At 34.6% G+C, this 72,089-nt stretch overlaps 1 protein-coding gene and 1 long non-coding RNA gene across 2 annotated transcripts; both read right to left on the bottom strand.

Moving 5' to 3' along the window:
• Positions 1 to 9,773: 9,773 nt before the first annotated feature.
• Positions 9,774 to 10,897, bottom strand: LOC127149624 (uncharacterized). The gene is made up of 2 exons (XR_007821313.1): positions 10,623 to 10,897; positions 9,774 to 10,012 (listed from the first exon to the last, which is right to left on the bottom strand). It is a non-coding gene; the product is annotated as an uncharacterized LOC127149624 (long non-coding RNA).
• Positions 10,898 to 29,072: 18,175 nt separating this feature from the next.
• Positions 29,073 to 34,560, bottom strand: LOC103485893 (auxin efflux carrier component 5). Its single transcript, XM_051085440.1, has 6 exons — positions 34,108 to 34,560; positions 33,685 to 33,998; positions 32,503 to 32,588; positions 30,818 to 30,975; positions 29,617 to 29,693; positions 29,073 to 29,256 (listed from the first exon to the last, which is right to left on the bottom strand). The coding sequence occupies exons 1-6, from the start codon at positions 34,510 to 34,512 to the stop codon at positions 29,181 to 29,183; spliced, it is 1,116 nt and encodes a 371-aa protein (XP_050941397.1). The 5' UTR covers positions 34,513 to 34,560; the 3' UTR covers positions 29,073 to 29,180.
• Between the last annotated feature and the right edge of the window lie 37,529 nt (positions 34,561 to 72,089).

Raw genomic sequence — 72,089 nt, forward strand, 5'->3', positions numbered from 1 at the left:
AACAGCTTAACGAACACACTTGGTTTCGAATATTTTCTAATTTAAATGCTTTTTGGAAATAATACTTTTTAATAAGAACTTTAATTTATTATATATCTTATTCTTGGGAAATTACCAAAAATAGGTTAAAAAAAGAGGGTTAAATGACTTTTGGAATAGTTTTTGAAAATAAAGAGTTTTAGGAAAATTTAGGTGTCAAGACAAAATTTACCTTCATTAAATTTCTCTTTCTCTTTCCCTTTCCCTTCTCTTTCACGTAAAAGCTTTCGCTTTCCCTTCTCTTCTGCATAGAGTTTTCCTTTCCCTTCTCTTTCACGTAGAACACTTGAAGTAAAAAAAAAAATGATTCTGCTCTGATACTTTGCTATGCTCTAGTGTCGTTCGAAGATACTCCGGCCATTCGTCGATTGTCGTTCGTCGCTTGCAGTCCGTCGGTCCTCTAGTGCATTTCGTCGCTCCTCCTTTTCGAACCATTCAATCAACTTTGAGCGTTTTCTCTTATTTCGGTGAGTTTCATCTCTAACCCATTTTCAAATAAATTTGGTTTAGGTATTTGTTGCGAGTTTCATCCGTAAATGTGTTTGGTTTAGGCTATTTTGGAATGGACTTATTTGCTGTAAATTGGTTTAGTCAAAGTTTGGTTAGGTTCTTAGAAAGTTCAATGGGTAGTGAAAAATGCACAATTCAGTTGGGTCAAATAGAGGAGGAGTAAGCAATAGGAATAGAAGGAATAGAGGGTTTTTTTATCTACATTGCTTTCTATCTATCCTGTATTGTCTTAAATTGTGAGCAATTTTTCATGCTGTTATGGATGCTTTTCAAACCACTCTAGCTTCTTCTTTGATCACTTTCTTCCACCTGCACTTTATGCATTAGTTTGAATTGTTTTTATGCATGTTTAGTAAGTCTCTTACGCCCTTATGGTTTTTCTCGCACGTATCTCGCACGCATCTCGCACCTTACAAACTTTCACTATTTATTTCAAAATCAAATTGGTACACCTCCTAATCCATTTAGAGCTATTCTTTACATGTTTAGTAAGTCTCTTAGGCCCTCATGCTTTATCTCGCACGTATCTTGTACACATCTCGCACCTTCCAAACTTTGCATCTCGCAGTTATGTTTGTTATTTCTTTGCATCTCGCAAACATCTCGCAGGCATCTCGTAGGTTCTTAAGTTCAAATGCTTAATCTCAAATGAATTATATATTTATCCCTATGTGAGTTAGGGTGCTTTTGGCTACTGTTTTTTAATCTGGCAAATAAGTCATACACTTTTTTATGTGATATGTCAACTTCTAAGTTCAAATCAATTTTTGTAGGAACTAAAAAACTTAAGGTAGTTTAAGGATGTCACATGTTTGGATTTTAGTGCGTTACGGTGGTGTATGGAATGAGGGACGAAGAAAATATGAAGGAGGCGTGTTAAAAGGCATTGTTGTCAATAAAGAAATAACACACAAAGATTCACAGGATGAATTATATGACCTTGCAGAAGTTGACCCTATAAAGTTTGACATAAAGATAAGATGTATATATGAGATAAAAGGGGAAAATGAAGCTCCTCTATTTGAGATAAGCAATGACCGTGATTTGAAGTTTTATATTCTTAGTGAAAATCCATTGGAGGTTCCCCTATATGTATCATTTGAGCCTAGAAGCAATCAAAGCAAGAAAGTGTTAAACAAAGATTACAATTCAGTATCTGGGAGCAACCAAGTTCATAATTTAAACCCTCATCCTCCAATTGTAATGGATACATTAGATGAGAATGAACTTGATATTGGTGAAGTTCAGGTTGGCTTGTGTGATAACATGATAAGGACCACTTCGGATATATGGCAATCATATGATTCATATGATTCAAAAGATGATACTTTTACATGGGAGTTAGTTGAGATGAACAATGAATCGTTTGACATCCCACAACAAAGAGATGCTCCTACAAAAGATTGCAAAGGAAAAGCTAAAGTTCACTACAACTCCTCTAGTCAAAAGTTGAAGATAAAAAGAAGTGGTTGGTCCGAAGAAAGCTCTACAAGTGAGGAGTTGGATGTAAGACAAATATTTTTTTGCAAGAGAGATTTGTCAATGAGATTAAGTGCGTTGGAAATGAAATTTTTTTTTTCAGTTTGTAGTAAAAAAGTCTACAAAAGAGGTTCTTTTTGTTAGATGCATCGACAATAAGTGTGGTTGGAGATTTCGAGCGGTGAGATTGAAGGATTCTAATATATTCAAGATTAAAAAGTATGTCAAAGTTCATTCGTGTTCTCTTGAGTTTTTGAATCGTAACCATAGGCAAGCAAAATCTTGGGTTGTTGGAGAATTAATAAAGTCCAAATTCAAGGAGCCGGTTGCCTATACAAACCACGTGATATCATAGAAGACATGAGGCAAGACTATGACATAAATATGAGTTATGAAAAAGCATGTCGTGCTAGAGAAAATGCATATGAACGTGTGCGAGGGTCTCCTGAAGAGTCATATAATCTTTTGCGTAGATATGGTGAAGCACTCAAACTTACAAATCCAGGTACAATATTTCACATGGAACTCAAAGATGATCGTCTCTTCAAATATCTTTTTATGGATATTGGTCCATGTGTCAGAGGATTCTTAAATTGCATTAGACCGGTCATAGTCATGGATGGAACATTTCTTAAGAACAAATATCGGGGTCAATTGATAGTTTCCGTTTGCTTAGATGGTAACAATCAGATTTATCCTCTAGCCTTTTGAGTAGTTGATAGAGAAACAAATGACTCAATACAGTGGTTCTTAGAAAAATTGAAAGGTGCAGTAGGGGAGGTGCCTAATCTAGGCTTCGTGACAGATCGGAAAACATGCTTCTCCAATGGTATTTCATCAGTTTTCCCCTCTGCATTCCACAGCCTTTGTGTCCAACGTTTGACTCAAAATTTGCATGATAAATATAAGAATAACACGGTTGCTACTTTGCTTTACAATGCATCGAGAATATATCGTGAATCAACGTTTCTAGTGTTGGAATTTATGTCCTAAAACTCGTATTTTGTTATTTGATTCAATAAAGTTTATTATTGAATGACATAATCTTAAAACCAATAAGTATCAAGGTCTCGAGGCTATTTTACTAAGTTTTTCAATATACTTGAACTTTATGTAGAGACATAAACATAGATTAAGTTCGAGTTAATAGCCCAAATAGTCTATAGTGTATGAATAAGGTTGGACGCCTTATTCTGGAAAAACATTATGGATGCGGCCCGCTCCGTAATTAGTACAAACGATGTAATCTTGAATCGTCATGTAGAGAAATGGAAATGGGGGCGTCCTATGTAAATGGTTTGCATAAGACTGAAACCACGAAATAGTCACTTTTAGTTATAACACCGTAAACTATAAACTGACTATTTCAATTATGATGACCTTCTGTTAATCCTGAGCTAACTATGAACTTCTGTTCATTCGGTAGTATCCTTCTGCATAGGTGAGGGCAACTCATCATCGCTGGCCCAATAAGCCTCCCATTTCAGGGATAAGACCGAGTGGATAGCTAGGGACATAGGGTGCAAGATGGAATTCACTCCTACCCACTTCTGCGGTAGTAGATAGGTTGTTCCCTTAAGAACTGAATCCAAGTCTTGAACATGGGGTCCCACCTTCTCATTGGCCCGAGAAGGATTTAGGTTTATAGGTTGGACCTTAAACCAATTGTTCAATAGTGGATCAGTGGATCTTAAGGAGCAAGATGTAATCTCAGAGGTAAAACGGTATTTTGACCTAACCAAGATTACGAACAACCTGTGAAGGATCAACTTACTCATCATGGTTATATCAGGTGGACAGAAATATATCTATAGTGAGGGGAGTGCAACTATGAGTCTTTAGTGGAATGATTCATTAGTTACTGAATGTTGATTAAGCTTGGTCTAAAAGAGTTTAGCCAGTTAATCTCGAACCGGTTGAGCCCATGATCTATAGGTCCATTACGTTCCCCTACTAGCTCATATGGATTCAACTAAGAACAGTATGTTGGAATAATTCGAATTGTTCGAATTAGGAAAAGAGAGAGAAACTGACAAGTATATAAGATATAAGTCGGTAGATTATAAACTTTAAGCTTTGTGTTTAAATATGATTTAAATAAATATGAATGTAGATTCATATTTAAAAGCTTGGAAAGTTTTGAAAAGGTCAAAGTTGTAAAAGTCAACATGTTGATTTTTTATTTTGAAAAACAAAACTTTGACCGTATTTATATTCAAATATGATATGAATTTTAGAAAAATGAATGTGGATTCATACTCGGGAGGTTAGAATTAGTCAAGACAGGTAAAATAGCAAAAAGTCAAAAAGTTGACTTTTGACTAAGAAAAGTTAAAGTTTGACTTTGACTTAAATTGGTTAAAAGACCAAATTGCCCTTTAACTAATTTCTTTAACTAAATGTTAGTGGAAAATGTGGCAGATTTTTATGAATTAGAAGCCACTAATTCCATTAAATAGTTAATGGATTAATTAGGTGTTGAGTTTATATGAAATAAATTGCATGCAAATTGCATGTATTTTTTCTATTTAAAATTTTCATTTCAGAATGAGAAGAGATGATGATTCTCATATAAAAAACTCTAAACGATTCATCTACCTCCTCCCTTCTCTCTAAACGATTTCCTTCACAAAAACGAGTCCCACAACTCGGTTCTTGGTCTTGAGATTAGTAGGCCAACTTAGTGGTTGTCCTTTGCTCGTGATCTTTAGGCAGAGAAGTTTTTTGGAACGAAGAAGAAGTTGTGAACTACAAAGGTAAGCTCATTGTTTTTATACTCTTCAGGTCTATCGTGTAGTAGTTGCATGTTAATTTCTAAATCGTTTAGATGCATATAGAGTAAAGCATGATCCTTAGTCTTCCGCTGCATGCTTCTCAGATGTTTTTATTCCCAGCATCTAAAAGCGTGGAGAAATATTCTGGCATTTCCTAATGGTTAAGGGAAATATTTAAATGACGTTGGAATAGCACGATGGTCTCGTGTTCACTGCCCAGGAAGACGATATAACATGATGACAACAAATATAGCAGAGTCTATGAATTCTATACTAAAAGAACCTAGAGATTTGCCTATTGCTTCATTCCTTGAACATGTTCAAGCTTTGCTATAACGTTGGTTTTGGGAGCGTCGAGAAGAAGACATTAAAGTGACGTCTACATTGACTTAATGGGCAGAGTTAGTTCTACAAAAGAAACAAGAACGAGCTTTGACAATGAAGGTCAACCCAATTGACTGTTACCAATTTCATGTCAAAGATTTAGATAAGGAGGAGGTCGTAAATCTTCAGACTCAAGAGTGCACTTACAAGGAGTTTCAAGCTGGACAACTACCATGCTCACATGCTATTGCTGCAGCACGGGATCGCAATATAAATTTTTATATTTATGTGCTAATTATTACACTAATGAATATTTGTTGGCAGCATATGTGGAGGCCGTCTACCTAGTTGGGAATCAGTCAGATTGGAAGACAAGCGAAAACTACGTACATATGACTGTTTTACCTCCGAAAGTAGTCAAAAGAGTTGTCGGCCGAAGAAAAAGAGGATTCCAAGTGTCGTAATTCTTTGTAATCTATACTATATATAAAAGGATGCAAGTGGATAAATTTTCTAACTCTATTTTACCCTTTCATTATAACTTCCTTTTTGTTTTGTTTTAGTGGCAATTTTGTCATTTACATAGTTTTAATATTTATGGTCATTTTCACATCAACAAGATAGAAGTTATATTTCCTTAGCTTTTCATCTTCTCATTATAACTTTTCTAAAAAATTTAAAATTTTATTTCCAATTAAATATGTCATTTAAATTTATCCAAATCCATTCACATTCCTCTCTATCCTTTTATCTTCTACCTCCCAACTATTCACATTCTCTTATCTCATATTAACTCTTTCTTATATCTTTCAACCTTCCAAATTCTTCATTTTTAAATCTTTGAGTATAAATATCTCTTTGTTTGTTTTTATTTTCACTCATGTTCACAAGTTACAACAAAATGTCAGGGGTGAAGAAGAGAAGCAAACTAAATTATGTTTTTCTATTCTCTTCTATTTTTATTTTATAGAAGTATGCTTGTGTATATTTCTTCATTTATAGGTTTCTTTTTAGTACAAAACAGAAGTTGGGGAAACTTAAACTACCAACTTTGTGCTTGACATGTAGATATGTCTATGCTCTTTATGTTTAAATTATGTAATATTGAGAATCTTTTTTAATGTAACCCTAGGAATCTTGCTCATATTTTTTTCTTCATTTAATTTTTTTAATTAAAGCTATTATAAATTTGAGATAGTATATTATGATATTTCTAAATTTATTATTCATTTTTCACGTGTTACGATGTAAATATAAAAATGATATAAATATGAAAATATTGAAATGACTGTTCTAATTTTATAAAATCAAGTTAAAACTATAATTTTGTGGTTTGTAATTTTCACGTATATCGCACGCGTTGTTTATTATTAGTATATATAAAAGGATGGAATGGAAGAAACTTTCGAGTCCCATTTTACCCTTTAATTATAACTCTCTTTTAGTCTTGCATTAGTGACAATTTTGTCATTCACATAGATATAATGTTTGTGGTTATTTTCATATTCAATAAGATAGAAGTTACATTTTGTTAACTTTTGATCTTTTTATTATAACTTTTCTCAAAATTTCAAAATTTTCTCTCTAATTAAATGTCATTTAAATTTATTTAAATTCATTCACATTCCTCTCTCTCCCTTAATCTTTAATCTCCAATTATTCACATTTTCTTATCTTTTGTATCTCTTGCAACCTTTTAATTTTTTCCTTTTCAAATTTTTGAGTATAAATACCCAATTTTTTTCATTCATGTTCACAAGCACAACAAAATGCTAAAGGTCAAGAAGAAATCAAATCATGTTTTTCTATTCTTTTCTACTTTTTTTTTGTTGTTTTTTTTTTTTTGTATATAGAAGTATGCTTGTGTATATTTCTTCATTTATAGGTTTCTTTTTAGTACACAACAAAAGTTGGGGAAACTCAAACCACTAAACTTTATGGTTGGCATATATATATATATATATATATATATATATATATATGTTCTTTATGTTAAAGTCATATAATAATGAGAATCTTTTTAATGTTACTACGGGAATCTTGCTATTTTTTCTTCATTTAATCTTTTTTTATCAAAGCTATTTTATTAATGAAATGGTTGAGTGGCTTATACTTTGATTTTGTTAAAACAATGTAAATATTGTTGAAATTTATAAATTATACATAAAGGTAATAAAATGTGTAAAGCAAAAAATATTAAAGTCTTGAAATTTCATAATTTCAAAAGAAATATGATTTTGTTGGATGTTATTATACCCTTTCATTATAACTTTTTTCAGTCTTGCTTTAGTGGCAATTTTCTCATTTACATAGATTTAATGTTTGTGGTCATTTTCACATTCAACACGATAAAAGTTACAGTTCGTTAACTTTCCATCTTCTTATTAAAAAAAAGTTTTGATTCCATAACCGATATTAGTTAATGTTCTATGTTACTATGCTCATATAATTGTAACTTTTTCATCTTCCACATCGCAATTGATATTACATAATGCTATCTTCTACTTTATTTGGATATATGTTATTATACAACCAACAACCTTTCTATCTTCCAATTTATTTGTATATAGATAGATTAGATGGTTAAGTTTCCAACGTAAGATGTTAAGAAATGAAATTTTAAATTGCGCAAACAAATCAAATTCAAATTTAAAAGAGACATAGGATAAGAAGATGATGAATTTGGAGAATATTAAAATGATTGTTCTAATTTTATAAAGCTAAATTAAAATTATAATTTTTTTGCATGTGATTTTCACGCACATCGCACACGTTGTTTACTAGTTTTGTTAAAATGAGTTTGGTGGGAGGCAAAATTCGTAGGTAATAAATTAATAAATAATGGAATATAGTAAATAAGGCAGAGTATTAAGATTTTTAATTAATCATAATTTTAGTTTTTATTTTGTGAGTCAAGTTTTTGGTTGTTGGGAAAAAGTCAAGATCTCATCGGGATGGCACCCAAAGGGACAGCGCAACGCCCCCACACTGCCTATCATAATTCACATTCTCTTTGTGAATTCCACGTTCACATCATAAAAACTAATCCATTCTTTTTAGATATCTGCAAATTACATTTATAGTCTACTTTTCGTTCAATTTTTATTTTAACAATACAACATGACACCTCGGCCTTCCTTTCCTTATATAAACATTTTCCAAATTTCGGATTTGAAGTGTTTTTCTTTTTCTTTTTGAAATTTTATAAATGAAATAGATACACCTCATAATGGATGGAAGGCCTAAAAGAATGGATGTGAAGAAGGAGGTTGAATTTTATTTGGAAATTTAAAAATAAGATTTAATTAGAATATAAGATAATAGTTGTAAAATTGATGTCCACTTTGCTTGGGAGACAAGTGAAAGGCCAACCTCAGTCTACTTTTTGACCTTCCAGATATTTCTTGACGGGTCAAACTCCAACTCTCTATTTTCATACTTTTTTAATTTTAGTAATAACAACTATTATAATAAATAAATAAATAAATAAATAAATAAATATAATACTTATTTAAACGAAGTTATTGTTTTTTTTCTTCTTTTTTTTTCTTTTTTTAAATATGCAGATGTGCTTGTTATTCTTAAAGAGGTCAAAGGTGGTAAGTGGTTGGGATTTCTTATGGAGCAAGTAATCAATATATAAAATTATGAAATTACCTATTTACCCACAAAAATATATGACCTTCATTCAATATTTTCATAATATATACTTTTAGTCCTTAGTTATATCCATATATAATGAGACAAATACTTTTAAACAAATCTGCCCTCTCATATTTTTGTTAATTATATCTACGTCCTTCCATAATTTATATGTAAAAAAACAACTATAATATTTTACTTTAACTTTTTATATTAAAAAACAAGAATTCTAGAAAGATATTTTTAGGTAACTCATATTTTTTATTAATTGTATCTATGTCTTTTTATAGTTTAAATGTAAAAAAAAAAAAAAAATTATTTTTATATACATTCATGTGAAGTAGTAATTTTTAACTAAAGTTTTCTAAAAAGACAAACCAACCAAAATATTTACATTATATAAAACAATTTTAAAAAAGAAAAAAGTTAAGCCCACAACGTGAAATAACAAAAATACCCCTGTAATTAATTAGTCACACACGAGTGAAAAAATGATTTTGTCCTCAGTCTAAATAATCTCTTAACAACGATCTAATAGCAAGTCCAAACAATCTCGTTGCAATTCTAAACGATCTTGTACCCTTATACTCTTGTACCATGTTAAACGATGTTATACCCTTCTACCTGGTCTAAATAATCACGTAGGAAGTCTAAACAATCTTGTACTCTTCTACCTAGTCTAAACGATCTAATAGCAAATCTAAACGATTTTGTACTCTTGTACTTAGTCTAAGATCTTGTACCAAGAAGAAGAAAAAAAGAAGATGAGAAATGAAGAAAAAGAAATAAATTCTGGAAGAAGGAAATGAAGAAATTGGTAAATATTTACATAAATAATAATAAACTACAAAATTCGAATAAGTAATAATATGAAGAAATTAATAATACAAAAAGGAAATGAATAAATCGTAAGGAAGATGTAACGACCCAACTCCTTATACTGAATCGAAGTCATTACCAAATATAGAACAAGTGGTTTAAGTCATAAAAAAATTTCAAAACGCATACGGTTTAAGAAATTTTATTTATAAAATTTAAACAAGGTAGTCATGCAAAAATGTAAAAGCGTTCTGAAATCCTACTCGGGCCCTATCTACATAAAAGATGGTAAGTGATGAAAAGTACTCAAATTCAAATGCGAAAATCTGAAATAAGAATAAGCGGAAGCGGTAGTCCCTATGGCCCTCCACGGTCTCACTTCGGGTCGCTCGCCAGCTTGCCCTTGCCCTTGCCCCGTCCTCTACCTGAAAACATAAAACGAAAAGAGTGAGTATAAAAATACTCAGTAAGGGACCCACTACTAGTCCCACTAGGTGCCTGTTAACTTCCTGTTAGAGTCCTGATAACTGGTACCCAATCTTTGGCACGTTCCCGAACACGTGCAATCATGCGCTCCCGTAGGAACGTAACTCTGGTCTTCGGTGCCCCGGGGGACACCTAGGACAGTCGGGATGCGAGGACCCCGTCGAGTCACTCGAGTCATATCTATATCCATGCTAGACTGGCGTCCCGTCAGACCACACAGTCCTCAATAGGTGGTGATCCCGAAGGACACCCATGCAGGTACGACTCTAACAGATCAAGCTAACAGGTACCCTAAATTGCAGTATACATACACATGGCATCAGCATATAACATATCATATAAATCATCTCTGCCCTCTCCGTCTCGACATTCGTCGTATAGCTATAACAGCTCTCGCCACACATAACAGGCTATAGTGTAACCATACCGTCATTTACATCATACTAACATTGATTTCAGGCATCGTTCCGTCCAATCCTCAACATGCAAAAATTGGAGTATACATCATCTCATATTTCTAAGCATGGAGCTAGTAGTAGAATCTCTTACCTGGAGATTTACTTGACGAGTCCTAACCGCGAGGCAGTACGCTTTCCAAGCGACGAGGTCCTAACTGTTTAATATGCCAAAATTCGTAATTAGGTCGCCAACGACTATCGGTTCAAGACTCATTTGAAATAACTTACCCTAGAGAGGTTGCAGTGCTCGAGCCCCCCTGCTGAAGAATTCCCGCGCTGCAGCACTTACTTGGTCCAAGACGTCCCTTAAGGAAAAATGATCTAATTTAATTCCAAATTAAATTAACTAGTGCCCAAAATATTGAATCTTACTGGATAATGCCCAAAATAATTGATTTAATTACCAAAAATTAGGTGGAAGGAGCCAAATTAGTCCTGGCGGCTCGGCTAGAAGAGGACAGGGATCGGCTCGGCTTGGCGCAGGCGCGGCTCGGCTCGGTACAGGAGGCTACGCGTGCGGCTCGGCTTGCAACAGGGAGGAGATGCAGCTCGGCTTCGCGGAAACGCGCGGCGCGGCTTCCCACGCGGACGCGGCTCACACGCGGAGAGGGCTGGATGCGGCGCGGCTTCGGTTTCGGCTTCGGGCGCGCGGGCGTGGAGCGGCTCCGGGTTCGTTCGTCGACTGGAGGCACGCGCGGCGGATCGGCTTCGAGTGGCGGCTGCGGGAGGCGGCTGTGCGCGGATCGAAGCGGCTCCCTTCGGCTCGATCGGAGCGGCGCGGCTGGCTGAACTTCTCAGATCGACGCGGCGCGGCGAGCTTCGGCTGCACAGATCGGCTTGCTCGATCTTTCCGACGCGGCTGGAAGCTCGGCGGCGGCTCGGTTTCGACTTGCAGGCGCGCGGCTGGTTGGCTTCGGCTGTCTCGGCGAGTTCCGGCTGCGCTGCGTCGGATCTACGCGGCGCGGCGTGGCTGGCTGCGGATACGGCGCTCGGCTGCGCGGATGAGGAGCGGCTCCGGATTCGGCTTGTAGACGCGGCGCGGCTGGGATGGTGGTTCGGCTCTACTACGGCCGGCTCCGAGGGTTATTTTGCAGCTGGCGTGCGGTGGCGTGCGGCGGCGAGCGGCGGCGTGCGGCGGCGGCGGAGAGTGGCGGCGGCTGTGGTGGGAGCAAGGTGGGGCTAGGGTTTTCTTGGGAAGGTGATGAGTTTCACGCCTCCCAATGCCCCCTTTTTAAAAGAATAAAAGAATAATAAAAAGATAAAATAAAACCCACACCAATTTACTTTCTTTTCTTCTTTTATTATTAATTTCTTTTCTACTTTAGTCCAATGGCAACTCTCCTCTCTCTCTTCATTAAAGCCACCATTGACCCTTTCCAAGGCATTAATTAATTTGTTGCTTCACAATTAATTAATTTATTTCACCCTTAAACCTCAACAATTAAATAACCAACCAAGGAAAATTTTAACCTTAATTAAGTGTAAGTCAAAATAAATCTCATTTCATAACCACTTTAGAAAATAAAATACTCTTGAGATGAACAATGGAACTCTAATCTACTGGGGCGTTACAACCTTCCCTCCTTAGGGAACTTTCGTCCTCGAAAGTTCTAATCCTCGAACAGCTCGGGGTACTGGGCTCTCATGTCCTCTTCTTTCTCCCACGTGGCCTCTTCCCCTTCATGGTTCTGCCAAAGGACTTTGACCAGTGGAATTTCTCGGCTGCGAAGCTTCTTAACCTCCCTCGCCAGGACCTCGACAGGCTGCTCCTCGTAGCTCAAGTTCTCGCTAATCTGTAGTGGCTCGAAGTCCACCACATGTGTTGGGTCTGCGACATATTTCCTCAGCATGGAGATATGGAATACGTCATGCACTGCCGCAAGGGACGGGGGTAGCGCCAGGCGATAAGCCACGGGGCCAATCCGCTCCAGAATCTCGAACGGCCCTACGAAGCGTGGACTCAGCTTCCCCTTCTTCGCGAACCTCAGAACACCCTTCATGGGTGCAACCTTCAGAAAGACCATATCTCCCACTTCAAACTCGAGGTCCTTACGTCGTACATCAGCGTAACTCTTCTGTCTGCTCTGGGCTGTCAGCATACGAGCTCGGATCTTCTGTATGGCTGCGTTGGTCGTCTGCACTAACTCGGGGCCTAGCATCCTCTGCTCTCCAACCTCGCCCCAGCAGACAGGGGATCTACAGCACTTGCCATACAGAGCCTCGAACGGTGCCATACCGATGGTAGCCTGGTAGCTGTTGTTATAGGCAAACTCCATCAGATGCAGATGGGAGTCCCAATTTCCTGAAAACTCTAGTACGCAGGCTCGCAGCATGTCTTCCAAAATCTGGTTCAATCTCTCTGTCTGACCATCAGTCTGAGGGTGGAATGCCGTGCTGAAGTCCAACCTCGTACCTAATGCAAGTTGAAGCCCTTTCCAGAACTTCGATGTGAAACGGGCGTCTCTGTCTGAAATGATGGATACGGGTACTCCATGAAGTCTCACAATCTCTGTCATATATAGCTGCCCCCACTTACTGGCAGTGTAAGTGGATTTCCCTGGCACGAAATGGGCCGACTTCGTGAGTCTGTCGACCACAACCCAGATCACCGTGTAGCCCCTTAGGGTCTTGGGCAGTCCCGTAATAAAATCCATCGACACACTCTCCCACTTCCACTCTGGCACACTCAAGGGTTGCAACAACCCTGCTGGATGCTGCCTAGGTGCCTTCACCTGCTGGCACACCAAGCATCTACTGACAAAGTCTGCCACATCCCTCTTCATGCCCCTCCACCAATAGACACTCCTTAAGTCCTGGTACATCTTCGTACTCCCAGGGTGCATGGTAAACGGGGAACTGTGGGCCTCAGTCAAAAGCTCCGTCTTAACTGCGCTGTCTTCCGGCACACACAGGCGTCCCTCAAACATAAGGCCACCGTCAGAGGATATGGAGAAGTCTTCACCTTCCTTTGTCTCTACCACGCGACGCTTCTCTGCCAAGTAAGGATCATTCAGCTGAGCAGCAATGATCTTTTGCCTCAAGGTTGGCTGAACTGTCAACTGAGCCAACTGTGCGGTAACCTCACCTACTGAGACTGCAATCTCGGCTCTCTCAAAATCTCTGAGTAAGGGGGTCTGCTTGGTGATTAGCGCTGCTGAATGTGCTACTTTCCTACTCAGCGCGTCAGCCACTACATTTGCTTTGCCTGGGTGGTATAGGATCTCGCAGTCGTAGTCTTTCACCAACTCGAGCCACCTCCTCTGCCTCATGTTCAACTCCTTCTGAGTGAAGAAGTACTTCAGGCTCTTATGGTCGGTGTAAATCTGAATCTTCTCACCGTACAGATAGTGCCTCCATATCTTCAGTGCAAAGACTACAGCTGCCAACTCCAAGTCATGGGTAGGGTAGTTCTGCTCATGGATCTTCAACTGGCGGGAGGCATAAGCAACTACCTTACCTTGCTGCATCAGGACACAGCCCAGTCCCTTCTTGGAGGCGTCACTATAGATTACAAAGTTTCCCGAACCATCGGGCACTGTCAGGACCGGTGCAGTCACTAGCTTCTGTTTGAGCTCCTGAAAGCTCCTCTCGCATGCTGGGCTCCAGACAAAAGGGGTTCTCTTTCTGGTCAACTGGGTCAACGGGCTGGCTATGCGTGAGAAGTCTTCCACGAACCTCCTGTAGTAACCTGCCAAGCCCAGAAAACTTCGAATTTCACTAACCGTGGACGGTCGAGTCCAGTTGGTCACCGCTTCAATCTTTGCGGGATCTACTGAAACTCCCTCACTGGAAACCACGTGGCCAAGAAACGTCACCTTCCTTAACCAGAATTCACACTTGGAGAATTTGGCATACAACTTGTTGGCTCGAAGGGTCTCCAAAACCTGGTGTAAGTGCTTCTCGTGCTCCGCCTCAGTTTTTGAGTAAATGAGGATGTCGTCAATGAAGACTATGACGAACGAGTCTAGAAAGTCCTTAAACACCCTGTTCATCAAATCCATGAATACTGCAGGAGCGTTAGTCAAGCCGAAAGACATCACAACGAATTCGTAATGTCCGTACCTCGATCGAAAGGCCGTCTTGGGAATGTCACCGTCCCTAATCCTCAACTGGTGATAGCCTGATCGCAGGTCGATCTTGGAAAAGACAGTGGCTCCCTGCAACTGATCGAACAGGTCGTCAATCCTGGGCAAGGGGTAGCGGTTTTTGACTGTCACCTTGTTCAGCTCTCGGTAGTCAATACAAAGGCGCATCGACCCATCCTTCTTCTTCACGAACAATACTGGGGCTCCCCAAGGCGACACACTGGGCCGGATGAAGCCTTTGTCCAGCAACTCCTGTAACTGGACCTTCAACTCCTTTAGCTCGGCTGGAGCCATTCTGTAAGGGGCCCTCGAGATAGGGGCAGTGCCCGGCTCTAACTCGATGGCGAAGTCTACTTCTCTGGGAGGCGGAAGTCCTGGAAGTTCGTCTGGGAAAACGTCGGGGTACTCCCTTACCACTGGTTTGGAAGATAGGGAAACTTCTGGCTCTCTCACATCCACTACGCTTGCCAAGATGCCCCAAGTTCCCTGGCTGAGTAGTTTACTAGCCTTCATGGCTGAGATGACCTTGGGTATCCATACCATGCCTGCCCCCCTGAATTTGAAGCTAGCCTCGGAGGGTGGGTTAAAGACAACTTCCTTGCCAAAACAGTCTATATTTGCATGGTTGGCTGACAGCCAATCCATGCCTAGTATCACATCAAAATCCTGCATGTCTAACACTAGCAAGGTCACGTCTAACATACGATTCGCTATCTCTACCCGACATGCCTTTATTTGTTCTTTGGACAACAGAACCTCCCCAGATGGAGTAGAAACCGACAAAACACTACCCAAAGGCTCTACCTCCAAACCCACATGCTGAACGAAAACGGAGGATATAAACGAGTGGGATGACCCAGAGTCGAATAGCACAAAAGCATAATGCCCCAAAATTGGGAGCGTACCTGTCACCACTGTGCCAGCTCGCTCGGCCTCCTGCCGGGTGGTGGCGAAAACTCTCCCCTGCTGGGACGCAGAAGGCTGGGGCAGTGTCGTCTCAAAGGGTTTCCGAGGACACACATCAGCAGTGTGCCCCGGCTGTCTACATCTGAAGCAGACTCCACTTCCAGCTAAGCAACGACCTCCGTGGACTCTCCCGCAGGTAGTACAAGCGGGTAGCTCTCTCAGAGTCCTCCCGGCTGCTGCAAGCTCCCGTCGGTGTCTCTGGAAGACACCTCCTGACCTCAGTGTTCGCTGCGGTGCTACGTCAGGCTGCATCTCAACCTTTCTCTTCTGTCCCAAGGCTGACCCTCTGCCGGCAGCCTTAGACGGATCGGCTCTCTCAGGCAGGCTCAAATCCAGTGCTATACGTAGTGCATCAGCATGCGTGGCTGGGCGGAGGGCTCTGACAATGCCCTGAAGGTCTAGCCTGAGTCCTCTAACGAATTTCTCCGTCCTGGCAGCCTCATCCCTTACCATATCGGGAGCAAAGCGGGACAGCATATCGAACTCGGCGTCGTACTGCTCCACCGTCATGTCGCCTTGCTCCAAGTTTAGGAACTCTTGCAGCTTGGCGTGCTTCACATTGGCGGAGAAGAACTTAGCATAGAAGTTCTCCTTGAACTGCTCCCAAGTTATTTTGCTGACATCGCCCCCCAGCATTCTCTCAGCGGTCTCCCACCAGGCGGTGCCCCTGTCCTCCAAGAAGAAGACTGCACACTGCACCTTCTGGTCTTCTGGGCACTTCATGTACCGGAAAATAGTCTCTATGGACGTCAACCACATTTGGGCCTTTGTGGGGTTGTCCATGGATCCGTCAAAGGTCTTGGGATTATACTTCCTGAAATCCCGTAAGTGTTTCGCCTCGGCCGACAGTTGAACTGGTACTGGTTGAGCTTCCTCAGGGGCTGGAGGAGCGACGGCCTGAGCCTGAACAGGGGCGGCCTGGGCCTGAGCAGGGGCGGCCTGGTTCTACTGGGCGGCAAGGAAAGGCGCCAAAGCAGCTTGCAGCATGTCCTGATAACGCTGCTCCATCGCGGCGAGATCCGCCTGGGTGACCGGTGCGTTTGGGTCGACTGCCGGTGCAACAGGTGGCGCCTCCGGCTGGCCACGGCCGGCTCCTCTGCCTCCCCTACCACCTCCTCGGCGTGCACCCCTACGTGGCGGCATTCTCCCTAAAATTCACCAACAAACTTTTCACCACAAGAACTTAACACCCTATATCTAGGTCTTAGACTATTCAGGCAAAATTGTAATCTTAACATTAGCAAGGCTTTAGACATACCTGGCGAGTGCCGAAGGACCGTATAGCCATAGGGTGAAGTAAAACCAAAACAAAAAACAAAAAAAAAATGACTTACATCGTAGGTCAGTCTACAGAACCTAAAACACTGTGCTCTGATACCAACTGTAACGACCCAACTCCTTATACTGAATCGAAGTCATTACCAAATATAGAACAAGTGGTTTAAGTCATAAAAAAATTTCAAAACGCATACGGTTTAAGAAATTTTATTTATAAAATTTAAACAAGGTAGTCATGCAAAAATGTAAAAGCGTTCTGAAATCCTACTCGGGCCCTATCTACATAAAAGATGGTAAGTGATGAAAAGTACTCAAATTCAAATGCGAAAATCTGAAATAAGAATAAGCGGAAGCGGTAGTCCCTATGGCCCTCCACGGTCTCACTTCGGGTCGCTCGCCAGCTTGCCCTTGCCCTTGCCCCGTCCTCTACCTGAAAACATAAAACGAAAAGAGTGAGTATAAAAATACTCAGTAAGGGACCCACTACTAGTCCCACTAGGTGCCTGTTAACTTCCTGTTAGAGTCCTGATAACTGGTACCCAATCTCTGGCACGTTCCCGAACATGTGCAATCATGCGCTCCCGTAGGAACGTAACTCTGGTCTTCGGTGCCCCGGGGGACACCTAGGACAGTCGGGATGCGAGGACCCCGTCGAGTCACTCGAGTCATATCTATATCCATGCTAGACTGGCGTCCCGTCGGACCACACAGTCCTCAATAGGTGGTGATCCCGAAGGACACCCATGCAGGTACGACTCTAACAGATCAAGCTAACAGGTACCCTAAATTGCAGTATACATACACATGGCATCAGCATATAACATATCATATAAATCATCTCTGCCCTCTCCGTCTCGACATTCGTCGTATAGCTATAACAGCTCTCGCCACACATAACAGGCTATAGTGTAACCATACCGTCATTTACATCATACTAACATTGATTTCAGGCATCTTTCCGTCCAATCCTCAACATGCAAAAATTGGAGTATACATCATCTCATATTTCTAAGCATGGAGCTAGTAGTAGAATCTCTTACCTGGAGATTTACTTGACGAGTCCTAACCGCGAGGCAGTACGCTTTCCAAGCGACGAGGTCCTAACTGTTTAATATGCCAAAATTCGTAATTAGGTCGCCAACGACTATCGGTTCAAGACTCATTTGAAATAACTTACCCTAGAGAGGTTGCAGTGCTCGAGCCCCCCTGCTGAAGAATTCCCGCGCTGCAGCACTTACTTGGTCCAAGACGTCCCTTAAGAATGATCTAATTTAATTCCAAATTAAATTAACTAGTGCCCAAAATATTGAATCTTACTGGATAATGCCCAAAATAATTGATTTAATTACCAAAAATTAGGTGGAAGGAGCCAAATTAGTCCTGGCGGCTCGGCTGGAAGAGGACAGGGATCGGCTCGGCTTGGCGCAGGCGCGGCTCGGCTCGGTACAGGAGGCTACGCGTGCGGCTCGGCTTGCAACAGGGAGGAGATGCGGCTCGGCTTCGCGGAAACGCGCGGCGCGGCTTCCCACGCGGACGCGGCTCACACGCGGAGAGGGCTGGACGCGGCGCGGCTTCGGTTTCGGCTTCGGGCGCGCGGGCGTGGAGCGGCTCCGGGTTCGTTCGTCGGCTGGAGGCACGCGCGGCGGATCGGCTTCGAGTGCCGGCTGCGGGAGGCGGCTGTGCGCGGATCGAAGCGGCTCCCTTCGGCTCGATCGGAGCGGCGCGGCTGGCTGAACTTCTCAGATCGACGCGGCGCGGCGAGCTTCGGCTGCACAGATCGGCTTGCTCGATCTTTCCGACGCGGCTGGAAGCTCGGCGGCGGCTCGGTTTCGACTTGCAGGCGCGCGGCTGGTTGGCTTCGGCTGTCTCGGCGAGTTCCGGCTGCGCTGCGTCGGATCTACGCGGCGCGGCGTGGCTGGCTGCGGATACGGCGCTCGGCTGCGCGGATGAGGAGCTGCTCCGGATTCGGCTTGCAGACGCGGCGCGGCTGGGATGGTGGTTCGGCTCTACTACGGCCGGCTCCGAGGGTTATTTTGCAGCTGGCGTGCGGTGGCGTGCGGCGGCGAGCGGCGGCGTGCGGCGGCGGCGGAGAGTGGCGGCAGCTGTGGTGGGAGCAAGGTGGGGCTAGGGTTTTCTTGGGAAGGTGATGAGTTTCACGCCTCTCAATGCCCCCTTTTTAAAAGAATAAAAGAATAATAAAAAGATAAAATAAAACCCACACCAATTTACTTTCTTTTCTTCTTTTATTATTAATTTCTTTTCTACTTTAGTCCAATGGCAACTCTCCTCTCTCTCTTCATTAAAGCCACCATTGACCCTTTCCAAGGCATTAATTAATTTGTTGCTTCACAATTAATTAATTTATTTCACCCTTAAACCTCAACAATTAAATAACCAACCAAGGAAAATTTTAACCTTAATTAAGTGTAAGTCAAAATAAATCTCATTTCATAACCACTTTAGAAAATAAAATACTCTTGAGATGAACAATGGAACTCTAATCTACTGGGGCGTTACAGAAGAAAAAGAAAAAGAAGTAGAAAATGGTTAGCATTAATAAGGGCAAACTTGAAATTTATAAAAATAGCATGAGCTTTTTTATTTTGTTAGAGAGGCCGTAAATATTTTAGCGCTTTGTTATATTTAAGAAAATTAATTTTTTAAATAATATTATTTAATTTATAATTAGTACATTTAAAATTATATATTCATATGAGAGTGAAATGCACTTTATGTATCACCTACTAAATCCTTGAACTTCTCAATTTAACTAGTCATAATTTAAAAATGCCCGTATCTATAAATATTTCAAATTAACTATTTTATTAAACAAACAATTTTATATCTAAAATTTTAAAGGTTTAGGAGTAAAATTGCTTCACATGATATGAACTCTTGGATCCGCCCCTGATTGTTTGTATATCAATAATACATTTAAAATTTTATATTTAATTAGTATTGATGTACCGCAAATATATTAATATTATACTTCAAATTTATTAGGCTTGTGATGACAATAATACAAAAAGTAATGATCAAATGTGTTGATTGAGGTTATATATATATATATATATATATATATATATATATATATATATATATATATATATTTCTAATACACTCATGTTTTACGGTGTTGGTCCATATGGGATATGTTATTGATATTATTCAAAGTTTATTAGCATCTGAATATATACTATTTGTTATGAAATAAATGATAATGAAACAAAGAAAGAGAAGAATAGAGAACGAGAGGGAGAAAATAATACAATTGAACTCAATTGTGGTGTGTATTACAAATGCACCACACTCCTCTATTTATAGGACATCTTATGGTATAAGTTATATTATAGAATTCAATGGGATGGATGTTACAATATGGAATTGAATGTGAGAGTTATATGAAAATTGTAACCTATGTAGGTTATGGATATTTACATTTATAATATATCATTATATTTACAATACTCCCCCTTAGATATTCATATTATATAAAAATAAATGCCTCGTTAAAACCTTACTAGGAAAAAAACCCGATGGGAAAAAAATCCTAGTGAAGGAAAAAGAGTACATCATTTTTATACATTAATAACTACCTCATAAAAACCTTGCTAGGAAAATTCAATGAGAAAAATCATAGTCAAAGGAAAAAAATGCAGTACTCCTATTTCTTAAGGACAATATTTCTACTCCCCCTTATGGATACATCACTTAAGTTCTCTGAGTCGTCGCATTCCAATGTTGTGCACTAGCTTTTCAAATGTTGATGTGGGTAATGCTTTTGTGAATAAGTCTGCCAAGTTGCCTTTTGAAGAAATTTGTTGAACACTGATGTCACAATTATCTTCAAGGTCATGCGTATAGAAGAGTTTTGGTGAGATATGCTTTGTTCTATCTCCTTTTATATACCCTCCTTTGATTTGTGCTATATATGCGGTATTATCTTCAAATAATATTGTTGGTAAATTTTTACTGAAAGACAAACCACATGTTTCTCGAATATGATGAGTCATTGATCTCAACCATACACATTCTCTACTAGCTTCATGAATTGCAAGAATTTCTGCATGATTCGATGAAGTGGCCGTCATGGTTTGCTTTACAGACTGCCAAGATATAGCAGTTCCTCCACATGTAAACAGATAACCTGTTTGAGATCTTGCTTTATGTGGATCAGATAAATATCCAGCATCCGCATAACCAACTAGATCAAAATTTGATTTATTTGAATAAAACAAACCCATATCAAATTGTCCCTCGAAGATAATGAAGTACATGCTTAACTCCATTCCAATGTCTTTTTGTTGGAGAAGAACTATATCTTGCTAACAAATTTACTGAAAATGTTATATCTGGTCATGTGTTATTAGCAAGATACATTAGTGCACCTATTTCACTAAGGTACGGTACTTCAGACTAAGTAATTCTTCATTATCTTCTCGAGGTCGAAAGATATCCTTTTTTACATCTAGTGATCGAACCACCATTAGAATGTTCAATGGGTGTGCTTTGTCCATGTAGAATCTTTTTAAAATCTTTTCTGTATATGTTGATTGATGAATAAAAATTCCATCGACTAAATGCTCGATTTGTAAGCCAAGGCAAAATTTTGTCTTACCAAGATCTTTCATTTCAAATTCCTTTTGCAGATATTCTATTGCCTTTGAAAGCTCTTCAGGAGTTCCAATTATATTTAAATCATCAACATATACAGCTATAATTGCAAATCCTGACTGTGATTTCTTAATAAAAACACATGGACAAATTGGATTATTTTGATAACCTTCTTTCAATAAATATTCACTTAAGCGATTGTACCACGTTCATCCTGATTGTTTCAATCCATATAATGATCTTTAATTTGATTGAACATAATTCTCTAGAGTTTGAATTATATGATTCAGGTATCTTAAATCCTTCAGGGATTTTTATATAGATTTCATTTTCCAAAGATTCATATAAATATGTTGTAACTACATCTATAAGATGCATATCAAGATTTTCACATACAGTCAGACTAATTAAATATCTTAATGTAATAGCATCCACCACAGGAGAATATGTTTCTTCATAATCAATGTCTGGTCTTTGAGAGAATCCTTGTGCAACATGTCGTGCTTTATATCTAGTGACCTCATTATTTTCATTTCGTTTACGCACAAATACCCATTTAAATCCCACAGGTTTTACACCTTTAGGTGTATAAACTACAGGTTAAAAAACTTCACGTTTCGTGAGTGAGTTTAGTCTGCTTGGATGACTTCTTTCTACTTGGGCCAATCCTTTCTATTACGACATTCGTCAATAGATTTAGGTTCATAATCCTCATTTTCATGAATGATATTATGTGCAACATTATACGCAATAATGTTGTCCACAACTACATTAATTCTATTCCACCTTTTTCCTGTCATGGTATAATTTATCGAGATCTCATTGTTATCTTCATATACTTGAGTCTCTTCTACATTTTTACCACTAGTCGTGTCCATGACTTTTTCTTGAATGTTTTTATTGTCAATTAAGTCATTTTGACTACTGGTCACTTTTCTTTTTCGAGGATTTTTATCCTTTGAACCCATCGGTCTACCACGCTTTTGGTGCAGCGTTGATTCATTAATTGTATCAACTTGCTGAGTTGGGATTTCAATTCTAGATGGAACATTTGCAGCTAGAATATATGACTTGGTCACTTTCTTAGTATCTGTAAATGCATCTGGCATTTGGTTTGGTACACTTTGTAAATGAATTATCTTTTGAACTTCCAGTTCACATTGCTTTGTACGAGGATCTAAATGAGACAATAACGATACATTCCAGGCAATTTCGTTTTCCAACTTCTTAATTCCTCCCCCTAATGTTGGAAAATTTGTCTCATTAAAATGACAATCAGCGAATCATGCAGTAAATACATCTCTCGTCAAGGGTTTAAGATATCTAATAATTGATGGGGATTCAAATCCGACATATATTCCTAACCTTCTTTGAGGTCCCATTTTAGTACGTTGTGGTGGGGAAATTAGAACATATACTGCACAACAAAAAATTTGCAAATGAGAAATATTTGGTTCCTGGCCATAAGCTAATTGTGTTGGGAAATACTTATGATAAGATGTTGGTCTTATGCGTATAAGTGACGCTGCATGCAAAATAGCATGACCCCATATAGATAATGGAAGTTTTGCTCTCATAAGTAATGGTATGGCAATCAATTGTAAATGCTTGATAAATGATTCTGCCAAACCATTTTGTGTATGAACATGAGCTACATGATGTTCAATATTTATCCCAGTTGACATACAATAATTATTAAATGCTTGGGATGTAAATTCACCAGCATTATCAAGTCGAATGTTTTTTATTGTATAAGCCGGAAACTGTGCTCTTAATTTGATTATTTGAACAAGTAATCGTGTAAATGCAAGGTTTCGACTTGATAATAAACAACATATGTCACCATGAATTCGTTCTAAAAATGTAGGTAACTCCACTCCCACTTTGGCTAGTGATGGCCTAATAATTAATTTTCCTTGAGAGCAAGCAATACATGATAATTCTTTGGATTGAAGAATCTTCTAGTTTTTTCGTGGATGTCCGTGAGAATTTTCAATAATTCTTTTCATCATTATTAACCCAGGATGACCCAATCGATCATGCCAAATAGTAAACATATTTAAATTCATGAACTTCGGGTTCATGGTGGCATATGTTTCAACTACTCGTATATGAGTATAATATAATCCAGAAGAAAAGGCAGACAATGTTTCTAATATACGCTTCTCATGTGAAACAATAAATGTAATATAAAGATATTCTATATTATTTTTATTGTTAGTTTCAACACGATAACCATTTTGACATATATCTTTGAAACTCAATAAGTTTCTTTTTGACTTACTTTTTGACTTACTAGAGAACAAAGCATTACTAATTGTGAATTTTGTTCTTCTAGGCAAAATAAGGTTTGCTCTACCAAAATCTTCAATCAAGTTTGTAGAACCTGATATTGTATTGACATTTGCTTCAAGCATTGTCAATGTAGAAAAATATTTTTTACTTTTAAGTATTGTGTGCGTAGTTGCACTGTCTGCCAAACATAAGTCTTCATTGTTCATCTTTGAATCAACCAATATATGAGAAATGTCCATAACTCTTCATTAAAAGAAAAAACGATTACAATAAGTCTCTTGGTAAAAAGGAAGAAAAAAAAACTAACCTTGAAATGTAAATAATGTAAATAAACTGGTAAATGTTAAATAGAGAAAACATAATGCAAATATTAGTTTTGGACATTATCATAATTAAAGGAAGTATTCGCTACTCCTTCATTATCATTTTTCTCTTCAGGAGACTTAAAGAAGTACGCCACATCTAAATGGGTCATGTTGGAAGGGTCAAATACATCATCTGGATAGGCAAAGTTTATTTCCACATTCTTCCCTTTTTCCTTCAATGAGGCTTGATAGAGGTCGACTAAGTGCTTAGATGTACAACAAGTACGAGTCCAATGACCATTCATACCACAACGGAAGCATTGATTTTCACCACTTTTAATTTTCTTATTTTGTGGAGTTTTCCTTCTATGATCATCATTTGTGGTTTTTTTGAAATCTAAATGATTATTACCACGTAAAGTATAATTACTTCTTTTTCTACCACGGTCACGACCTCGACCACGATTACGACCACGACCTCGACCTCAACCATTAATATTATTTAAAAATACAACATTCGCTTCAGGGAATGGTGTTGCTCCAGTTGGTCGAGATTCATGGTCTTTCATTAATAACTCATTATTTTGTTCAGAAACAAGAAGACATGATATGAGTTCGGAATACTTTTTAAAACCTCTTTCTCGATATTGCTGCTGCAGGAGCATATTCGAGACATGAAATATTGAAAAGGTTTTCTCTAACATATCTTCATCAATAACTTTTTCTCCGCATAATAATAATTTTGAACAAATTTTAAATGATGCAGAATTATAATCACTTACTGATTTAAAATCTTACAACCTTAAGTGCATCCAATCATATCGAGCTTTAGGAAGAATCACATTTTTTTTATGATCATACCTTTCTTTTAAACTTTGCCATAGTTCATACGGATCTTTTATCGTAAGATATTCAATCTTTAGTCCCTCATGAAGATGATGTCGAAGGAAAATCATGGCTTTCGCGTTTTCTTGACTTGAAGTCGTGTTTCCTTCTATAATCGTTTCTCCAAGATTCATGGCATCCAAATGAATTTCAGCATCAAGCACCCATGATAAATAATTATCACCATTGATTTCAAGAGCTAGAAATTCTAATTTGGTAAGACTTGACATGGTAAAACTATAACAAAGAACAAATAAACTAATTTATATTAGAAATTTAATAAACATGTCAAACATGCATTCTAAGACAACTTAGATAAATATCATATTATGCACATGATACAAAAATCAATGAAACCCATATATAATAATTCAAAACATGCATGTTAATGTACAATAATTAAAATTACAAATAAAAATTACATATACATATTATGAAAAATTAACAACAATACACACAAAAAATGTTAATTTTACAACATACTTATACATAATATGTTAAAACAACATACTTAAGTAAATTGATAAAAACATTTAGATCATAAAAACAATTACAAAACTTATACTAATAGAAAGTAAACAACTAAATTATAAACACAAATTATAAAGAACCTATAAACTATACATAGATCTTAAAATAATTGATATAAGAACCAAACATAAACAATCATATAAATCATAAAGAAATTAAAGATAAACTAAATCATAATCTTATCACGAACTAATTTTTTTTTTTAACAAACACAATAACCATGTAAACGTAATATGTAAAATTACAACATGCAATAGGTATAAAATATTACATTCTCAAACATTTAAACTATGCATGATGTATACATGGAGTGTTTCATGCCATATTCACAAATACCATAAAAAAAAACTAACTAATATTATAACCTACCTTTTGCAAATAATAAAATTGTAGAGCGTCGTGCTGATAACGTGTTATGAAATAAAGGATAATGAAACAAACAAAGAGAAGAATAGAGAAGAGAGGGAGAAGAAAATACAATTGAACTCAATTGTGGTGTATATACAAATGATCTCTACAACTTCTATTTGTAGGGTTGTGAGAATAATGGTTACAAAACCAAACATAAATAAGAGACAAGAAAGTTATTAAATTTATAATATATCGTTATATTTACAATACTATTCACATTGTTGAAAGTTATTCAAAATTGACCCATATTTGATTTACTTTTCATACACTTATCAATGTTAACACATGTTGGATATACTACTGATAGCATCCCATTTTTACTTCAAATATTTATTGATTGATATTTGATTATATAATATAACGTTGTTACTTGTTACCTTAATGAAATATTCATGCTTGATTATGATATTGATAATGTAAACTTTTAGGTTAGTTCTAAATATAGCAATTAGATTCAAAATATTAGTATTACAATTTGCCTTATTTTTAATATCAAATGAAAAAAAATATAGAAGACATAATCTTAATATTAATTTCATTCATTCTAATTTCTTAATTAATTAATTATATATAAAAAAATGTAAGTCGTCTATAGAGAGTTCGATAAATTTTGTTATATTTTTTAAATAGTTCCAAAATTTTGTTTGTACCGAGTTTAGGAAGGAGACATGAATGAACCAATATCACATCTGAATGAGAGGGATCCTAAAAACATAAAAATAATGTTAATTAAGATTTAAAAGAATTAAAAGTCATCGTCTATACCAATAAGGTGCACCTTCCTTTTCGATAGTTCGATCATAAGAACTTCAATACTATGTTGGATGACCTCTTGGGAATTTTATATTAAAATGCATGTGAGTAAAGACAAAGCATGCTGAAAAGGCTCGTGTTGGTTTGTGGAGACGATTTCATTTTATAAGTCTTTAAGACATGTAAGGATGATTTTGCTAGGTCGCAAAGGATATAGGAAAATGTCGAGGATCCAAATTCTAAATCCTAATTTGAATCTTGGGCTTGAGACATTACATTGTTACTTTCGATACTATATACAACTTAGCATCCCAATATATATCACCGCTGTTGTTATTAAGAATACAAGTTTCATCATTTGAATGGTAAAAATTAAAATAAATCAACTTCATTCTCAAAATGAAAGCATCAAAACTGTATAAAATTGAGTAAGTTATCTCAAAATTGCCATGGGTTTGCATGGTGATGTTCTTCGTGTAGCTATAGTTTAGGTTTAATTTTCTAACCACTCTTATTTATACTTATATAGTGAGAATACATTGTTTCTTAGTACAAAATGAGAGTAGGGGATCTGAACTTGAGAACCCAAGACCTCTTGTCCTCAAATTCATACAAGTGCTAGTTGAACTGAGCTCATGTTTGACGAACAAACTATAATTCTTATCAAATCATGTTTCGATTAAATTTCTCATTGCACCGCATCGGCAATGAATCTCAATTTCATCCTCAAATCCAAAATCCAAAGGTGGATCCAAGCAATACTCAAATTTGATTTAATCTCAACCCAAAAACAATAGATGACTAGTCAAACCCAATTCAACCTAAATTGGATTTATTGGACACTGCATCGTTTTTTTCAATTGGGGTTGTTCGCTTAATCCAAATAACAATATATCTTTTACACGTAATTACTATTATTAATTACTAAATAATAATACTTTTAAATTTTAAAAAATTAATTAACAACTAGCTAATTTCATCTACACATGTATGGATACTATAAACATAGAATTAAAGGTGATAGGAGTGAGACTGTTGATAGGAAAGTAAAGGTGATCGATCGTTCTACAAGAAGTGGGATCGTTGATGGTAGAGTAAAGGAGTTCGATTATTTCTAGTAGGAGGGATCACTGACAGTAAAGTAAAGATGCTCAACCATTCCTAGTAGGAGCGGGATCGTTGGTGACAAAATAAAGGTGCCTGGATATATCATTCTAGTAGGAGAAGGATCAATGACGTCAGAGTCAAGATGTCCAACCATTTCTCGTAGAAGTGAGATTGTTGACGACAAAGTAAAGGTGCTTTATCATTTTTACTAGAAGTGGGATCGATGGCGGTAGTATAATGGTACCCGAACCGTTCCTAGTAAGAGTAAGATCACTAATGGGAAAGGTAGCAGGAGCAGAGTTGTTGATGGGAAAGCTAAAAGGAGGTCACTACTATAAAAGTTTGAGATATATAGAATGGAAAAAAGATAAAACAAGAGCAAAAAGCTCACATTTTGAAAACATGTGTGGAAATAAAAAAAAAAAAAGGTTATTCTCTGGAGGTACATGTTACGATAAATCTAAATTATATAAAAGAAAATAAAAAATATGTTAGCAAGATTAAAATGATTAAAGAAAAAGAAAAAATAATAAAAATATTGAATAATAAAAAAAGAAAAAGAAAAATTTTAACTAAAAACTCAAAATTCGAAGTCGATATATGTGACGTTCATTTTTATCTCAAATTTAAATTAGAGCTATAATCTTAATTATCTCAAGATAGGGATTCCTGTTTATGTCAAATTGGTTTTAGTCATATATATTCCAATTTTTTGTCAAAAAAAATCGTCAAGATTTAGGTATGCATCCTCTAGACAAATTGTGGATAAGACCTCAAATTTATCTCAAATTAAAGCTTGACTATATTCCAAACTTTATTCTAAATTTAATACAAACTAATGTACTAAATTCATAGTTTGATTGATTTGACATGTCAAATTGAGTCAAATAAGAAAAAAATTCTCATATTTTGACTTTAATTGTATCTTTTTCGAGATTGATGCATTCATATACGTGCATAAATCTCGAAAAGGAGGCATTTGACATTTGTTGAATAAGAAATTTTGGATCAATCATAAATTGTCACATCACGTATAAAATTAACAAATAAAAGTTGATATGTGTCGGAAATTGAAATTGAAGGCATAAATTGATAAATCCTGATGAAGCCACATGTTTTCATTATGACTGTTAGATCAAGTTAATTACGTTTTCTCAAACTAAATATTATTTATTTCGGTTACAATTTAATTGAGCCAAAAAATAGACTTAATTTAGACCAAATGTCAAGGAAGACCAAAGTCCATATAGTTGGGCCCATGGGCCATGTACTTCGGCCAACCAAATCAGAAAAATTTGGTCAGAGAGAGGGTAGAGAAAATTTTATTATAAGTAGATTAATCATAAGAATTAATAATTCAAGGTTTTGTTCTAACTCAACATTCTCTCCCATTCTTAAAAAGATTTGCTAATAAAAGGGTCAATGTACAATAAACTCTAAAGCTGCATAATAAGCAACCAACACAGGAAGAGAAACTATTGCCCCAAAAATCACCCTGCATTTCAAACAAAATGCCCACAATTTAATAAATTAACTAATCATGTAATCAACTAATATTAATAAAAGTATACAAGAAAATGTCAAAGTTAATTACAAAGATTTTATACCAATAATAAGATTTATAACTTATCCAAAACATATTCATCTTTCTTTAATAAACATGGAAGTCTCATTTTCAAAAATTCTAATTCAGTTTTAGAAACTGTGATTACGTTTAATAATTTCATTTATTTTATTATATACTTTAATCAATAATTAAACAATAGAAGAAAAAAGATAATTTGTAAAAAAATAGTTTTTTTTTTTTTTTTTATTTTTTTTTTTAAATTTGTGTTGATAAAGAGCAAATACTTACGCTGTGCTAAGAACATCTGCATGTAACCCATACTCTTTTGCATAGATAAATGATGTAATGGATTGTGGTACTGCTGCCTACAAAGATATAAAATTTGCATTAAAATGAATGTCATAAGAATTTTGAAATAAATTCAAAATTTGTTTTAGCTGGTTAAAACTTCTATTATGCTTGAATTTAGTCCATGCAATCAAATACTATTAACTAAAGCAAGTAATTTTCATACACTTTTAGTGAAAGGGTTTTAAAATACAAAAAAAATGGGTGAATGTGGAGGTATTGGTCGTTAGAGGTGACCGTTGTCGTCAAAGTTGATCATCGAACTTGGTTTCATAAAATGTTGTCGGAAGTGGTTTTCATAATTGACCCCAGAAAATAGTTGTCAAAATTAGCTATCGAAAATGTCATAGTTAAGAACCATAATTGATCTTCGGAGTTGGAGGTTTTTGTCGTAGTTCATTGGATTGAGCCAAAGTCGGGCTTAGCCCAAAAATCAAAGCCCCAAATTTGACTTAAGCCCAAGCCCTAGAAGGCTCAATTAGCACAACTAGTCAGGCTTGGACAAACCCAACCTCTTAAACCAACTCTTTAGTATCCGTACATGTGTAGATGATTTTTTAATGATTTTCACTTACCAACCCCAAATTTTGCATTTAATTCTATGTTTATAGTATCCATACATGTGTAGATGAAATTAGCTAGTTGTTAATTAATTTTTTAAAATTTAAAAGTATTACTATTTAGTAATTAATAATAGTTTTTACGTGTGTAAAAGATATATTGATATTTGGATTAAGCGGCTGGTTCATAGGTCAGCTCCAATTGAAAAAAAACGATGCAGTGTCCAATAAATCCAATTTAGGTTGAATTGGGTTTGACTAGTCATCTATTATTTTTGGGTTGAGATTTAATCAAATTTGGGTAGGGCTTGGATCCACCTTTGGATTTTGGATTTGAGGATGAAATTGAAATTCATTGCCGACGCGGTGCAATGAGTAATTTAATCGAAACATGATTTGATAAGAATTATAGTTTGTTCGTCAAACATGAGTTTAGTTCAACTAACACTTGTATGAATTTGAGGACAAGAGGTCTGGGGGGTTCTCAAGTTCAGATCCCCTACTCCCAATTTGTACTAAGAAACAATGTATTCTCACGTGTATATATATAAATATAAATAAGAGTGGTTAGAAAATTAAACCTGAATTATAGCTACACGAAGAACATCACCATGCAAACCCATGGCAACGGAGCCAATGGCCATTGCAGCTGGTCCAGCAATAAACTTCAACACCATTCCAACTATAGTGAGTGTTGGTCCACAAGCTATCAATTTTTCTTGCAAGGCCATGAAAATTCCTGCATTTGATTAAAAGCTATGCATAAACTAAACCAAAAATAAATATTATTGTTGTAATTCAACTGTTTAAAATATATGTTTTCTGATAAAAAAAAAAAAAGTCAGTTGAAGTTTGAAACTTATCTACCACAAACGAAAATGTATAAAATAAAATAATAATTGAAAGCATATACCGAGAAAATTATGTTCTTTGAATTATTGGTGAGAAAATATTATTCCCTTCATGATCATGACCTATTAGGCTATTATACCAGAGAAGAAAGATGCTTTCATATACTAGTGTCTTCGACTTAGTTTCTAAACTCTCTAAATTGTTATTTGTCGACCTAACATTGGATTGCATTTATTTTTATTTTTATTTTTATTTCTCTAGTCCAACAAGTTGAGTATTAGAATTTAAAGCCTTCAATTTCAAGGATAAAGTAATATATGGGTTTGATTACCTCTTTAACTTGAATTGAAAATATATAAGACATATCATTTCTTAAATACTAGTGCGTTTGTTTTCTTTCATGTAATTCGCTAGTATAATCCTAGAACTATAAGTTTGTTAAACTCCAATTCTTATGAGTTAAAAATATATTTTAACAACGTAGCATGTATATTTGTCAAAGTAAATATAACTCGACAATTATTTTTATTTATAGATGTATTCCAATAAAAAGTTGGAAATGTTGAATCCTCCCATTTGGTAGATAATTAACTAATAGTTAATCATTTGGTTTAAGTGGTAAAACAAACTATAGTACACAATATAATATGTTTTAATAATGTATTATGACTTGATTTTAACTTTTATTAATTGTAAACAAATATACTAACCTAAGATCCCATTAATATTATTTTTATTAGCTTATGTCATATATCCTTTTTGAATAGATTCCCACTCAAATCTTCAATTACAGCCACTAATCTCTTTCTTTCAAAAAGAATGAGAATTGAAAATTTTAATGGGAATTGCTGGACACTATAAAAATTTTAAATCATAATATAATCTACTTATAAAGTTTAAAAATTAAATGCAACCATTCAAATTAATCATCCTTAAATATAATCATTTTATTATTTTAAAATTAGTATCATCCATCCATCCATGTGTAAACTCAATTTTATACTTCAAACCTCAAATCATAACAATATCAAATATTATTAAATAGATAGAATTAGGTCAACTGGTTTAATTTTAAAAATAAGTGACTAGAAAATTAATTGAAATAGTCCACCTCAAAATAAATTCTAGAAAAAATTTCTAAATTTTATTTTAAATTTTAAGGGCTTTAATTCATTTTTAAAGTATATTTTAAGAATTCTTTTTTATGTAATGAATTTAAATAAAACTATTATTTTAAGAGAAGAAAAACGTCTTTTTTAGTTAATCTCAACATGTGGGATAAAAATGATTTGTTTGAAATATTTTAACTTTAATAAATTCAAACCGACCCTTAGTTTATTCATATATATTTTATAATAAAACAAAGATGCATAATGGAATTAAATTAAGAAAGAAAGTAAGTTTGTAATGTTACCCAGATTGAACATGGCAGTGCCAGTCCCAGCTTTTGACATTATTAGAATAGATCCTTCCATAATGCTTGGCATTTCAACATCCCATCTTCATCAAATTTTCAAAACATTAATATATATATATATATATATAGATATGAATCAGAGGCGTTTGCAAAACTATTAATTTTTTTTTTATGATAATAGAACCCCATGTCATTACATTTTTCTAAATTCCAAAAATAGTAAATTAAAAGCGGATAACCTCGGTAGCTCTATAAGATATATTTAAGTTGGATATGTTGGATAACAAATGAAGGTGTAACCACACAAAAACGAAATCATTTGTGAAAATTTGTGAGTCTAAGAGAATATTCTAAAATATAAATTTATAAAACAAAATACTATCAACTTTTCTAAAAAAATTTATTTTAAATGATAAATCTTGTAAAAATATTTACAAATATAACAAATTATATATAATTACAATCTATGTATGATAAATTACATGCAATAGATCAAAACCGACCACTGCGTTTATCGATTATGATACAAGTAACCATATATTATAGTCTATCACACCTCAAATAGGTTGTGGTATCATTTTATATTTTTATAATATTTTGATTTATTTTAAATATTATTTAACATCCACTCCCAAACATGTTATACTTCACTCTAAAAGGTTGAAATTAACCATGTGAAACTTTCACTAACTTAAAATTAGTTTTGAAAGTTAGTTTATGTTTATTTTTTTAAAAAAATAAAATAATTGGTCTTTATCCAATAACTAGCTTCTCTTCCTGAAGGGTTACCATATTTATATATTTAACTTTAACAAAAAAAAATAAGGTTAAATTTTTATAAGAATTTTAAACTTTAATAGGTAACAATTTAGTTATTTACTAGGACCTAAGAGGTGTTTCTAAACTAAAAATTAATTTTAAACTAAGGATGAATATTGATTTTAAAGATTTATTAAAATGAATATGAAAAAATTTGAACATTTACAAAGCATACAAATTAGCTGCACTAAAATAAGCATGGATAAAAGTAATTTACCTATAGCTAATTAAAGTTTCAAAGAAAAAAAAAAAAAAGAAGAAGAAGAAAGAAACCACTATCAAATGCAACTTTCTTTTTAAGCCTATGAGCATTTTATTTAATTCAATAAATTTCATTTTTCTTATGAAATAGAGAAATACCTTTTTGCAACAAATGCCCAAGCAAAACCAATGGTACAAGCATATGAGTTGGGATTCCCAGCCAACTTCACCCAAACTTTCTTCATCAAAGGCTTCAAAGAAGGCCTACGACTCTTACTACTTGATCTTCTTTCCTCACCCTCCATCCCCTCTCCCTCTAAATCCTTTTCTCCCTCTCCACCCACTTGGACAGTTTTTTCATCACTCACAGACCCCGAGGAATCTCCAGCAGCTACCAAATCCAACCCCGTTCGCCGAAGTTCCAACACAAACAATAGTGTAGTCAACCAAACAATCGCCTGAACCACCGAACCCTACACACTCAAAATTCAAAATTTTCATCGACATATCGACGTTATATTACGACCCGTGAATATAACCCTACTAATAAAAACATTTCAACATAGGTATTTAAAATCTTGCCTGCACAACGAGATCGACAGCCATTTCACCGTACATGACCTTAGCAAGAGGAACACCAATGACGAGGGCGTTGGTGAGCGTAGAGAGTGAGAAGCTGGTGATGGACCAACAGTAACTACCTTTGGTAGTACACTTGGTCCAAAAGGCCAAGACGAGAACGATGATAAGTTTTCCGATGGCGTCGGCAGCGATGAAAGGGAAGTTGAGATGAAAAGGATCGATATGCGAAGTGAATTCAAAGGTGAAGAGAGGGAGAGTGAAATAGCAAACTAATTTGTTAATGGCGTCGCACTGTTGTGTGCTAAAGATTTTCCACCATTTCACAGAGCCATAGCCTAAGATCAAAGCAAAGTACAATGGAGCCATGGCGGCAACCACCTTGTAAACATCTTCCCAACCGATCATGGCCACAAAATCCCCAACACTTCTTATTATTGGATTTTAGAGCACTATTAAAAACTAGGGAAATGCCCTATTTATATGTAAATGCATGAAGGTCACTGAATCAATTTTTTAGGATAAAATATTATTCTAGTACATCTTTAACTTTAATTTCTCAAAATTGATTTAATTTTAAAAAATGATTAAACAATAGTATTAATTTTCTTACAAAGAAATAATATGTAATTGTTGTAAATAACAGAACTAATCTAATAAGTAGTTATCAGTGTTTATCACTCATATTGATGTTTTATTACATTTATAAATATTTTTATTTATTTTGATTATATTTGAAAACAATCTTAATTTATAATAAAATTTAATAGATGATATAAAGGTTTTTTTTTTAAAAAAAATCAACAATAAAGTTATGGTGAGATCAGTTTGACTCATATACTTAATTTCAATTTAATTCCAATAAGTCTTAAATATATGTAAGCCCTTGAAGTTAATATTAATTTTTTTTTTTGTCTAAACACAAGAGCATACAATGGTTTTAGATCTTTTTTTTTTCTTCAGTCAACAATTATAAACTAGTTGTGAAGATTAAATTTAAGATATGCTTATTATTATTTGGGTTTAGATTCTTGAAAGTTGAAAGGTTATGATTAAGAGAACTTCTCATGTCATTTACACATCATGTTTTGATTTTATTCTTTTATTCTCTCTTATGTCTTAAAGATTCTTTTTTACTTATGCTGTTTGTAGAACTTTCATTTACCACAATGTTTTTTATTCATTTTATTATTAATTTAAGAAAACTATACTATTGATCCTGTTTGTTTAATTACAAACCTTCATTTTTGTTATTGTAGGTTCATCATGATGACCTTATGTTTGGTGATAGTCTTGGAAAACCTACTTTGTGCTTTTTTTTTTTTTTGTTAATTTTTGCAAGTTATATATATATAAATGTTATTATAATAATAGATGTCCTTTATATCCATTATGCTTAGTGTCCATATAGAATCATATATTACTCTCCCTTACATCCAATTCCTATACGATGTGTCTTGAATATACCAACACTTAGTAGCAATAATGTAATCCACCTCAAACTTGCCAAAAGTGGCATTTGATGGGTTTGTAAGATACACATTGATTGAATGTAACGCCCCAAAAATTAAGATAATTTATTGGGCGTTATTTTGAATCCATTTAATGAGAATTATTTGATTTAGGTGAGAATTGAAATTAATTAAATATTTCTTGGATAAATATTTAATTAATTAGAGGTTTTGGCATGTGGTGTTTGTTAAGTTTTTGTTTAAATGGTAGGTTAAGAGGATTAAGTAAAGTTGTGGATTTTTAGTATTGTTGAAGTTGAATTTAATTAAATAATTATGGATGTTATTTAATTAAATTGTCGGGTGAAAAGTTTGTTGGAGATTTAATAATTATATGTATATGTGGAAATATATATACAATTATTATGTTAATGGAAAAGATAATTATATTTGTTGAAGTATAATTATTTAAGGAAAAAATAATTATTTTGGAGAAAGAATATTTAGTAAGGAGAAAAAGTAAAATAATTATATTTTGGAAAATACAATTATTTGTAAAAGGATAATTACTTTGGAGAAAGATAAACAATAATTAATTATTGTGGAAGATAATTAATTATTTTGGAGAAAGATAAATAATAGTTAATTATTGTGGAAGATAATTAATTACTTTGGAGAAAGATAAATAATAATTAATTATTGTGGAAGATAATTAATTATTTTAGAGAAAGATAAATAATAATTAATTATTGTAGAAGATAATTAATTATTTTGGAAGAAAGGTAAATAATAATTAATTATTGTGGATGATAATTAATTATTCTGCAGAAAGATAAATATTGATTCTGGAGTGAAGTTGTTATGGTGGGTTAAGATAATTCATGTTGGAAGTTATAAGTGATTTATTGAAAAAGATTTGATTGATTAAAAGAATTGAGGATTTAAGTTAATTTGAGATTTTGGAGGGAAAAATTAATTTTTGTGGAATTGTAATTAATTGAGTATATATATATATGGATATATATACTTAATTAATAATATGGAAAAGTGAAGTTAATTATATGATGGAATATAATTATATTTGTTTGGAAAAGAAGATAATCCATAAGGAGAGAGATGGTTGATTTGATTGGACGAAAAAGATATATATTTATTTATAAGAGAGAATAATGGTTTAAATAAATATATATTTATTGTAGATTTTGGTGAGAGAAAAATAATAATAATAATAAAGAAGTATTATTATTATTACTAATGGTTATAAATGCCTAAGATTAAGGCATTTATTTAGGAAAGATAATGGGAATAAAGATATATTTATATTTTTTGGTATTATATATGTATCCTAAAAGGAAAAGGAAAAGGAAATAATAATAATAAATATTATTGTTATTATTTGGATCTATAAATAACATTAAAATGCTTAAGTTAGAAATAAAGGGAAAAAAAAAGGTTCTTCATCTTCTTCTCTAAGATAACCCTCTGTTGTAGTCGCCGCCTCATCAGTTGAAGTTAAGATTGGTCTCTTTGGAAGCTCTAGGATTTAAAGTGATGAATTTTTTCATCAAGGATAAGAGGATTTTCCAACCTCCATTTGAGGAACCTTGGTAAGCCAATGAAATTAAATTAATATTTTATTAATTTAATTTTGGATCTATTTGGGGTTTCTATAAAGATTCAATTGGCTAAACTTTTTAAGATCTAAATCTTGGATTTTTCCCAATCAAGGTTGAATCGGTTTCAACCCCAATTTTTAGTGTAACGACCCAACTTTCCGGACTAAGTTGAGGTCATTACTCAATACTACGACTCGACCACACAACACAAAATTTATAATGAACCAGCTACGATTTCTTAAAACGTTAGGAATATAACAACAAAACGGTATCGGGCCCTGTTTCAAATCACAGTTGCAAAAGTTTTGAATAAAATCTCAAGTCATCAAATCCAAAATTCACAAAGGTTTCAAATAAAATTTGTAAGTTATCAACAGAAAATCACCAAAACAGATATTCTAACAAAATACATCAGCGGAAGCGAAAATAAAATCAGACACGTCCATATGGCCTTCACGCATCCTTTTTGCCCCTCGTCGGTCTGCCCCTAGCCGTGCCCTTACCTGAAAAGTTAAGAAGAGAAAGGGTGAGTATAAACATACCCAGTAAGGGACCCACTACTGGGCCCGTTAGGGGACAACAGTTAACTTCCTATTCGGGGGTGCCCTACATAACAGTCTAGTGGTTCCGTAGAACGCACACATCAGTCCAGTGCTCCCGAAGGATGCACACATCGGTCTAGTGCTCCCGAAGGATGCACACATCGGTCTAGTGCTCCCGAAGGATGCACACATCGGTCTAGTGCTCCCGAAGGATGCACACATCGGTCTAGTGCTCCCGAAGGATGCACACATCGGTCTAGTGCTCCCGAAGGATGCACACATCGGTCTAGTGCTCCCGAAGGATGCACACATCCGTCTAGTGCTCCCGAAGGATGCACACATCGGTCTAGTGCTCCCGAAGGATGCACACATCAGTCTAGTGCTCTCGAAGGATGCACACATCAGTCTAGTGCTCCCGAAGGATGCACATATCAGCAAGGCACACTACCCCATAGATGAAGCTAACCGTTACCCCTCAGTCCATACTAAATCGTCCACCACAGTCACACCCCAACGGCATTCATATTACAGTTCCGCCATAGGCATTGTCAGTCAGATAGTATAGGTTTAAACAACTACACCCTCAGTTGCTATACGCGTCACCAATTCGCACACCATTAGGGAAAACCCTAGACCCAATCAACTAACCAACCAAAACCGGACTCACTGTCCTTCGCCGTCCAAACTCCATGATCAACATCCAGACCAGTGATTACTACATACTGAACCGTAACTTCAAGGTCCATCAATATAGAATCCCAATCTACAATTAGCAGTCACAGTACCTTTACATCAGACAAAATATAATAACAGTGCTTAACAGTCAACACACATACAGTTATTCAGTACAGTCACTAATGTGTAATCCCCTGTGGATTACTACGTTTCCAGCCTCGATCTGAGGTCCAGTAGTAGGAAAACCCTTACCTGATACTCGGTTATGCCCCTCGATCGAATCCACGCTCAACAGATCCACCTAAACGAAACACGAAGGTTTTAGTTGATGACTTTAGTATAAGTCGTTTTAAAAGGTCAGAAGCGACATCCGTTGACTTACCCAAGGAAAGGAAAACTACCTCCAAACAAGCCTACCGCGAGACCCGAGAACTCAAGCGTCAACTCTGTACTACCTTCAAGGAGAAAAGTAGGGCCATATCTTATTCCAATATTCAAACTCTAATCGGATGTAGCAACATTAGGGAATTCATCGAAAACAATCCTTACCAAAGACTCACCGTGACCCGGAGCGGAAGAAGGAAGGCTTAGGTGGCTTGGTGAAACAAGGAGCTCGGCTCGGCTTGAAGGCGTTCGGCTCGGCTCGGCTCGGCTCCACCTCGGCTCGGCTCGGCTTGGCCTCGGCTCAGCTCGGCTTGGCCTCGGCTCACAGCTCGGCTTGTGGCTCGGCTCAACTCGACTCGCGGCTCGGCTCAACTCGGCTCGCGGCTCGGCTCAGTGCGGCTCGCGGCTCGGCTCACTCGGCTCGCGGCTCGGCTCACTCGGATTCGTGTGTGGCTCGCGGCTCGGACTAGAAGCGGGTCTCGGGTTAAATGCGGGTCCTCGGGTCGGATGGATGAAAACTGCAGCCACGGTGATCGATTCTCCCCCGGCGAGCGATGGCGGCGGCGATTCGCGGACGACGCGCGAGGAACGCAGCTGGCTGTTTCGCGGAGCGTCGACGAGCGGCGGCAGATCTGCTGTTGTGTGAGGCCGAGAAGGAATCGGAAATGGATGAGGAGCCGCGGCGGACGACGGTGGCTGGTGGCTTCAACTACCGTGGATGGACGAGGCGGCAACGACGTGAGGCTCCAACGTGCGACGGTTGCAGGCCAGCGTTGAACGGAAACGACGAAGAAGAATACTCGTCGGGTGAAGGAAAAACGGAAGAAAAAGAAGAAGAAGAAGAAGAAAATCGGGGGGGGGGGGGGGGGGTGTGCGGCGCGCGAGGGTTTCCTTTTTTTTTTAATATATATATATATATATAAATTAAATAATAATAATAATTATTAATAATAAAATATTAATATAATAATAATATATTAAATGAAATTAATTAAAGTTTATATTAAAATATTACTATTAAATAATTAATTATTAAATAATAATATTAGTATTTTAAATAAATAAGAAATAAAAAAAATTATTAATATTAAAATAAAATGATAAATTACCTAATGATAATAATATAAATAAATATTATATTATTATTTTATCGCTTTACAAAAAAAATCCTAAATTCCCGAAAAATTCACATAAAATACTAAGATTTTACATCGATCTTCGGGGCGTTACATTTAGAAAGTTAATTAATTTGGGAGGATTTTTGGATGTTAGCCAATTGCTAATTTCATTAATTAAGATACTAAGTTTTCCTTTTATGATTAGGATCAAGTTAATTGGAGAATTTTACTATCAACTAGGAGTACCTTTGTTTGGCTAAAATCTCCAGGTAAGAGATTCTCCTACTAGACCTTCGAACTGAATTTAAGAGATCGCATGTAATTATGATTATGCATTGATGGTAGCTAAAATGCATAACTTGATGCTATTGATAATGATTGTCATTGTATTGCTGTTGATGATGATGACTGAGATTATTATGTTGATGATTGATGATGATGACTAATGTGTAATTAATGATTGGTAGATTGATGTTAATGATTGTTAATGCATGATATATTAATCACATGATTAAGGACGTTAAGATTAATACTCATGCTATGTTATGATGTTATGTTATGCTACATGCTATGGATAGGGTGTTCTGTTAACTTTGTCTATTAGAGTCGTACCTGCATGGGTGTCCTTCGGGATCACCACCTATTTAGGACTGTGTGGTCCGACGGGACGCCAGTCTAGCATGGATATAGATATGATTCGAGTGATTCGACGGGGTCCTCGCATCCCGATTGTCTTAGTGTTATCCCCGGGTTCACTACAGATCAGCATGTGCTAGGTGCTCCCCCGAGACACCGAAGACCAGATTTTCGTTCCTATGGGAGCGCATGTTGCATGTGTTTGGGAACGTGCTAGAGATTGGGTACCATTTACAGGACTCTAATGGGAAGTTAACAGACACCTAGCGGGGCTAGTAGTAGGTCCCTTACTGAGTATATGTTTATACTCACTCTTTTTATGTTTAACATTTCAGGCGAAGGTAAAGGTAGAGGAAAGCTGGCGAGCGACAGAGAAGGATCCGTGACATGCCATATAGGGACTCAGTTTTGCTTCCGCGTTTATGTTTCAGTGTTTTAATATTCCATTTTTAATGAAAATTTATTCTTCCCTCGTTTCAAAAAGTGTCTCTTGTCATTGTTTCTATTTAGTAATGACCTAAGCTTAGTATAAAGAGTTGGGTCGTTACATTGAATTACCAAACAAACCGGAGATAGTGGAGAATTTTGAAGAGTTTTATATTTTCTTAATTTATTATTTATATATTTTAATATTATATTTTTTTTGGATATTCATGTTTTCCTTGTAACTCAGTTTTATAACATATATAAAAGTTAATTTTGGAAGTTTTGTAAGATACATATACTTAAAATATAAAACTTTAATGCCAACAATATTGTTTTAGACTTTATATTATTCCTAGGAAATAGGTTTTCATAATGATTTATTTTACGATTATTTTTAAATATAGTAAAATTAACTAAAACATTTATAGAACGACATAGTAAAATATCATAGTGTATCCACAATGGATCGCAATAGACCACAATACACTATTATATGTGTCCATTTGTATCATGATCGACGATATAGATAAACACAAATAAGTAGTTTATCTTGATCTATCGTGGTCTTTACAAATATATTGTGATATATTTTTGGTCTAATTGTAAGATAATTTTGAAACTACTCACGTTCCTAACCTAACACTTGGAGAAGATAAATATATACTAATTTGGAATAGGGCTTTGTGCATTATAATATGAGAAATTGCATCAGATGACAAAAAAATTTAGAAAAAAAACAAGCTATAGCATCTCTTTTTTTGCATATTGCAAATATGAAAAATAATTAGATATATCATAGGACTATTAAAGAGTTATTAGAGGACTATCCGCTTGTAAATTTACTACTTTTACAATTTAGAAAATATAGTTACATGAACCCTATTATCATAAAAATTTGTGCTATTTTTGCAAATGTCCATTACAATATTAATTAAACAATGAATTAACTAACCTAAGAACATGCAATCAAGGTAAAAGTATTTAACAACTCTCTAATTCAGTTATTTATCTTTGATACAATTTTCAAATGCACATAAAGTTATAATAAATGGTAAGAATTTCAACATGTTTGAGGGAGTAGCTGTTATGGTTTGTTTCACTAATCACATGATATAGCACTTACTTTACATATGAACAAATAATTTGTTTGAGATATAACTTTGTGTGGATCAGATAAATATCTAGAATATGTAAAACTAACTAAATTAAAATTCGATTCATTTGAATAAAATAGATTCATATCATTTGGTCCTACGAGATAATTAACGAACTATATGCCTAATTCCATTTCATTGTCGTCTTTTTGTTGGAGAGGAGCCATATCTAGCTCATTAAATTTACTAAAAATATAATATTTGGTCTTATATTATCAACGAGATATATTAGTGTACCAATTGCACTACGATATGGTACTTCAAGACCAAGATATCTTTTATTATCATCTCGAGGTCGAAATATATTTTTTTTTCCACATTTAGCGAACAAACTAATTTCATTAAAATGTTCAATGGATGTGATTTGTCCATGTAAATGTTTCTCAAAATTTTTCTTGTATAAGTTGATTGATGAACAAATATCACATTTGCTAAATGCTCAATTTGCATGCCAAGGCAAAATTTTATTTTTACGAGATCTTTCATCTGGAATTCTTTCTTAAGACATTCTATTGCCTTTGAAAGTTCTTCTAGAGTACCAATTATATTTAAATTATCAACATAAACAGTTATAATAACAAATCCTAACTATGATTTCTTTATAAAAACACATGGATATATTAGATTATTCTGGTATCATTCTTTCAACAAATGTTTACTCAAGTAATTATAACACATCCTAATTATTTTAATCCATATAATTAATGATCTTTGTATAAGTTAATCTACTGAGACCACCTACTGGAGTCGTATCAAAGCCTATAGTACATGTCCCAGATGTCGAATTGCGACACGTAGATAGATATGATCCCATGTGGCCTGGATCCAATATTATGGAAAGCATACTCAACATGGAAGAGATCTAGAAAAATAAATAATGAAGAGAGGATTGCAGTCTTCTCATTCAGAAAGAAGCTATTTTTCAAAATGCTTGAAGAAAACACATGGATAATAGGAGATGTAAGCACTCTTTCCAAATTTCATTTCATTTTATACATACAACTACACAATCATGTACAACATTCTTTATTTAACTAAACACTCATTTATATATAATACACAATCGCTTAGTTTACTAAGCAATCGAAAAGAATATTGTACACGATTGCTTAGTTTCAAAAAAGAATGTTGTATATGATCACATGTATTTCCTAAGCAATCACTTGAATTTTGATGAGTGGTTGCTTGTATGTTCTAAGCGATCGCTTGTATTCTCTAAACGATCGTTTGTATTTTTGTAGAACATGGATACATTATTGTATCACGTGCAAAATAAGATGTTAGTAAGAAAGCATCTTTTCAGGTGTCATTTTGCAGTACTAGATTCGTCATTTATGGTTAGTTATTCTTCTTTAAATTTTTTTTTATACAAATTAAACTACATAACTATACTTTGGTTAAGTTTTTTTATTTTTTCTTTAAACCTGGCATCAACAAAGAACCAACACTTAATGAGCGGCTTTTTGATGATTGTGGGCTGACACTAGACAATTAAGAGCTTGAATGGTCAAACACCACTGCATACATAGGTCAATGGGCAGAAAAAAATTAACTTACTGTTTTAATTCCACTATTGGCGTAATCCTAGATAAAGTAGGGTGGGTAGGTGTCAACTATGTGATTGGCTGCACCAACATCAAAGAACATTGGATGGTTGTTGCAGCTAACATGAGGAACTACAAGATCTTTGTGTTTGACTCTATGCCCAACTATGTTGATAAAGAACTTGTTGATGAAGTTCTTGCAATACCTGCACGATGCATGTTGGAATACATAATGAAGTAGAAGATTCAAATGCAGTCCTTGGACAATAATTAGATCCAAAACCACATTGCAACAAGGTCCATGTAACGCACCGAATTTTCGAGGTAAACTTTTATCGTTTTATATAATTTTTCGGGAATTTTAAATTTTGGATTAATTTCTAAAATTCTGAAATTAATATTTGTAAATTTATATAATAATAATATAATAGTAATTATATTATTATTATTATTATTTATTATAATCTTTATATATAATTTAATATTAATATTATCTTTTATTATTATTATTATTAGTATTATTATTATTATTAATTAATTAATTATTAAAAGTTAATATATATATATAATAATATTTTATATATTATTATTATTAATTATAATTATTAAAAGTTAATATATATATATATAATAATATTTTATTTATTATTATGATTATTTATAATTATTAAAAGTTAATATATAAATATATATATATATATATATATAATAATATTTTATTTTTTTTAAAAACCCTAAAGGATCGCGCGCGCCCCCTCTCTCTCTTTCGAATTTTTCTTCTTCTTCTTCGTCGTCTTCCGCTTGCGAACGCCGGCTTCATCTCTCTTCCTCCGACGCGTCTCCGTCTCCATCTCCGTCCTTGTGGTGGTTGTCCGTCTCCGTCCACGTCGTCGAAACTTTCCAGCTTCAACGTTCGACCGCCGCGACCCCCCCCTCTATTCTGATTTCCTCTCGGGCTCACGACGCCAGCCACCGGTGTGCGCCTCTGCTTCCGCCGACGCCCAGTCGCTCTCCGTTGCATTGAAGTGGAGCCGGTCGTCGAACGCCTCCAAGCTGCGATTCATCACGGTCGTCGAACGTCGGAGATCCGTCGCTCGTGGTTGCCCCGTTTTGCGCTGCAAACCCGACCCGACCCGAGCTAGCTGAGCCACCATCCATACCCGAGCCGAAAACCGAGCCACGAGCCGCGAGCCGAGCCGAGTAGCGATCCAAGTCGAGCTGCGAGCCGCAAGCCGAGCCGAGCAGCGACCAAGCCGAGTTGAGCCGAGCCGCGAGCCGCGAGCCGAGCCGACCAAGCCGAGTTAAGCCGAGCCGAGCCGAGTTGAGCCGAGCTGTGAGCCGAGGCCAAGCCGAGCCGAGCCGAGTTGAGCCGAGCTGTGAGCCGAGGCTAAGCCGAGCCGAGCCGAGAGTGAGCCAAGCTGTGAGCCGAGGCCAAGCCGAGCCGAGCCGAGAGTGAGCCAAGCCGAGCCGAGCCATCTAAGCCATATTTTCCTTCCTCCACTTCGGGTCACGGTGAGTCTTCGGTAAGGGTTATCTTGATGAATTTCCTAATGTTGCTACATCCGATTTGAATTTGAATATTGGAATAAGATTTGGTCCTACCTTTCATCCCTTGAAGGTATTACGGGGTTGACGTTTAAGTTCTCGGGTTCTGCGGCAGGCTTGTTTGGAGATAGCTTTCCTTTCCTTGGGTAAGTCAACGGATGTTGCTTAGGACCATTTAAAATGACTTCTACTAGTATCATCGATTAAAACCTTCGTGTTTTCGTTTAGGTGGATCCGTTGAGCGTGGACTCGATCGAGGGGCATAACCAAGTTTCAGGTAAGGGTTTTCCTACTACTGAACCTCGGATCGAGGCTGGAAACGTAGTAATCCACAGGGGATTACACGTTAGTAAATGTATCGAATAAATGTATGTGTGTTTGACTTTTAAGTATTGTTGCTATACTCTTGTCTGATGTAAAGGTAACGCCACCGTTAGTTGTAGCTTGTGTGCTATCGGGTGTAAGGAGTTGCTTGCAGATAGACCCCGATGCTGGATGTTCGGTATAGTGTGGTTATGTTAATAGGCTACGTTGTAAATTGGAATTGTATGTCGATGGACCTTGAAGTTTAAGGTTAGGTACGTGGCAGTCATTGGTCTGGACATTTATCATGGAGTTGGTCGGGGAAGGACGGTGAGTCCGATTTTGATTGATTAGTTGATTGGGTCTAGGGGTTACCATAATGGTGTGCGAATTGGAAACGTGTATAGCAACCGAGGGTGTAGTTGTTTAAACCTATACTATCTGACCGGAAAAGCCTATGGCGAAATTGTAATATGAGTGTTGATGGGGTATGACTGTGGTAGACGGTTTAGTATGGACTGAGGGGTAACGGTTAGCTTCATCTATGAGGTAGTGTACCTTACGGATATGTGCATCCTGCGGGAGCACTAGACTGATATGTGCATCCTTCGGGAGCACTAGACTGATATGTGCATCCTTCGGGAGCACTAGACTGATATGTGCATCCTTCGGGAGCACTAGACTGATATGTGCATCCTTCGGGAGCACTAGACTGATATGTGCGTTCTACGGAACCACTAGACTGTTATGTAGGGTACCCCTGAATAGGAAGTTAACTGTTGTTCCCTAACGGGCCCAGTAGTGGGTCACTTACTGGGTATGTTTATACTCACCCTTTTCTCTTCTTAAACTTTTCAGGTAAGGGCACAGCGAGGGGCAGACCGACGAGAGGCAGGAAAGACGCGTGAAGGCCATATGGACGCGTCTGGTTTTCTTATTGCTTCCGCTATGTATTTTGTCAGAATATTTGGTTTGTGATTTTGAACTGATGACTTGAGTTTTTATTTGAAACTTTTGTGACTGTGATTTAAAATAGGGCCCGAAACTGTTTTTTTTGTAATATTTCTAACGTTTTAAGAAATCGTAACCGGTCCGTTATAAATTTTAAGTTGTGTGGTCGAGTTTTGGTATTTAGTAGTAACCTCAGCTTAGTCCAGAAAGTTGGGTCGTTACAGTCCATCATTAGATTGCAGGATTTTTTGTGTCAAATTTGTTGAATGCCTTGTAACAAATTCAAATCGTAATTGTCTAGTTATGAAAAACATGAAACTATTTAGCAACAATATGTTGTAGAATTTTGAGCAAATAGAGTCTATTGGTAAATAAAATGTTTGTTTGTTTGATATACTTGTACAATTTTTACTTTTTAATTTTAATCACCTGTTGACTAAATGTTTGTATTTGTTTAAATATTTTTTTTAAAAAATGTATAAATATATAAAAACGATCATGTACATAAATCTAAAAGATCGTGTATATAAGTTTAAACGATCATGTATATATACCACAATAAAGTCTAAACGATAGCGTATTTTGCAAAAAAATGACAACGATTGTCTTATAATGTCTACATGATCATGCAAATAAATAAATTTGATCATGTTAACAAAACTAAACGATCGTGTAATACATCATAGATCACCACGTACTTAAGTCAAAACTATTATGCCCATTACGATTACAGTTGGAACATTTTGATCAACTATTAAATTCACCAACAGATGAAATTCTTTATTTTCTTGGTCTTCTAGCTTGACATTTAAAGGCTGGAGGTAATGTTTTCATAACAGCATCTTCAACTCTCTAATCCAAATGACTTCCAACAGGTTGAATACAACCATTATATGTTGCTAATAGCGTTTCTCTATAATAAAACTCAGATACATAAGAATAAGTATCTAAATTAACCATTTGTAGAACAACAAGGGCATGCCAACAAGGAATGTCTTTAACATCCCATGCTCGAAAGCTAGAACATCCCACGTTTAACTTCACAATGAACTGTTGATTTTCATCAGTTACTTTGTATTTAGTCATACTAATTGGATCAACCTAAAACATAAGATAAATAATGAAAAATTAAGAAAAGAATAAACATGTACAAATAGATTTCAATCTTTATATCATGTAGATATGGATAGCAATCTATATATGTCTATCTAAGACAGGCACAGATAAATTGCTATCATTGTCTATCAGGTAGACGAATATAGCAATCTATCAATGTCTTTCTAAGATACAAGCATAAAAAAAAATTCTTACCAATAATCTTCTCGACTTTTCATGTTCTAAACGCAACACGTTCTAAACCATTGTCCATAAAAAAAAAATGCTTATTTCCTTAATGGTTCATGCCCATCAAGAAAGGTTTTTCTTGATGGTCGTTGCATCAAGGAAACCAACAAAATTCATTCTTTTGCCCATCAAAGGAAACCAAATTGTTTTTCCACAATTTCTTGATGGGCTATGCTTGTCAAATAATATGATATTTTTTATATGTATTGACCGCCAAGTAATGCTTTTCTCGATGGTTTTTTACAGTCAACGAAACCGCAACCCAACAAATTCATGTATTTTACCATTTTTGCATGTGTCCATAAATATAAGGGATCTTTTCTTGACGGTCAAGACCATCAAGAAAACCATTGCATCAAGAAAAATATTTTTCTTGATGGTCTTTTGCCATGACCATCAAGAAAGAAAAATTTATGTGCATCAAGAAAAGCTAAATTTGTAGTAGTGCTTACCACATGTTACAAAAATTTGGTGCAACTCTTTAAATTAAAAATTGTACTTCAACATTTTCATTTAAGCTAGAGGAAGATAAATGTTTCACATATATAATCGTGGTCTTGGTGCTGGTTTTATGCCCTAAAACTTATAGATAATAAATGTAATTCATTGACTATTATTAATAAAGTGTTATATATTATTGTAATAATTAATTCAATAAGTGTTATTGATTATTTTATTAATTTTGTATCAATAATCTAAATCCAATAAACTAACATCCTAAGTTGTGTTATGTGTTTTGAACTATATGTGGAGACACAAATAGATTAATGTTCAAAATATAACTGAAAGATTTTAGTCATGCATAATGGAAATTGGAACGAGCTTGTACTCTAATTGCACTAAGTTAATTAAATGAAACCCTAAATCAATACAAATTTGGGTTAAACGAATCTCTACCTTAATAGCACTGTTTATTCAAAATTCGTCTTACAAACTCGATCGAACCATCACTATAATTAACCTACTATCCTCTAAACTCAAAATCGGGTCGTGGTACCAAATGGATAAAAAAAAACGAGATAGAGAAAGAGATAGAAATAAAGAGGAATTAGGCTTGGAAGTTAAAAATTTTGGTGTGAACAATGGTGAAAAATCGCGCCCAAATTCTCTAAGACCCAAAAGTCTTTAAAATGAATTTGATAGCCAAATTTTATAGAAAATTGGCATGCAACATTAGCATGTTGAAAACTACCATGGCCCAACACCTCAAAGTCCACTTTCTCTTGTGGACTTTTTGTCTTCATCAAATGACAACATCTAGCCCAATAGAGTTAGGAAGATTATTCAACAAAACGTTGGACTTTTTCCCTGATTTTAGTCAAAGAAAAAAAATGGTCATTTGGTCAAATTCAAACTTTGGCTTTTCAAACCAAAAAACCAACATTTTAACTTTTTATCATTTTGTCCGTCTTGACTAATTTTGATCTCTTGAGCATGAATCTGCATTTATTTTATCGAAATTCAAATCAAATTTGAATATATTTATGTTAAAGTTTGACTTTTAAAAGTCAAAAGTCAACCCTTTCCATCAATTTCGAGCTTATAAATATGAATCCGCATTCATATTTTTTTTTATATTTAAATTATATTTAAACATAAAGTTCTATCTCTAATGATAACTGACGACTATATTACATATACTTATCAGTTTCTCTCTCCTTACTTAATTTGAACAAGTCAAATCATTCCATCATATTGTTCTAACACTACAAGACATTTTGGATCTTCCAACATCAATTTAAACTATCGAGAGAACATGCTTCAGGAGATAGGGTATCTTCTGACGCTTCAATTGTGATGTCGGGAGATATAACAAGCATCGATGGCCAGTTAGCATCTCTTGACGCCTTGTTATGTAAGCGTTGGGAGATATAGGAAGAGCTCGCAATAGACGCATTGAGTCATCGCAAGTTGAAAGGAAAGCCGAAAAGAAAAACATTTAAAGGATGTTGTTGTATCGTTCGACATCATGCAAGTTAAGGAAGTCCCGATGTGTTATTGGGACGTCGAGAGTTATGGGGAACTCCCGATGCCTATTGAGCTCTATCGGGAGTTCTCTTATAAAAACCCTCCTCATACCTATATTAAAAGAAAACTCAAGAGAAGAAGGTGAAGACTGAGAACACTGGGGCTAAAAAATGCACCAGCGTCGCTCCTGCCACTGCATCATCGCCATCCTCGTCAGATCCATCTCTGTCTTACAATGCTGCCACTGCTGTCGCCCCTGTTTAACGATCTAAGATTAACTGGTTAAACTCTTTTAGATTGTGCTAAATGTCATGTATCATCCCCCTAAACCCTAAACCCCGCAACACGTCTTAAACCTTGCATTGCAGAACGTGATGCAACTTGAACAACTCTAATGCCTCAAAATAAAATTCCAGAATGCTCACTTAAGTTCATGAACCCTAGCTAGTTTAAACTTAAACCTTAAAATACCGTGATAAAGAAAGATACAACTCAAGATATTCAATAAATTTCTCTTTATGTACTTAACATTATGCGTTCCAAATATACATGTTACATGCTTTCCTTAAACATATGAACTATAAAATAAAATTAAGGTCTCTAACGCCTAGTGTAGCTTCTTCAAGCTCAACTTAAACGCCTAGCCAAAGCCTTAGTGAGGTAGCAGCTTGCCTTAGCCTTTCTCAACTTGGTCTCAATGCCTTGCAACCGGGGATGGAAAAACTTAACACAAAAGTCAAATATTTAGTGAGTGATGTTTTTAAAAACCTTTTGAAAAATATAATCACATAGTTAAATACATTTCATAAAGCCGACTCACAAGTCTCATTCGATAAAACATAAATCACACATTAGCCTTTTATATTCCTTTCCACCAAGAACATGAACGATTCCCACGCATAGACTACTATGATGGTCTTTTTATCAGCAGCATCCCTTGGAGAATTTCCTGGTTCATTTCTCATTGCTTAGGCTGCTAACTCATTACTCTCCTTTTACGCATTGACCAACTTTATATCGCCATATAGTCCTTTTCTACATGGTTGCCTTTACTCATTATGTGCACATAATAACTAGCTCATTAATAAGAATAGGGCTAAATGGTTTACTCACATACAAGTATTCATTCTTCAAACATGAAAACTTTAATATCAACATAATATAGAAGCTTTCTTTAGAAATCACATTTCTTATAAATATTTACGTGTATTACAAACATATAAGACAAAATGAAACTTACAAATAAAGCTTTAAAAACTTTAATCAACTTTAGAAAATCGCTCACAACACCAAGTATTTCTTCCCTCCCTGAATGCCTAACTCAATCCTTCTTTTCTCCTAATAGCACTTCAGTAGCACGACCTTTGAGCAATCTTTTCACGAATTCTCAAAATAACACACTTTTCTTCTGTCCTCTTCTCCTATTTATATTAATCCTAAGTTGAATTACTTACCCCTTAAGCTTCCTTAATTCGTCAACTCATGCTTGAAGTACTACAAGTGTAAGCTTAATAACTTTTCTGACCATGGTTAGCTTAAACCCTTACATGTGACCCATTAATTAAGCACAATAAGAAAATTTTTCAGAACTTTCATAACTCTCAACGCCTGGCTTCTTCTTGCCTTTCACCGAAATGCCTTCTTCTTTCCTCACGTCGCCTAACTTTAACACAATCCATCAGAACCCCTAACTTCCTCAAAAACACCTTTTTCTCAAAATGCCTTCTTCAAAATCCTTTACTCAAATTCTTATTTTAAAATGACGATTCTATTCCATATACGGATCTCACAACTCTTTCCTTTCTTTAAGAATTTGGTGTTCCAACAATTTGGTGTTACGTAGAACTAGAGTCTTCAACCAGAGTAAGTCTCTATTTGTCTCTAAGTCTTAAGTTTATAAAACATGCTTAGCCATTTTTATTTGCAATAGGTTGATTTTAGAAATCATGTTTATGTATAATAATTTTGTCAATGTATAGGGTATTTCCAGATCCCAATTGAATTAAAATTGAGTTAAGTCTCTATGTTCTTTTATTGCATAAAGGCTCTTATCCTTTGATTGAATGATTAAAAAATATAACCAAAAGTGCAATGACATTTAAAATGACGTGACATCTCAAAAGGATCCATCGTTGTTTTGCTTTAGTTTATTGATTTATTTATTTTAGTAGAAATAGAAGTGGAAGATGTGAACCATCAAGTCCTTAGTACATTGAGCTAAACTTTGTTGGTTTTGAGTCGTTAATTATACCTTTTCATTTTGATTAATTTGAATAATATTCATGTGGTAATCTTTCAATTAGAAACCTAAGCATGTGGTCTGACCTTTTTATACAATTACTCACTGAAATTTTACAACATACGTTTTATTTTTTATAATTTTGTTTTAATCAGCCTTAAGTGTGCAATCAAAATGTGTTGAAGATTCAAGTTCTGAACCCACAAGTCCTTACATATAAAACAATAATTAAAAGTAGATGACAATGACACATCTCTATAGCTGAAGAATATTTTCAAAAAGAAAAATAGATAAAAAGAATATTACTAAGAATTTAACTTAATTTATTTATTCCGTAAGAAAAGTTTGTTTTTATTTATTGATTGATTTTTAAATCAACCATTAATATCAAAAACTAAAAGAAAATAGAATGACACATCTCTATTGGTGAAGGAATCCAATTTGCAAAGAGACATGCAAAACATTATGATTCTTTATTCCCAATAAGCTTTTGACCATCCATATAAATAAAAGCACAATTGATTTTGGTGATTGCCACAAATCACTTCCATGCACCCACTCACTCACTCTCACACCACAAACTAAATAAATTTTGATCTCATGGATTCCACCACTTCTCAATTGCCCCCTGCATGAACCCACCAAAACATGTCAATCATAATAATAATAATAATATCATATCCTAAATTTAAATTAAAAATATATATAATTTAATTTATGTGGCTGATTTTAATTTAGAAAATATTTGAGTGCACTCTAGGTTACACCTGTTTCCATCCAAGTATTCAACCACTAGTGTTCTAGCAAGATTTTTTCTTTCATTTTTTGTAACATATATACATATATATGTACTTCTTAATAATATTTCTTATGTTTGAGATTGAAATGGAAGAACATTGGCATCTAACTATTGATTTACTAATTTTATTCACTTTTTCCCCAAACTTCAGTCAAGTATATTTCAGTTTTAAAATTATTTTTTCTAAAATTACCCATTTGTAATTTTTTAAAAATATTTAATTGGATTATAATATGTTAAAACAATATACATAGTACGATAGTTGAGTTGCCTGATATTGTGCAACTTGTTCTTTTGTTTGTCAGGAGCGTCAGGGTCGTCTACGTAGTTTTGAGAAAAATTTGGATGCTTCTTCCGATTCATTCCAACATGATTTAATAAAAGAAACATCTGTAAAAATAGCAAAATAATTTATGATAATAAGACTCATGTCACTACATTTTCTAAATTGCAAAAATAGTAAATTTAAAAACGAATAGGCTTTTCATAATCCTTTGATAGCCTTTTGATATATCAAATTAATTGTCATATTTGCAATTTGTAAAAAATAGGTGCTATGGGCTACTTTTTTCTAATTTTTTTTGTCATCCGATACAATTTCTCTTAATATAAAATCTTGCTATGTGATATTTTTGTTTTTTTTAGAAATTTTTTTTATAATCGCATCTTGTGCGGCAAAAAGTAAGGAGCAGAAGGGTTGTACCTAATCATAGCTTAATAATTTTTGTCTAAAAAATATTTTTCCATATTTGTTATTGAGTTACCGATGTATCTTACATTTTCTTTTGGGCAAAAAAATTCTTCCTTAGAGAGTTGTTTCTGTTTCGTCTCACCCCAAAAGTCCATTTACGCGATCAAGAGGAGACGTGTCAGCCTAGACATTCAACGCAAATCTCTCAATGCGAGATAAGAATTTATTTTAAATAACCATACTTCATTGATATTTGATAAAAGAGTACATTTAATACAAGTACAAATTCATTCAAATTGAAAACACACATGTAATCTAAAAGAAAATAATAATTTCTCTTCTAGCCTAGCTTCTACATGCTATGTGATTTGACAATGGCCACTACCAAGATGATGCAACTCGTCTGTGGCACAACATGCAATCAAGGCAGCAAGTCAAAAGCTGGATGTTCTTTGCTACCTGAGGGATAAAACAAAACTTTTGAAAGATTAGACAAAAACGTCTAGAGAGTGGGTTCTTTTACCAACACATTTAATAAGTTAGTTCCTGTCATAGAGTGTTGCAACTCATTTCGCCAAACTCATGGGATGTAAATAGTATGCATTTCAATAATAAAATATTTAGTCCAATTCAAATCATCTCAACACATTAGACAATCAACATAATCCATATTTTATTAACAAGCATTTATAAATCTTATGGAAAGTATTTCTTTTCAAATCATTCATAATAATTCATATTTCATAAGCATGCATCTCGCATATTGTATCATTTAACTCATATCGCAGAATTGCTTTGCATGTGTTCAATTACATTTTTTTGTACTCTTTCCTTAGCTCAAGCATTTACCACACTCGTTTGCTGGGTTGCGGTTGTGTGGAGTGTCTCAATGCAACAACAATTCAACATTCAATTCCATCACGCATAACACATCTTCCAATGTCAAATCACACAAAAAGAAAAGGACATCCCATACGAGATCACACAGAAAGTATGAGACATCCTATTCTAGATTACACTGCAAGAATAGGGCATCTTATCCCAAATCACACAGCAAGGATAAACCATCTCTCACAATAATACATAGCAACTGTGGGGCATCTCATCGCATAGGATACAAAAACCATCTCATCACATCATTTCAAATCCAATTCATGCATATACAAGTGTATTTTTAAGAATTGGAGAACATAAAATAAATCATGTAACTCGGGGTTAAATAAAAAATACATTTAAAGATTTAAATAAACTAGAAATCCTTTTATTTTAAAAAACATTTTTAGGAAGAAACCACTACCACTCACAATTAACTTCCTCACCTAACTCCTTTACCAAAAATTTCTTTACACTTCCTTGCAATTTCTTGTCAAATTCAAGCCCTTGATGGATCTCTGAAAATCCTTGAAATTCTTTCCATTCTTTCTTATGTGAATACAAGGTAGAGTAGCTTCAAAAATGGTCGAGAACTTTATCTATTTATAAGTCTCTCCGGTAAAACTTTCTATGCCGGAATGATTACCTTTGTCTAATGGTGAGACTCGGCGAATGTCAAAACATCATGTGTTACTATCACTTCTTATCCTAAATTCAATTAGGCGACAAGGTCAAATTAGCTTATTAACCTTCTTACAAAAGGATGACAAAAATTTAATTAAATAATTTTGGGTGGTTATTTAATTAAATTTGAGGAGTGAAAATTTTTATAGAGATTTGAAAATTATATGTATATATGGATATATATACATATACTTATTATGGAAAAGGAAAAGATAAGAATATTTGTTAAAATATGATTATTTAAAGAAAAGATATTTTATTCTAGAAAGAGAATAAAGATGAATAAATTGTTGAAGGATAATTATTTGGAGAAAGGATATTTGTTGAGAAAGAAAAGGAAAATAAAGAAGATAATTGTATTTTGGAAATTATAATTATTGGGAATAAGCTAATGATTATGGAAAAAAAGAAAATTTGATTGGATGGGAGATTTAAATAGAGAGAAAATTGATTTTATTTGGAAAAGAATTAAAAGAAAAAGAAAACGAAAAAGAAATATATTATTATTAATAATAATGATATTATAGTGATATTATTATTATTATTAATTATATTACCTTTATCGTTCTACGTGCAAACTATTCATCTTCTTCCTCACTTCACAAAAGAAACCTTATCGCCGCCCACCGTGCTTCACTATTCCACCGTCGTCGTTAACTCTCTCTGCCACGCGTAGCTCTCTGGCAACATTTTTGTTCGTCGCGCCATCAGCCACAAGCAAAATAAAGACGTCCCGTGTAGTCATTTCCAGTCGTGTGTTTCCACTGGAGAGCACAGTGCCAAGCACCGCATCGCCTCCCCTTCGTCAGTATCTAGTTGTTAGTTTTTCCTTCTGCATTTACCTTCAGCCTGCCATACTTAATGACTCGGCAGTTAGTCTTTCGTGCGAAATGTAGTTGAGCTGCAAGTCACTTTCAGTTTGCGAGCCGAGTCGTCTTCCACTTTCAATGCGAGTTGAATTCTGTCCTTGAGCCGTCCAACTCCCTTCGCTTAGCCGTTTTCCTTCCAAATCGAGACACTAATTAGATTTCTGCTTTTCCTACAACTAAAATATTTGAGTGCATGACTAAACTTACCAAACCATGCATGAGGACTTTATTTCAATCCATACAAAGACTTTTGAAGGCAACACACCTTATTACTCTCCCTCTGAACAACAAACCTAGGTAGTTGCTCCATATCACACTCCCTCCTAAAGATCACCATGAAGAAAAGCCTTATTAATGTTGAGTTGATGCAGGGGCCAACTGTGAATAGTAGCCATCGAAATAAATAGTCGAATGGAAGTTAACTTGGCAATAGGGGAGAATGTATCAAAATAATCAATATCATAGATTTGGGCATATGCTTTCGTAGCGAGACAAGCTTTCAACCAAGTCAATGTTCCATTGGGATTGACCTTTATAGCAAACACTCATTTACACCGAATAACCTTCTTTCTGACTAGATGCGAAATCAGATCCCAAGTACCATTATCATTTAGAGCAATGATATTCTTAATCATTGCACCACACCACCTAGGATGAGATGAAACTTTATGAATAGAGTTGAGGATAGAGGCTGAGTCAAGAGATATAATATAGGAATATGTGGGAGAGGACAAGTAGGTATATGATACAAATAAAGAAATAGGATAAGTACAAGTGAGTTTACCTTTGCGAAGAGCAATGGGAAGATTATCACTTGGTCCTGAATCAGATGGCAAGGAAGTCAATGTTGAAGGACATGAGTTTGAAGGTTTCTGGGGAGGATGCCTAGAGTAGACACGATGAACAGATGGGCTAGAGGAAAGAGACACAGAGAAAGGTGGAGGAGAGGATGATGTGGGAGAGGTAATCTCATAGATAAAATGATCATCACTCTCCCCCCAACTCATGTTCTCTACAACTAATATTTTTCATCATAGGATTCTAAAATAAGTAATAAACGAAAAAATGAGGCAAAATAGTTAAGATCACGAGTAAGTTGGCTAATAGAAATTAAATTGAAGAAGAGAGGACAAAGAAAGAGAAGAGGTGAGAGTAATGATGTCAGATCCAAGCATAAAGGAGGTTGATGCATCTGCCAAAGTGACAGATGGGGATGAGGCAAAGAACAAAGGTGTAGAAAATAAGTTAGAATTACTTGTCATATGAGCAGCGGCACTAGAGTCAATGACCCAATTTGGTGGGTGATGTAAGATCTAGACATTTCGTATTACTTGTCTTAGCAACAGTGGGAATAGAACTTGATGAGGAAGGTGCCAACAAGGATTACTAAAATACTTGAAATTTAGCAAAGTCATTAACATAAATGGTGAGAGACTGCTCATCCATCTCATTGGTGGAAGCTATATGAGCATGTTCAGATCATTGAGTCTTATAAAACAACTTTCAATAATCACGTTTTAAATATCTTGGCTTACTACAATAATGATAAACAATCTCTTGAGAGTCAAATTTTAAAATATCAAAATTAGACTTCTGAAAATTGTAAGACACCCATAAAGGTACTAGGTTGAGAAACAAGCGAACCAGATTGGAAACTCTCAATACGAAGAACATGACTGAAGGCCTCATCTAATGATGAAATCTCAAAATAAAAAAAGATACGTGTTTTAGCCATTCCAAATTCATTCAGGAATATCATAACAGCCATCTTTTCACACTAAGTTTGTTGAACCTTGAAAAGGTAATAGTAAAGCAAGTTCACCAGTTGTTTTCTTAAGCCTTATAAAGTAGCTTGTAACAAATTATGCCTTGCATTCAGCTAAAAAAATTGCATAAAGACATCAAATATTTGATAAGCTTGTTTTTTTTTTCAGAGTATAGAAAGTCTAAGAACTCTAGGTGCTCTTTCACAGAATCACAATTATCTACCAAACCAACATCACTTTCAATATAATTCTTAATTTGAATATAAAGTTGAGCGTCATCATGAAGCCAGGCCTTTTTCTTACCATCTTTTGGTGGCTCTTCAGTCACATGATCATCCATATCTTTACTAAGTAAGAAAAATGAATCGTGTTACACTAATCATAGTTGTTAGATCCATTTAACTTGTGTTTGATTATCTTCGATGCTAGGGGAATAACATTAGACACAACTATATGCTTCACATCACCCATTATGAGAAAACCAATAATTTGTAGATCTTACAAGTGAAAGAAAAAAGAAGTAAAAAAAAAAAAAAGCTCCAAATTGGATAGAAACAATAATAAACCCTAAGCAGAAAAAGGTATTTTTTTAATAACTTCAAACCCCAAGCACCCAAGAAGATTTTAATGATACCAAATGCACAGAGAAGCCAAAAAATAGGAACCAAGACGGACCCAACAGACAAATACCAAATTGAAGCTCCCATGCACTTCCACGTGTTAGCGCGTGGAGATCGGGCATTATCCTTATAGTCGTGTGTGAGCCACATGTGGCACTATTTCCAATGAATGGTGATGAAAAACTTCGATAGACCACAAATGGCGCTCCTTCTAAGATGGGTGGTGTCGCAAACAGCCACTCTAATCTGACTTAAACTTGAACTTTAATGGAGAGCGAAGTCGTCAAACTAATATTTCCAAACCTTAATTTAGGTAATACAAAATTACAATAAAGGACGACTATACATAATAACAATATAAACACATATTATAACATGTGCCTCTACCCACACAACCAAAAGTCATCGTGATAAAAACATTCAAATGTTATATATATAAGTAGAAAAACGGAACAAGGAGAAACTAGTTTTGATAGTTTCTCAAATTTTGTCCAATTTTAAGGAACATTTCTTAAATTGAGAAATGAGAGAAGTTATCAAGCCAAGTTTGTTTCTTAAAAAAATGAGAAACAAAAATCAGAAAAAAGAAAACGAAAACGTTATCAAATGAATTCGTAGGTCTCTTTTTTGAGGTTATTGTATGCACGTACTTTTGAGTTGTTGATGAAGGGTTGTTTAAGCTTCTTCTCCTTCTTTTTTCTTCTTTTATGCGAAGAAGTTGAACATTAATTTGTCATACACTCAAAAGAGTTTAAGTTTAATCATTTTGGGATCTCATATATTTAGGAGGAGCCTAATGAGCGTTTTGGTTACTTTGTAAACTTAGATCAATTGCAAAATGGTTGTTCATCCAAAAGGTGTAGGAATCTAATTCAATAGTTGATTCACATTATAGTTTGTGATATCACAGTTACACCAAAAATTCTGACCCAACAAACAAAGAAAAAGAAAAGAAAGGAAATGACCTTTATTTTGATTTGTCAGAGTCGCACGTGAGTAAAATGTCAATGGTATGATATAGTTAATTAATTAATGCAAGGGGAGAAGCTTGATAATTATGAATAATAATATGATAAGTTTGGCTAGAAGCTACTCCCTAATTATATATTATCTCTTGTTGATTGTTGATTGTAAAGAGAGTTGAGATAAGGCATTGTAAGTAAATTTTAGTGTTTTGAGTTGAAGAAAAGAGTATGCGAGCGTATGTGGATGATATATAGTTTAGTTACATGTTATTTTGTTGTGAGTTGGGGTTTTATGTTGAATTATTGACCAGAGTGTCATATTACACGATGACATGTGTCATTGTTTGATTTTCTTTGTGTCGTTTTGTTTATTTAGATCAAGAACTAGCAAAAAAAAAAAAAAAAAAAAAGCTAGGTTTCGTGATATGTATTGTTAGTGTTTTTAAATAGAAATGTACATTTTTAATTGTTCTTTTTTTCCTTTCAGATTTTGAGCATTTGGAGCAAAACTTAAGTTTTTAATTAATTAAATTGATGAGTTAACTTGGCCTTTGAGATGAAATAGAGTCCTAATGAAATGAATTGAAGTGATCGGGTGGGGGCAAACACAAAAGTTGCAAATCAAGAATTAAATTATTGATATATCTGTGTGGGTGTTTGTGGAGATTTGAATTTTATAGATACATGGGTTTAGTATATTATTTTATAAAATTTACTTGAAAGAAAAGATGAAGTTATACATCTATATGTGTGTATTTATTTATACATATACATATATATATATATATATATATACATATACATATATATACATATATATATGTATGTATATATGTATGTACGTATGTATAGCTAATAGTTAACTATTATTATAAATATTATTAAATAAATGTTTATTATGCTTGGTGTCAAAATTTCATAAGTCACTTTCTCACGTTTCGTACATCTATATTGTCATGTGTTTTAAAGATAGTGTTCATGTAATCCAGCTCAGATTTGCCAAACTGCGTATAAACAATGACATTTTGTAAGTTTTGTAAGACACACGCATGTTAGTGAAAATTCCATGAATTTTGAAGGTTTTAGAAGAATTTTTCTATTTTCATGATTTTTTATTTTCTTATTTTCACATTTAATTTTCTTATTTATTACATTTTTATTTATCTTAATATTATATTTTCTCAATAGTCGTGTTCCTATTGTGCCTCATTTTACAACAAGTTAATTATTAGCATGAGCTCCTATCATTTTCTCTACTAAAGGTAGGTTCTAAAGGCACGTCAGATTCCTTACTCATTGTAATATTAATAGATATTATTTTACATGTTTACTATATATTAAATTTCTAATATAACTACAATATTTTGTAAATATTACCTTGAAAAATGTTACAAAATTATAATTTTCAGTACTTGATAATAATAGTAATAATTATTTATCATGAATCTTTGATGCTAAAATACACCAAAAATGCCATAAAAATATGATCATCAGAAAATAATTATTCTTCCTTAAAGCATATATAAATGGATTCTCACGCCCCATCCTACACGCATCCTGAACTTAGCTATGCAGTAAGCAGTGCGACTTAAGCAGCCGTAACGCCTCAAATGAAATGCTAGAACGTGCAGCTAAAGTTCTTATAAACTTTAACTGTAACGACCCAACTTTTCAAACCAAGCTGAGGTCATTACTTTAATACTAAGATATTTCATCTAAAAATTAAAATTCATAAAAACCTGTTTAAAATCAGTAAACATCCAAAAAATAAGAAAAATGTTTTCGGGCCCTATTTCAAGCAAATTCAAAAGTTCACGTCATTAATAAAATCATAAAAAAAAACAAGTAGATGTCCTAAACATGACTCGTTTTCAATCCTAAAAAAAAAAGTAAAAACATTAAGCATAAGCATTTGAAAGAAAAACGTTCCCATATGGCGATCGACGAGGGGCACACGAGTCCTTGCCCCTCGTCGATCTACCTATCACATTAACTTTGCTTAAAAAAGTTAAACATAAAATGGTGAGTATAAAATATATCCAATAAGTGACCCACTAATGATCCCGTTAGGGGTAAGAACAGTTAGCTTTCTATTAGGGGCACCTTGCAACATAACAATCTAGTGATCCCGTATGATGCACAAATAAGTCCAGTGATCTCATAGGATGCACACATCAGTCTAGTGATCCTGCAGGATACACATATCAGTTTAGTGATCCCGAAGGATGCACAATTTGTGGTGATACTATAGGACACCATGACCGCAAGGTACACTACCCCATAGATAAAGCTAACAGTTACCCCTCCGTTCATTCTAAACAGTTCATGACAGTCACATCAAAACACATTTAAAACCTACAATATAGTCTCACTGTATAACCAATCAAACCATCTAAGTGCCGTCAAAAGTACAATCCATCAATGCATCTAAACTACACATGACAGTCAAATCATCTAAGTTCAGTCAACAGTACAGTCTATCCATGACAATCAAGCCATCTAATTAAATTCAGTCAACAGTATAGTTCATCAATAGATCTAAGCTATACATAACCGTTAAACTAGCTTCGTCAAGTGATGGGGGAGGACTCGACGGGGATTGACAGAGGCACGATGGCTTGGGGAAATGCGATGACGACGAAGTTGAACGGAGAGAAGATGGCAGGGGCGGCAGAGGTTTAGAGGAAGCACAAATAAGAAGAATGAGTTGGGGAAAGGTGAAGGGCATGCATATATTCCAACGAAGGTTTAAAGAAATTTCAATAATAATAATATAAAAATTATATTATATTATTATTAATAATACATTTTTCCTTTCTTTTCCTTTTCCTTTTCTCTTTCTCACTAAACTCAAACAACATAACACCCAACAAATTAAAATCTTAATAACATGAGATGATAATATTTAGAAAAATACCTCGAAATGTTTGGACGTTGCAATAACACATAACGCAACTGAAAACCAACATACATTTTTCTTATTAACTTTAAATCATGAGTTCTACAAATTACACTCCACATACATCCTTAAATACAAGATTTATAATAGTTAAACTTAAACGTCTTACTTAGCTTCCTCGCACAGCAACCTGTCTCACCTTTTCTTAATTACTTGGCCTCAACGTCTGATCACCTAGAGAAGGGGAAACTTAAACCGTAAGTCAAAGACTTAGTGAGTGATGTCTTTATTAGAAAACTTTTTGGGGAATACAATTCAACCAAGAAATTCATTTTCATAACATAAACAGACTTCAACACCTTATTTCATAAAATCACACAAAACATACATTAGTCTTTACACATTCCTTTCTGCCAAGAACATGAATCATTCCCGCGCGTAGATTACTGCGATGACTGCATTATCATCAACATCCTTGAGATTTCACTAATTCAATTTATGTTGCTCATGCCACTAACACAACGACATTGGTTAGTCTCTTACCGTCATGTGGTCTGCACACCCCATGGTTGCCTTAACTCATTATGTGCACATAATAGCTAGCGTATTGATATGAATAAGACTAATGGTTTACTTACAATCATAGCATACCATACAAATCATTACATAAGAACTCAACTTAAGAAATCATTCAAGCTTTCCTTACGAAATAATTCTTCTGATCGTAAATCTTAACATGCAAAACAACATTACAATCATTATACCTATAAAACGTTTCTTTAACATAAAAGCTTTCTTTAGAAGAACCATTCCTTTAATAAATGTTAGTCATGCGGAAACAACTTTATAAACAACATAGACTTTGGAAGGAAATCTTTAAAACAATTTAACTTTAGAAAAATCACTCACAATCCTAGGTCTCCACCACAGTAGGGTTAGATGAGTTGCTGAGTTCAATAATAGATCAGTTAAGACGAGTAGTGGTGCAAATTTTTTTTAAGAACTTCATTTTTTATGAAATTCACTAAGAAGATTTTACTAAAACTGGGAGATAAAGGTTAAGCTAAAGTTTATTCATGTTTTCTTTAACTAGTCGCTCATTGGGCTTTCTAAACTCGCTCTTTCAAATGTTTTCATTTCCCAAGTAAAGATCGTGTTACCAGAGCTGAGCCTACCACTACCAGTCATCCAACTTGTCCAACAGTTTCTAGTAGTCACTGTCTTTGGCGGAGTTCTGTTTCTTTTATTCGTAAGTTATGTTGAGTCTAAGATGTGTGCTGGTAAATAGAGTTTCAGTTGCATATAGTTTAAACAAGTTTTATGTTGTGTTACTCTAAAAGTCTTTCTGCATAGTAATGTTGAGGTTTAGTGGGTTAATTCATAAGCAAGTCGTCATAAGTTGGCTTCACACCATTTCTCGTGGCTAACGATGCCAGGGAAAGGGTGTGACATTTGCAATTAATTGTTACACACCATTGTTTATTAAAGCTAAGTTTCCAAAGTGTCGTTAAAGAGCTTTTCTTGACAGTGGCTTCAATGACTCGAAAAGTGTGTCGTTGAAACTCCTTATGACACATATTTTGCGTCGTTGAAGGCCAAATTTGTAGTAGTGTCGAGGTAAACGATCTTACATTAAGGTAAACGATCATCTATCAAAAGATACAAATCATGTTCCCAATGTAAATGATCATGCAATTTTTGTAAACGATCGCTGAGAATTTGTACTTACATTTTTGTTCTCGAATATATTTTTCTCCAACATTTTGTAGGATGGAGCTTGTGTACAAATCCATCTCAATATTCTAGGGATTGATCCCTTACTTTTTTTGTGGCCAGGTGTTCACTTGCAGTTGAGAGTGTTTCATAAGCCCACACCTATAGCAATTAAACAAATATGTTAATGTTTGATGTTTAGTTTGTATTTAACTAAAATATATAAACAAATAAAAATCACCTGAAAAGCAAGCACATAGCCTTTGATGTTGTAGTATGTCACTGCTTTGGAACTTCGTGCCCTCTTTATGTAACGCTCGAAAGTAAGTAATTTTAAATTTAATTACTTTAAGTTTAATTTTGACTATGTTGAAATTATTGATTTTTATAGAAATTAGAATTAATTAGATATTCTGGGAAAATATCTAATTAATTAGTTGAAATTTGGAAGTTAATGATTGAAATTGTTTGGTTTAAGTAAATTGTGATTGGTGGATTTATTATTTGGTGAAGTTGAGGGAATGATAATTAATTAATTTTTGAAAATGATAAGAATAATTATATTATTGGGAATAATATAATTATTTGAGAAAATATATAGTTATTTTTGGAGAAAAGAATAAAAGAAGATAAAGGTGCTGATTTGGTGGGATATTGAAGATAGAGAATATTTGAGTTTAAAAGGGAGATTTTATTGGTTTTAAATGAAATGAGAGAAGATATGATTCGTTCATTTGGGAAAAAATTGAAAAAAAAAGAAGGAAAAAGTAAAAGTAAAAAAATATATATATTATTATTATTATTTAAATAGGCCTCATGGGGAGTTGTGCACTTCATCTCCTCTATTTGTGAAACCCTAATCTCATATAAAAAAAAAACCTAGCCTCTCAAGTCCGTCGCCATCATCACCGTCTCCACCTCCCTCCACCGTTGCATGTCGTAGCTTAGCCTTGTCATCACAAGCCATGAGTCGATAATCGCACGTCGCTTATGTCGTCGACCATTCTACCCGTTCTCCACTCCGTTCCACCGTGCAGATCATCGTTGACGAGCCGTCATCCATCGTCAATCTGTGCGTCTCGTCCAATCCGATTGTCGTTCGAAGAGTCGCTGTCCACCCTAGCCATCGTCGAGACTTACAGCGTCCGAGCTGTTCTTTACGCTGAGTTGTTCGCATCAGTCGAGCCCAACTCGAGCCGCCCGCCTGCCGCAACCTTTTGTGAGCCGCCACCCCCTTTTTCGAGCCGTCTAGCCCATTCCTTGAGCCGCCAAGCCATTTTAAGCCACCAAGCTTATTTTTTTGGTATTTTTCCTCTATTTTTGGTAAGTTTGATTGGATTTGGTTAATGCCTAAAAAAGATTAATTTTGGACTCTAAATGATTTAATTTTAGATTAAATTGGATTATTTTTCATAAAGGACTGATTAGATCAAATTGGGAGTTGGTGCTGTAAAATTTCTCCCTAATCAAGGTTTAAATTGAATTCAACCTGAACTTTGGATAAGTTGAATTAAATAAATTTTTGGATCCTTAAGCAACTGTTAATTGAGTTATTGAACTTAGTATATTTTAGCCTTACTATTTAGGATTTTTCTTTGGAAGCTTGACCTTGCAGTTAGAAATATCTTTAGATTAAGCTAATTTCTAGGTAAGAGATTCTCCTACTAGACCTTCGAACTAAAGTAAGAGCTTGCGTGAAATTTTCCATTACGCATTGATGTAGCTAAAATTCATAATGTATTGATGACTGAGTTTAGATTTATGATGACTAATAATTATGACTGAGTTTATGTTTATGACGGCTGATAGTTATGACTGAGTTATGTTGATGATGATGATTGATGATGATAATGTTAATGCATGAAATATTAATCTCATGATTAAGAATGCTATGATTAATATTCATGTCATGCTTATGATGTTACGTTATGCTACATGCTATGAATAGGGTGTACTGTTAGCTTTATTTATTAGAGTCGCACCCACATGGGTGTCCCTCGGGATCACCACCTTTTTATGATTGTGTAGTCCGACGGGATCACTTGTCCAGTATGGGATGATATATTATGAGTGACTCGACGGGGTCACTCACAGCCCGATTGTCTTATTGTTTCTTTCGAGTTCACTAAAGACCAGTTTTGTCCTAGGTGTTCCTTTGGGTTCACCGAAGACCAAAGATGTTTTCGTGTTCAGGAACGTGCCAGTATAGGGGTACCACTTTACAGAAATGTAATAGAAAGTTAACAGACACCTAGTGGGACTAGTAGTAGGTTCCTTACTATGTATATTTTTATACTCACTCTTTAATGTTTAATTTTTCAGGCAAAGGTAGAGGTGGAGGTAGAGGAAAGTTGGCGAATGACATGAAATGATTGAGGCGTGCCATAGGGAAACGTTTTGCTTCTGCTGTTATGTAATTAATTTTAATTTCAGTATTTTCGTATTCTCATTATTACTCTTATAAAATAGATAGGGCCCGAGCTAAGATTTTATTTTTTTAGATTTATGTCATTAGTTTATTTATGATTTTAATGAGTACTTAAGGTTTTGATTATGAAAATTGTTTTATTTTCCATTTTTTTAAAGAAAGTTTTATTTTCCTTTAAGTAGTAATGACTTCAGCTTAGTATAAAGAGTTGGGTCGTTACACTTTAACTCGTATGCTCTTTTTTTTCTTGTAGAATTGTTTTTAAACTGTTGAACAAACGAGTGTAGAAGAAAGTTAATCAATCAAAGTTCTTAAAAACTTCTTCATCATCAAATCTTTCTAAAGCATCTATAGATATCGAACTGTGTTTTCTTATCTTTCCCCACCATCACAATTTCGATAAAGGGGGCTAAGGCAACCTTCACAACATCTTTATCATTCGTAAAATCAAACTGTTTGAAAACTTCCTCAACTTCCAAGCATGTTATTGTCTTCTTGTTCTATGATCCAAATAGGAAGCTTTGTAGCCACTTATTTATCTTTTAATTAGTAATGATTTCGGCTTAGTATAAGGAGTTGAGTCGTTACAGTTGATTTCAATGGTATTTTTGTACTTATGAGTGAATGGACTTAGTTTCTCTAAACGATCGTTGAAGCTACTCTACTTCTTGTTGTTGGGCTCCGCCCCTTATACTGACCTTGGAATTTTGAACCTCCCCAAGGTCGGAATCCCCCACTAATAATTTGAGTTATGAGACTATTTAAAGTTTTTCGTCCTCGTTTAGCGTTTATTATCTAATCGTTTATATCTATGGTAATCTACAAGATCGTGTATCAATTGTATCTTTGTTTACACGATTGCATATGATGATCGTTTTCGATCGTTTATACTTACATACATGATCAAATGCGCATATGCGACCATTGTTGAAGATAATCTACATCATCGTTTATATCTAAAGTCTTTTGTCATCGTTTAGTGTTTATTATTTGTTCGTTTATATCTTTGGTAATCTACAAAATCGTGTATCAATTGTACCTTGTAGAATAACAATTTACTAGAACATTAATCGAGCACACGTGGCCGATTAATCGCGCGTTTATTGGAGTATTTTTTGTATTTTTTATTGTGGATCTGTAGGTTTTTTCATTTTTGAAATTATTCTATAGAGCGTAAATAATTTGCCACTTTAATATATTTTTTAAAAGATCCTTGTACGAATAGTAATTAACTAAATTGTACTATAGCTGTCAATTAAAGAATTTTAAACTGTCACAACCATAAAAGCAAGTTTTTTTTCAATGTCACAATTTTTAAACTTATTAATTGTCATTAAAATAAATTTATTTATTTATTTATTTTTAATAATATAAGAATATATGATTTTATTTTAGAATCTTTCTTTCCTTCTTTTCTTCCACACACGTAAAAGAGTATCTTCCATCAGTCGCTTATCTCCATCGTTGTCGGCATTCTCCATTGCCATCGTCTGTCTTCACATTCGTTTTCCTGACTTGTGGTTTGTGTTCCCGCCATCATCCTTTAAATCGCGGATTGATCGTGTTTTGCCAGTTTGTTGATTAGTGAAGCCCATTCTTCGATTAGCTAGCGCCACCGTTTGTGACAGATTTTCTTTCAACACCTACAAGCTGCGCTGCTTTGAAAAGATTTCCCTTACCTCTACCTCCATTTTTATTGCTATAATAGATTTTTCTATTGTTGAATTATGAGTATATCTCCTTTTCTGTTTAAACTTAACTATTTTGTTGAACACTATTAGATTTTTAGCTATCAATATCAGAGTTATGTGGGTTTTAAATCCTTTAAGATGATGTTCTTTAGTTTATTCAATTTTTTGGGAGGTGTATATAGCAATAGCAACTACTTTTCTTTAATTTCTCTTCATGTTGTTTCACTTTTTTTCTCCATAATGGTTTTTAAGTTTTAGTTTTGAGAGTCTATTCTAATATGTTATTGTTTTTCTTAAAATTCTTTATAGCTATTTATAACTTAAGAAATTATTTGTTGTTGACATTAATTGTTGTTTCAATACCCTTATCACAAGATCTCTGTGCATAAGAAAGCTCCCCCATAGGGTTACCATAAATCTTTGGATATCTCAAGTATAGACTAAAACATGCTTTACAAATAATAGGCTTTCAAACTCAATCTCTATCTGGTAATCAATGTGTTTAGAATACTCTTGCATAAGCAAATCTCTTATCACTATTAAAAAAATTAGAATACTTGACGTTGATGCAATGTCAAGTAATCCTATACTTGACATTTAAAAAAATAACGTCGAGTAATTGACTGGCAAACATAGTTCAATTACTTGAGACCAAAATATCGTCAAGTTATATATTTCCTAACATAATTTTCGTATCAACTAAGTTAGCATACTTGACTCTTTTTCGTGTCAAGTAAGATAGTGCACTTGATTCTTTTTACATGTCAAGTTTACTTGACTCTATTTACATGTCAAGTAAGATAGTATACTTGACTCTATTTACATGTCAAGTAAGATAGTATACTTGACACTGAAGAATGGATAACGTTATTTAACTCTTGACATGTATTTAAATGTTATGTATTCCTTTTACTAACATATTAAATATACTCAATTTTCCATTTCCCATTTCCTGCATTACACATATTCATTTCAATAAGACAGGTCCATCAACAAAATAAACTCTCCAACTAGTAATAATTCCATTATTCAACAATAACTCATACGTATGTACAGAATTCAACATTCGAGAAACACATATTACACGACAAAGAAAGGACAAATAGCTTAATATAAGAAGTAAATCAACTATAATTTCATTCTTCAATAATATGTCATAAACAATTGCACAATTCCAATCCAATATATCCAACTAAGATTTCATATATATTTGGCCTATTCCAAATTGTACAATAATTTATCTTATATAAACCCTTACCCCAATCCTTTTTCTTTGTTCTATGTTACTCAACCAACCCACATGTGTGGTATACCAAAAATAATATGAAAATTGCAACCTGATATATCCAACAAGACTAAAGTTCATCCCCTTATACCTTTTGCCTCAAGTATATAAGCATATAATGACTATGAACAAAACGTTTACTTAAACAATGTTATGGCATTCCCATGTTAGAGCCATTTATAAAATTAATAAGAATAACATATCTAGGTGTCTATTGGATGAATCGAGCTAAAAATTCAATCCACTCCACTACTACTTCATCCAATTCGAGTTGCGAGTACGTGCTTCTTGTATCAATCTATAAAACATAAAAGTTGAATAGACACTTTGTTAAAAATAAAAATTGGTCATCTTATAATATTTATAATGTTACAATGTAAGTAGTTTAAAAACATACAATATCAGTGATAATGTTTGTGTCCTTAGTTACAATTTTCCGTATGTATCTCATAACAACATAACAAGATTTAATACAATTATGTATAATTTAGCACAAGTAGGTATTGTCATATTATGTGCTAAATTATACGTAATTGTATTAAATTTTAAATTATCATATAAATATATTTATCTTTACCGTTTTCCAAAACGTGATTTTTCTAGTCTTTTTCAAATTCGTCTGAGATCGAAAAGTTATCAAGACCCTATATTTCCCAATATATAGTATAATTCAAAAGAAATAAACTTTTTAAAGATTAAAAAATGAAACATAAACAAAGTTAGCATACATATTCGCTATGTATTTGATATCTTCTCGCGAGCTTGTTCTCAACGTGTCAAGATGTGGTACACCGCGTCGATCCTCATACACATTAATCACAATTAATGACTAATGTTCATTAAATAAAATATAGATGCAACTAATTAGTATTTTTATACTAATGCAAGTTTGAATTGATAAAAATTATACTTACCCAGATTATAAGGAGCAATAACCAATTCATCTTGTTTGAAAGTCATTAATCTACAACAAAGGTTTCGAGCTCTAATCTCTCAAGTACTATGGCCCATTGATATAAGAGATAGTTCTGCAAAAATGTACTTGAAACGTTCTTCAATTCAATAATGAGCGGTATAAGTACCTATAATAAATCAATTGCACACATCAACTTATTATTAATCAAAAAGTGTTGATATATATGCCGTAAAGAAATAATGTTTACTTGCGTGATACAAGCCACAATTGATAAAGTCTTCACCTTTTGCATGTTGCAAAAATCGACTACACCTTCTCACAAGATGTAAGTCTTTCGACATAAACCAAAGAGCTAGCTAAAAAGGTAGTTGAAAGGAAAAACTAGCCCATCAACTATCACCTTTATTCAGTATATCTGAGAATATACTTCAATTGTAATGGTATATTGGATGGTGGATCTGCATTATTATTTACAATCTCAACTTAATAGGAGTTAAACGTGGTCAGTAATATGTAAAAATATATACATGTGATCTTATGCAAATGTAACATTGAGAATCTTACTATTTGATTGGTTACTTTTGTACATCTTCGTTGATGTATTCTCTTCTTTTTTTTTTCTGAGCTTTCTCCCACATATTAACTCGTCTATAATCTTGTTTATTGGAAGAATCCTTTATCTGGATATCATTAAGCACACACTAGTTAAATATTAGAATATATGTAACATACCATAATATTCTTAATTACCATATCCTCGACAAGATTTGCATAATCTCTTCTGGACATATTATGACTATACTTGCTCTGCTTCTTCGATCATGTTATTGACTTCTTACTTTCTATACAAATATTGTGTAACAAGATTTAAAATAACAAACATTATTTATATGATTGTTGATTTTATTAGAAAAGAAAAGTTTAATACCTAAAATTTTAGAGATAGTTTTCATCTAACAAACTATTGCCAAATGTGTTTCAATTATGTGGGAGTAAAATGAAGGTGGATTTATCAAGAGTTGTGGTTCATCCATAAACAAGATAGTATATTGCATCGTTAACCAACTCTTCAGTTGACAAAATGCAACATCAGTTGTTTTGATAATGGTCTTATCACTTCTACCATCAATTGTGAATGCTTCTAGACATTTAACATTGCTTAAGTGTAAGCTTTCAAAACTCATAAGCTACTAAAAAATGTAAAAAAACAACTTGAAGACCAAAAATGGTAACTAAGTGTGTAAGTGCAACAACCTTGTGGCAAACCAACCTAAGAAGCGGCTAAAAGGTGCATAAGCTTTAAAGACAACCAAATAATGCTTAAGTGTACACTTTCGAAACTCAAAATCTAATAAAAAGTCCAAAAAAAAAAACAAAAGACTTCAAGACTCAAAATAGCAACCAAGTGTCTAACTACAACAACCTTAGTGTCAAACCAACCTAAGAATTGTCCAAATGGTGTCTACGCTTTAAAGACAACCAAACAATGCTTAAGTGTAAGATTTTAAAACTCATAACTTACTAAAAAGTGCAAAAAAATATGAATTCAAGACCCAAAATGGCATCCAAATGTCTAAGTGCAACAACCTTAGTGGCAAACCAACCTAAGAAGTGTTCAAAAGGTGCCTAAGCTTTAAAAACAACCAAACAATGCTTAAGTGTAAGCTTTTGAAACTCATGACCTACTAAAAAGTTCCAAAAGTGCGAAGAGAGGACTTCAAGACCAGTAACCAAGTGTTTAAGTGCAACAACCTTAGTGCCAAACCAACCTAAGAAGTATCCAAAAGGTTCTTAAGTTTTTATGACGACCAAACAAGGGTTAAGTGTAAGCTTTTTGAAACTCATAACCTACTAAAAAGTACAAAAAAAAAAATGACTTCAAGACCCAAA

This window comes from Cucumis melo, chromosome 5 (assembly GCF_025177605.1).
Source record: "Cucumis melo cultivar AY chromosome 5, USDA_Cmelo_AY_1.0, whole genome shotgun sequence".
Lineage (NCBI taxonomy): Eukaryota > Viridiplantae > Streptophyta > Magnoliopsida > Cucurbitales > Cucurbitaceae > Cucumis > Cucumis melo.

What these genes read in the sequence shown, in the direction of transcription:
- LOC103485893 (XM_051085440.1), bottom strand. Translation starts at nt 34,512, where the DNA reads ATGATCGGTTGGGAAGATGTTTACAAGGTGGTTGCCGCCATGGCTCCA. An exon ending in CACTGCCATGTTCAATCTGG is followed by an intron (nt 30,976 to 32,502) that starts GTAACATTACAA and finishes AATCAAATGCAG; the next exon opens with GAATTTTCATGGCCTTGCAA. An exon ending in TTCGTGTAGCTATAATTCAG is followed by an intron (nt 29,694 to 30,817) that starts GTTTAATTTTCT and finishes ATATCTTTGTAG; the next exon opens with GCAGCAGTACCACAATCCAT.